This window comes from Protopterus annectens, chromosome 1.part0, assembly GCF_019279795.1.
Source record: "Protopterus annectens isolate FY-2018-M chromosome 1.part0, PAN1.0, whole genome shotgun sequence".
In the NCBI taxonomy this organism is placed as follows: domain Eukaryota; kingdom Metazoa; phylum Chordata; order Ceratodontiformes; family Protopteridae; genus Protopterus; species Protopterus annectens.
The window spans coordinates 1,643,183,860-1,643,255,948 of NC_056725.1; positions in this window are offsets into that span (position 1 = coordinate 1,643,183,860).

Sequence of the window (72,089 nt, forward strand, 5' to 3'; positions counted from 1 at the left end):
ATATATATATATAAATATATATATATATATATATATATATATATATATATATATTTTTTTTTTTTTTTTACTTCTTAAGTATCATTGAGGTTTGGTTTGAACTTCTGGCCAGTATAATGGTCATCTCTAACAAAGTCAATGCCTGGTATGATCTAGCACTTGTGCTGTCAGATGCCAAAGGCCTATAATACAGGTCTCAATATGATGACCAGAGATTGTGCCTTCTGCAACAGAGGAGCAGATAACTGATTGAGTCATAGCTGAAAGGGATATACGATGGGATCTATGTGAACTGTGTCATCTACTAGCAGAGTCAGGTGGTTTGTATGACATGCCCAGGTTTGACATCCATATGAATATAAAGGTATGTGTAGCACTGACACGTCTACTTACTGGGACTTCCCAGCAACCTATCAGCACACATTAGGTATGGCAAAGGCCTTGGCCTTGTAAACATCTAATCAAGTCCTCAGCATCATGCTACAACATGCAAAGGAGCATATGTGATAACCAAAGATAACAAAGGAGAGAGTCAAGTGTTTGCATCTATTGTATGAGACTGTAGTCTTCCTGTGGTCATGGGCTACATAACTTGTACCTATGTTGGTACTATGGCACTGGTTGGTCCAGAAGCATGTGCTATTACTCCCTGAACTGCTATGTGCTCTGTAATGCCTAAGGCTTTATCTCCAGTATGTCTATCTGACTTTGCCACCTGGGAAGTCCATGCAATCCACCCATTTGGTACATGTCTGATCTATGCTGCCAGTTCCTATGAAGGAACATAGGATAACTTCGTAAGTAGTTGCACACATAGCAGACAGAATGGCCTAAGCATGCAACTATATCTGTGTTGGGAGCATGACACATATAATGTACCTTGTAACCAATACTGGAAATGCCCTTGACCTATGGATGATGACTCCAATTTGCAATACACAGATAACGAGAGAAAATATATGCAGCATGAATGATGCCAAAACAAGAAGCATTTTTGAAAGAGACTTTAACATTCTGAAAGGCAGATTCTGCTATTTAAATGCCTCCACTGGTGTGTTGCAATATATTCCAGAGATATGAAATAAAAATTTGCAGTATATGCTGTACTAAATAACATGAACCTGCATAAACATGTGGTACAGACAGACAGGCAACTCCATGCCAGGACAGTCAAGCAGTGACAGGTAGAATACATTGCAGCACTGGCAAAGTGAATGTTGTCTGATCCACAGTTATGAGCAATAGCATAGAAATTCCAGCAAAATATCATATAACAATGTAATATAATATACTATAATATAATATAATATAATACAATATCATATAATATAATATAAGAATATAATATATTATGATATAATTTACTGTGATGCAATATAATATAATATACTATGATGTAATATACTATAATGTAATATAATATAATATGCTATCATGAGATAGCCACCTGAGAGTGTAAATTTTGGCTCTAGATGACTGTCACTGTTGAAGTGACACCCCAACCCATGTGCAAAATGGGAAAAAGGGGTTGAGGATGGATGGATAATATAATATAATATAATATAATATAATATAATATAATATAATATAATATAATATAATATAATGTAATGTAATATGATATAATATAATTTAAAATAATATAATATAATATAATAGAATATATGACAAAAACTCATCAGTGCATCTGGCTAGACTGCACCTTGGAAGAAAAACAGACCCATATTGTATAATGGGTGGGCAGGACACAGGTACAGGTCAGTGGGAACACACTGATAGTTAAGTGCAACACTGCAGTATGGGGTAGGATCACAGGAAATAATCTTCTACATTTTGGGCATTGTGGATTACTTCCATCAGTGAGGAGATTGGGCTGCTAACATATGATTATCATCAGCATGTACTGTGCTGGCTATTGACTGCAGTGCTGGGTCCATCCTGTGATGGGGATAAGACGGAACTAGGGGAAACTGGTGCTTTGCCATGATGACACATACTGTGAGCAGAGCCCAATAACCATCTCTAACCACAGCCTGTTGTGCCAAGTCATACACCAGGATTCTAAACTATTGGTGTATCTATAGTGATGAATAGCCCCTATTGTGAGGTACCTCATGCATGTCCATCCCATGTCCATTGCCCCAAGACAAGAAGATGCCATCTGAATAACTGTGATAATGTGTTGCACAGATGCACCTTTGGAAACATCATTCACCACCTCTGGCCACAGTAACCGTATTGCCTCACTATGTACGTAGTTGTCACATTTTATGACATGTGCCAAATGGTGCATTTACCCAGTTGTGTGCATAGCAGCCATTTGTGCCTGGATCACTGACCTGCACATTTGCTGGTCGATTCCAAGTCCTGCATGCATATAGTAGACATGGCAGGTACCATGGTGGCTTCAGAATCTCTTGTATCTCAAACCTGTTCAGAGCAAATCCAGGGTAATGATGGTTAATATATCAGATTCTAGGCTTGGTTGGGGCACAGGTAGAGACTGTGTTGGACTTTCAACTACAGGTAGTAAAAGAGGATCTCATGAGGCCATACCGTTAGCAACATCCTACCTAGAGGCCTCTAATTCTATGGATGTGAGTCTTACCTCCCACCATAGTATTAGAAACAGTAACTATGTGTCACCAGACCATGCCATCTGCATGTTACCATCATCAGCAGCCCAAATAGCCCTGTAGAGATAACCTATCTGCTGCATTACGGTTGTTGACCAACCAAATAATTTTCACACAACACACTTCAGCCAGTTTAGCAGAGAATAGCAATCTGCTTTATTGCAAAGAAAGGCATGTGCATGGGAGACTAGGAAATCAAGGTCCTGTCTCCTTGATCAGCAGAATCTTGCATTTTTGATACGTTTTTCAAATAAAAGAAGCATTATTCTAATAATCTTAAAATTAAAAACAATTAAAAATGAAAACTACAGCATTCATTCTGCTAAGTAAGATCTTCTGATTCTATGTTTATGACTTTCCATATTAGGCATTAGCTCCGAATTTCATAAATAACTTTCTACAAAGAACAGTACTTTCTATACTTTCGTCATATTAGCATATATGGCAGGAAGTAAATAATCTAAAACAAACTGGAAAGCACTCAAGAATCCATGTAATAATGACATCATATTATGAACGAAATATGCACTCTTCTCTGCACACCTCAACCTTCACATTCCTCCATATAATGCTGTAAAGCATCGCTCAAATCATATAATTCTGTTATGAATGGGCAATGATTACAGGTTCTTAGATGAGTAGATACTTTGCTTGCTATGAGACACTATTCACAAGCAATTTCCTTCTGCCCCTGACACAAACACCTTTTATGCAGTTAGTCTTATTAGCAATAAACTCATGCCTAAATGTTGATGCAATAAAAACATAATTGGAATGCTGTAAATATATTTCTGTTGCACGTTTTCCATCTTCACATTTATTTTCACAATCCCCCTTATATATATTATCATACAATATGCTAAAATCCTGCAAAACTCTATTTGCATCTTGTAATGTACTATGGGTTTTATTTAATGTGGTCTGTGGCATTGATTTAACCTGATACATGTGTAGATTGACATTTCTTCTGGATTTTAATAACTTTCAAATGCAGGCTTTTAACATGAAAGAAATAAAGGCTAATAAGAAAATAATAATATCTATAAGTATAAAGAACTTCAAAATATCTTCTTCCAGTCCAGAGAAGACTAGTTAACCATGCCCATTCAGAAATCTCAGCCTCTTTGGCATGTGAAACCTCAGCCATTTTATGAATTATTTCTCTGTGACTATGAACAGCACTACCATTATCAGAAATAAACAAGTAGCACTCCATTTTTATTACTACATACATACCCCCTTTAGATGCAATGGTGAAATCAAGTGACATTTGGTTGTCTAGCATCACACTGTATATGGCAATCATCTCTTGAGTAATGAAATCAATAGTCTCAAAACTGGAGTTACTTAAAATTTCTAAAAACTTAAAATGCTTCCTCCACACTCAAGTGGATTTGGCTGCCTCATAGACATGTCTAATTCCTGCATCAGAAATCACCCCATCATCATGATCCATGTGAGCAAGTCCTTTAAAAGGAGTTTTTAAAGAGTATTGTGATATACCCAGGAGGCATCTATTTTTCTAACTAGGTTCAAAATGTCTTTCTTGTGACAAGCATTATAATTATTGCCTACAGTGTAAAACTGCTGTATTTCAATACCCGGGTATAACGCAACCTATATAACAACAAGCAGAGCAGTCTATGGGTAACAAGAAATACGCTTGAACTCCACCAATATAATAGTACTCATGCAATGCCGCCATACCCTGCCCTTCAGCTCCATTATAAATTCTCCAATTGAAATTGTGAATATTGTTTCCAACAAAAAGCGTTCCATTTTTTCAATAGCAAACATGACCTTTAGCCGTCATTGTGAATAAAAGGTTACTGCTGCAATAACTGGAACACCAACAAAGAAGAATGATTATAAAACAAAGTTGTCCTGGTCCCCTTCAGTAAACACATCACACCAAATGACATTTGACGACTTTGATTAAATTTGCATGACATAGCTTTGTTCGCCAAATTAATTAATTACAACTATTCAAAACATAATTGATTCTAAACAGAGCATAACATCCTTGTAATGTTAATCAGGGCAGCAGTCATTGTGAATAAAAGGTTACTGCTGCAATAACTGGAATGCCAACAAAGAAGAATAATTATAAAACAAAGTTGTCCCGGTCCCCTTCAATAAACACATCACACGAAATGACATTTGACGACCTTTATTAAATTTCCATAACATAGCTTTGTTCGCCAAATTCATTCATTACAACTATTCATAATATAATTGATTCTAAATACAGCATAGCATCCTTTTACTGTTAATCAGGGAAGCGTACCTACTCACCCTGCCCCAGTAAGAAGCGTCCATACCTCTACTCGCTAACTATACTTATGAACTACCATCCTTGTAATGTTAATCAGGGCAGTGTATCTAATCACCCTGCCCAGCAAGCAGGGTCCACACCTTTGCTCACTTACTTTACTTATGAAGCAGCATCCCATCTCACTTCATACACTATTCATTGAATTGCCTTCCACCAAATAAGCAGCATCCTTACCTCAGCTTGCTTAGCTATTCAGCAAACTTCCTCCAACTACACATTTTCTTTTCCCCAGATCCTTGAAATGAACATCCAGACACCAGAGGGCAAGCCTATCCCTCTTCTCTGCCTACTCACACTGATAAATAACCCTAAACCCCCTAACCCACCAACGAAAAAAGGGCAGGTGGGTAGCAAGTTCATGCCAAAATGTGCTTGTCTAACCCAGCTACAATAGACTAAACCTGTTAAGACCCATCCCATCCCTCTCTCATTTCCTCCCAACCATCCCTGTCTCCAGTTAACCTTTTCACCTCCCCAACAAACTTAACTGCCTGGAAAAGTATCTACAAGCACTACACCTATGAGGAAAAATACAGGCAGTTAGAAGAACAAGAAAAATTAATGATCAGCAAAGCAAGGCATCCCAGGGTCAGTGCAGTTTTTATTATTCCTTGACTAGCTAATTTGGCTGATTGACTGACTAACAAAATACACCATTGAGTACAGGACTTTTATACAGTTCTTGACAAATGCAGTCCTACCTCTTTAGATATACATTGTATCCTAAGTTGGTCATGTCATGCAATGTGTCCTAAGTTGGTCATACAAAAAGTTGTTTTACAAGTTATTTTAAACGTACTACAGCAGACTCTTTTTGTAGAATTGCTCTACAACAAGTTTTCCTTTTTTGTAACAAGTACAGAGTAATCATTTCTTGCATCAGCTTGCTTTGTCATTATATGTTCTTACTGCTTAATTGTCTTATCATACCATTTCTAATGAGAAAGAGTATTTATTATTGTTATAGCTGCAGTTCACATTATTGCTACTGTTGAATAATTCAGAATTAATGAAAATTTGCAACTTACAAAGTAAAGCCAAAAGCTTAATCAAAACTTCATATAAATTTTGCAGCATGTATATGCAAGGCACAACTGCTCCTGTAATTCATTCTCTAGATAATGTATGCCATAGAATAATATACATTTCCTGATTCTTTGATGTTTATGGCATATATGTACATTTTAAAAATCATGTATTTTACATTATTTGCATTCTTTACACATATAATTTAGGAATGTTTTGATATAAATAGAAAAGTACTGATTAATACATGTTTTATACAACTTCTAATAAAAGAGCCATTCCTGCTCTTACAAAACATCAGTGTGTGTGTCAGTGTGTCACCCTTGTTTCAGGCTGCTGTGACCTTTCCATTCTATTTTTTCCTAACAAGTAGCTGAGCTAACAATTCTAAAAAAGCACAATGCCAAGTCTTATAGCTAACTTACATCTGCTGTCCGACATTTGATTATTAGAGGAATTATTTTCAACATAAATATTTGCTTATATTAATAATTATGCCTTGATAAGGAGAGGAATTATTCATAAGCACTATCTTATCTTGGCTGATGCTCCTTTAACTAGGCATTGTCTTTCCATGCAGCTTTGCATGACTTGAACAGACATGAGAACTCATGTTTTTTTATTTTGTTTAGTGCATATTATCCAGTTTCATTGGTTCGGAGTACTTCATAAATCATACAATGTCTTGGACCTAATTTGGTCCACTGTCAAAACCTGTACTGCCTGCCGTCTTACACATTCTATTCCACACTTGATGACAACAATTGCTAGGCTTATACATCCTAAAATGCCAACTATGACCAGTATAAGCTGCATTATTTTTCCTCCACAGCTACTGATAGAACTACTCAGCCAAGAGAACCATGTTTCTTTTTTATTTGTGCTTTTTGAGCAATTTCCTCAATTTTTTTTGAGGTATCTCCTGATTTCAGGTTTTTATCAGGAATATAAATACAATATTCCTCTCCTACCAATGCACACAATTTAATGCCATATGGTTCTGTAAGACCATGGTTTTTATGGCAGTCATTTCTATGGTAATTTTTCATTTCTCTAATAGACCTGACAGTTTTTTTAATTACCAAAATAGCCTTTCTTGCTCCATAGAGTGGAAAGATTAATGCTTTTACATTGGACATTATTTTATACATTCATTTTTTACTATGTCAATATATCTTTTTAATCTAACATTTCTAATATTAGAATTAGGCAATGTAGCAGTATGCCTAATGGAAGGAATTACATGTCCCAAATAACACAATCCATTTTAATTCTCAGGAAACCATTTGTAGGATTTTTTTTACCACATACCTGCTTAAAACTGGAATTATTTATGTAATACAGTGTTTAGTTTTAACTTTTTTAAATGTCCAGCAAGTTTTATTACTAAAAACATTTAAAACATTATTTACTGGTATTTTGGGTAGCAAAGACAATACTACAAGAACTTTTCCCAATAAATGCGTGATTACTTGTTCCTTCTCATAAACAAACATCAGTAGTCATAGCTGTATGGACAAGCCTCAAGAAAGGGTGTGTCTCTGGGATAGAGTCATTCCTTGGAATGCAGTCTTGGTTTGTGAGATTCAACATTTCCAGAAGGGTAGATGGAATAGTTCATAATGGAATTCCTACTGTTTGCATTTGTGGTATCTCAGCACATATCCAGCAATGTTTAGTATTTAGAGTTTCTGAGTACATTTACAGTGATTTCGAAAAGGTATTGAAGTCCACTTTTTCTTATATTGAGGAGTAAAAATTTGTCAGGATCACAATTAATATCAGGATTTTCATGGTTAGATATTTACTGGAAGACAAAAGAGTCGTGTTCTTATTAGTTGTATCTGATATTATGTCCCTTTATATCAGTTATTACATTTATAAGTTATTCAGTTTTCTCCCCTCAATTTTAATCTGTTAACATGATCTTTATGAATCCAACCATTTTTTGTTGGCTGATTTTTATATGGCTGGATTTGTACAGCCATTACACCCCACTTTGGTAACAATGTAGGGTCCTATCAATTTTGAATCCCATTTACTTGTGTTTCCTAATTGACGGACCATTACAAGATTTCCTTGTTCTAACTGTACCTCCCTTGATTCCCAAATCTCATTTTTTCTACACAGTTTTAGATTATGAGCTTGCCCAGCTTTCCAGACTCTCCTTTTTGCCCAACTGATTAGGTCTTGGAGCTGGTCCCACAATTTTGTTTCTTCTAATGGTATCCCATAAGGGATGTCTCCTGCTTGTAAATTCATAGGTCGACCCATCATTAGTTCATGTGGAGTTAACCCACATCCCTGCGGAGAATTTTGCATCTTAATCAAAATGTTGGGTAAATGTTTTACCCAGTGATTCCCATACTCAGAAATAATTTTCTTTAATCCTTCCTAAAAAGTTCTATTAGCTCTTTCAACTTTTCCAGAACTCTGAGGATGGTAAGGAGTATGAAACCTTTGCTTGATTCCCCAAGTTTTACACATTTGTTTTGTCAGTTTTCCAGTAAAGTGAGTCCCTTGATCACTATGTATTTCTCGGGGAACTCCCCATGTTGGAATGATCCTTGCACTTATTATTCTAACTAATGAGTTTGCATCTTCTTTTTTTGTTGGATGAGCTTCCACCCATTCAGTATATTCATCTATCAAAGTAAGTAAGAAATGAAACCCTCCTGGTGCTGTTGAAAGAGGTCCTACAAAATCCATTTGTACCCTTTCCCAGGGTCCCAATGCTTGTGGGAGTCTATATTGTTTTCTCCTATTTTGTTTTCCCACATTGTGCATTGCACATGTGACACATCTATATATATATGATTTTGGATGTCTGTTGTCCTTCCTTCCCATTTAAATCTAGAACTAACAATTTGTTGTAGTATTTCCCTTCCTGGATGACCTAGGAAATTATGATAATAAGTTAACAAAATTTTTCCTTTTTCAGGCTCAATTGTTTGTACTCTATGTAAAGGACCTTTTTTTGAATTCTCCTGGTACCGACCAAGGTTCTGGAAATCTAACCCATTTCCATTTACTTCCTTATATTATTTCAAATTCTTCTATTTTCTCTTTCATAATGATGTCTGGCTGTTCTCTTAGAATTTTACTAAGTTTTTTAACTGCTGATTATTTTTGTTTGTTGTTGCATTTAAGCTGACTTGAAGTGCATATTCTTCATTTTCCAAGTCAGGACTCTCATGAGATTCCCCTTGGTAATTAAACAGTTCTGGTAAAAACTTAATGAGAAGGATTTCTACTCTGATTCCTCCTTCCTGCCTTGCAAGACTTGCAGTGATTCTACCAAGTCATGCACTATTCTTGCCCTTTGGAATTCCTTCTAACATGTATTTCACTGGAGTATGTTTGTTCTGTAGCACAATTGGAGAGCCCTGAGTCATATGGCATGCTACTTCAGTACACCATTCTGCTGTGATGGCTTGCTTCTCACATTCTCTCATTCCTTTCTCAACTTGGCTCATAGCTCAGGAATAGTAACCCACAACCTGATATTGAGATCCTCTTTTTTGCAACACTATGGCCATCATAGTTAAACCATTGTGTCCAAACTGTATGATAAATATTGTATGTCTTTCTGGGACACTCAAAGCGGGTGCATAAATGAGTTCTTCCTTGACCTTAAAGATATCTGCTAGTGACTCATCATTCCAGTTGAGAAGTTCATCTCTCTTTTTGTTTCCTTTAAGTATATTAGTCAAGGGTTTTGCTTTTCCTGTATAATCTGGTATCCATTCCCTTGGGAATCCAAAGATTCCTAGGGTTTGCCATAACCCTGTGACAGTAACTGTAATTTATAACTGTCTGATTAGTTGCTTTTTGTCTTCATTAATGCATTTTTGCCCTGCTGATACTGTGACACCCATGAAGGTAACAGAATATTTCACAAACTGATTCTTTTTGGGGTTCAGTTTTAATTCTGATTGTCTTATTGCATGGAATATATCTGATAATGCATTTAAGTGGTGCTTTTCAGTTTCTGTTCCTACAAATATGTCATCCACGTATTGAATAATAGAAGGTCTACATTGTAGAGGTTTTAGTATTTCCTGCATTACATGATGAAAAACTGTTGGAGCATTACGAAAGCCCTGAGGCATTCTTGTCCAAGTATACTGTTGACCTTCTATAGTAAAAGCACATTTCCATTGTGTGTCTTCACTCCAGAAACAATTACTCACATCTAACGTGGAGAACATTTTCATTTTTACTGAATATGAGCAATAAGATCAGGCATGCTTCCTACTATTGGCAAAGAATGAGGTATCACCTTATTAAGTTCTCTGTAATCAACAGTAAGATGATAACTTCCATCTGGCTTCTGAACAGGCCATTATGGACTGTTAGCTGGTGAATTAACTTTTCTCACCACTCCTTGAGCTTCTAAAGCTTTCGCAGTATTCAGTATTGCCTGTTCTGCCTCTTTCCTTACTGGATATTGTTTTATAGGTTTCTTGCGACTGCCTCATAATTTAAGAATAATGTCAGAGACATGTCCACAATCATTCCTATGTTTGGCAAAAATATCCTGATAGCAGTAAATTAGCTGAGCCAACTCCTGCTTTCGTGTTTTTAATAACTCAACTAAATCATACTGTCCTGTGTCTTTGACACTGTATTTGCATAATGTGTCAGATATGATTAATATTTCATTTAATGATCTCTTAATCAATTCTCTGTTACACAAATCTATAATGTAACCTCTTTGTTTTACAATGTCATTTCCAGTGATGTTTTGTAGATGAGGACCTGATTCCCATGCATGCTGGAAGGTATCTTCTCCTATCTTGGTTTTTCCAGGGAGACTTACTTGATCTTGAGAGATTTTTCCTCCCAACCCTTGCAAGTTTATAGTTCTTGTTCCTGGGAATGTTCTTGTAGTAATGCTAACTGCAGTTTCTGTATCTATTAAATACATATCTAAGTGGTCTCTTACCCAAATCTGAGCATGTGGCCTTGGTTTTCTTTTTCTTTAATTTCATTATGTAAAGTTGTTAGTTCATCTGCTGTGTCTTTTATTTGTCTGTTTGATACTTTTACACTTTCCTGTAAGTGGGAACATCATTTTTTTACAAAGCTTCCATAGTCCTGTGTTGTTCTAATGTAAACAAAAAACTGTTGTAAGAGAGCTGGAATGAATGGTTTCTTAACAAAATCTCTTTTATTTTGATTAGGTTTTCCCTACTCTGTAAATTCATAAATCAAAGAAGGCAATTTATAAATAGGACTTCTTTTTTCCTTAACTTTTGTTGCTTCTGACTGACCCATTCATGAATAATATCTAATAAAAATTGTGCATCCCCTGTCTGTGAATTATTACCACCTGCACTATCGGTTTGGTTTCTAACTTCTTAAATCTGGGAAAATTAGGAGATAAAATTAACTTTAATGTCTTAGCTTTCCCCGGGGTATTCTTTTTAGAATCTGACATCTCTCTTCCTTCAGAGAATGAAACAAAACTGTCAGATTTTTCTTGAGACTTTTCCTCAGTAACACTTTCAGATTTCTCTTGAGACTTTTTTTCTTGATATGGTTTAGTAAATCTTAATAAATATCTGTTTCTAGATCTGGTTACAGGTACTTTTTATGGTATAAAATCCTGGTTTAAATCTGTAATACTGTTACTTTTAAAATTCATTTTCTCAGGTCTAATAGTTTCTGGTTGCAATAACATCTGTGATGCCTTAGCCCTACCACATTTAACAATCTTATTACCGTGCAAATTCCTCTAACTGCATGCCTCATAAATTACAGATTGCACATGTAACTATAGGAGAGCAAAGCTTTAGTGTATTCTACAAACAACAGAAAGACTAGAGTCTCACCCTATTTCGGCAGTGTGAAAATCCCTTCTTGGGAGTTAAATGTGCAGCCTTTTTTTCCACCTTCCTTTTCCTACAGATGAGACTCCATGGAGGAAAACTGATCCAACCTTTTGGATTATTTTTGTTCTTCCTTCACCCGCTGACTTTTAATAGCGAAGAACTTTCTGGAATATTTCAACTTTACTTCAACTTTCCAACCACTGCACTTTCTGCTTTGCTTCCTGCCAGGTTTCAGCACCAAAACAGTAAAAGTATCTGCAAGTACTGCACATATGAGGAAAAATACAGACAGTTAGAAGAACAAGAAAAATAAATGATCAGGAAAGCAAGGCCTCCCAGGGTCAGTACAGTTTTTATTATTCCTTGACTAGCTAATTTGCCTGATTGACTGACTGACAAAATATATCAGTGAGTTACAGGAGTTTTATACAGTTCTTGAAAAATGCAGTCCTGCCTCTTCAGCTATACATTGTGCCCTAAGTTGGTCATGTCATGCAATGTGTCCTAAGTTGCTCCTGCAAAAAGTTTTTTTACAAGTCATTTTAAAAGTGCTACAGCAGACTATTTTTGTAGAATTTCTATACAAGTTTTCTTTTTTTGTAACAAGTACAGAGTAATCATTTCTTACTTCAGCTTGCTTTGTCATCATATGTTCTTACTGCTTAATTGTCTTATCATAACATTTCTAATGAGAAAGTATTTATTATTGTTCCATCTGCAGTTTACGTTATTGCTACTGTTGAATAATTCAGAATTAATGAAAATTTGCAACTTACAAAGTAATATAATACAAATGCTTAATAAAAACTTCATATACATTCTGCAGCATGTATATACAAGGAACAACTGCTCCTGTCATTCATTCTATAGATAATGTATGAAACAGAATAATATACATTTCCTGATTCTTTGATGTTTATGGCATATATGTACATTTTACAAATCATGTATTTTACATTATTTGCATTCTTTACACATATAATTTAAGAATGTTTTAATAGAAATAGAAAAGTACTAATTAATACATATTTTATACAACCTCTAATAGAAGAGCCATTCCTACTGTTACAATACATAAGTGTGTGCCAGTGTGTGAACCTTGTTTCAGGCTGCTGTAACCTTTCCATTCTATTTTTTCCTAACAAGTCGCTGAGCTAACAATTCTAAAAAAAACACTGCAAAGTCTTATAGCTAACTTGCATCTGCTGTCTGAATTTGATTATTAGAGGAATTATTTTCAACATAAATATTTACTTATATTAATAATTATGCCTTGGTAAAGAAAGGAATTATTCATAAGCACTATCCTATCTTGGCTGATGCTCCTTTAGCAAATCATTGTCTTTCCATGCAGCTTTGCGTTATTTTATGTCACTGGCATTCACATAAAAGATTGTTCACACATGCTGCTCAGAGAAGATTTCTGTAAGCTGGTGTCCCAACATTGCTTGAAATCCCAATGCTGTAACACTCCCCCTAATAACAACCTAACCCCCCCAATGAAGATGTCCCGGGGCAACTTAGTTTGTTGCCGAACTTCATTTGTCCTGGTCCCCTTCAATAAACACATCACACCAAATGACATTTGATGACCTTTATTAAATTTCCATAACATAGATATAATTGATTCCAAACACTACATAACATCCTTGTAATGTTAACAAGGGCAGTGTACCTACTCACCCTGCCCCAATAAGCAGCGTCCATACCTCTGCTCACTTACTTACTTACATCCTACCTAGAAGCCTCTAATTCTATGGATGTTGGTCTTACCTCCCACCATAGTATTAGAAACAGTGACTATGTGTCACCAGACCATGCCATCTGCATGTTACCATCATCAGCAGCTCAAATAGCCCCGTAGAGATAACCTATCTGCTGCATCACTGTTGTTGACCAACCAAATAATTTTCACACAACACATTTCAGCCAGTTTAGCAGAGAATAACAATCTGCTTTATTGCAAAGAAAGGCATGTGCATGGGAGACTAGGAAATCAAGATCCTGTCTCCTTGATCAGCAGAATCTTGCATTTTTGATACGTTTTTCAAATAAAAGAAGCATTATTCTAATAATCTTAAAATTAAAAACAACCACTGACCAATTAAAAATGAAAACTACAGCATTCATTCTGCTTAGTAAGATCTTCTGATTGTATGTTTATGACTTTCCATATTAGGCATTAGCTCCGAATTTCATAAATAACTTTCTACAAAGAACAGTACTTTCTATACTTTCATCATATTAGCATATATGGCAGGAAGTAAATAATCTGAAACAAACTGGAAAGCACTCAAGAATCCATGTAATAATGACATCATATTATGAACGAAATATGCACTCTTCTCTGCACACCTCAACCTTCACATTCCTCCATATAATGCTGTAAAGCATCGCTCAAATCATATAATTCTGTTATGAATGGGCAATGATTACAGGTTCTTAGATGAGTAGATACTTTGCTTGCTATGGGACACTATTCACATGCAATTTCCTTCTGTCCCTGACACAAACTTTTTATGCAGTTAGTCTTATTAGCAATAAACACATGCCTACATGTTGATGCAATAAAAACATAATTGGAATACTGTAAATAAATTTCTGTTGCACGTTTTCCATCTTCACATTTATTTTCACGATCCCTCTTATATATATTATCATATATTATGCTAAAGTCCTGCAAAACACTATTTGCATCTTGTAATGTACTATGGGTTTTATTTAATATGGTCTGTGGCATTGATTTAACACGATACATGTGTAGATTAACATTTCTTCTGGATTTTAATAACTTTAAAATGCAGGCATTTAACATGAAAGAAATAAAGCCTAATAATAAAATAATAATATCTATAAGCATAAAGAACTTCAAAATATCTCCTTCCAGTCCAGAGAAAAGACTAGTTAACCATGCTCATTCAGAAATATCAGCCTCTTTGGCATGTGAAAGCTCAGCCAATTTATGAATTATTTCTCTATGACTATGAATGACACTACCATTATCAGAAATAAACAAGTAGCACTCCATTTTTATTACTACATAATGCCCCCTTTAGATGCAATGGTGAAATCAAGTGACATTTGGTTGTCTAGCATCACACTGTATATGGCAATCATCTCTTGAGTAATGAAATCAATAGTCTCAAAACTGGAGTTACTTAAAATTTCTAAAAACTTAAAATGCTTCCGCCACACCCAAGTGGATTTGGCTGCCTCATAGACATGTCTAATTCCTGCATCAGAAATGACCCCATCATCATGATCCATGTGAGCAAATCCTTTAAAATGAGTTTTTTTAGAGTATTGTGATATACCCAGGAGGCATCTATTTTTCTAATTAGGTTCAAAATGTCTTTCTTGTGACAAACATTATAATTATTGACTGCAGTGTGTATTTCAAAAGCCGGGTATAACGCAACTTATATAACAACAACCAGAGCAGTCTATGGGTAACAAGAAATATGCCTGAACTTCACCAATATAATAGTACACATGCAATGCCACCATACCCTGCCCTTCAGCTCTATAATAAATTGTCCAAGTGAAATTGTGAATATTGTTGCCAACAAAAAGCATTCCAATTTTTCAATAGCAAACATGACCTTTAGCAGTCATTGTGAATAAAAGGTTACTGCTGCAATAACTGGAATGCCAACAAAGAAGAATAATTATAAAACAAAGTTGTCCCGGTCCCCTTCAATAAACACATCACACCAAATGACATTTGACGACCTTTATTAAATTTAAATAACATAGCTTTGTTTGCCAAATTCATTAATTACAACTATTCATAATATAATTGATTCTAAACACAGCATAAAATCCTTGTAATGTTACTCAGGGCAGTGTACCTACTCACCCTGCCCAACAAGCAGGGTCCACAACTTTGCTCACTTACTTTACTTATGAAGCAGCATCCCATCTCACTTCATACATCATTCATTGAATTACCTTCCACCAAATAAGCAGCATTATTACCTCTGCTTGCTTATCTATTCAGCAAACTTCCTCCAGCTACTCCTTTTCTTTTCCCCAGATCCTTAAAATGAACATCCAAACACCAGAGGGGGAACCGAAGAGGGCAAGCTTATCCCTCTTCTCTGCCTACCTACACTGATAAATAACCCTAATCCCCCTAACCTACCAACGGAAATAGGGTGGGTGGGTAGCAAGTTCATACCAAAATGAGCTTGCCTAACACAGCTACACTAGATTAAACCTCTTATGATCCTCCCCATCCCTATCTCATTTTCTCCCAACCATACCTGCCTCCACTTAACCCTTCACCTCCCCAAATAACTTAACTCCTTGTAAAAGTATCTGCAAGCACTGCACCTATGAGGAAAAAATACAGGCAGTTAGAAAAAGAAGAAAAATAAATGATCAGCAAAGCAAGGCATCCCAGGTACATCAGTACAGTTTTTATTATTCCTTGACAAGCTAATTTGGCTGATTGACTGACTGACAAAATACAACCTTGAGTAAAGGACTTTTATACAGTTCTTGACAAATGCAGTCCTGCCTCTTTAGATATACATTGTGTCCTAAGTTGATTATACAAAAAGTTGTTTTACAAGTTATTTTAAAAGTGATAGAGCTGGCTATTTTTGTAGAATTGCTATACAACAAGTTTTCCTTTTTTGTAACAAGTACAGAGTAATCATTTCTTGCATCAGCTTGCTTTGTCATCATATTTTCTTACTGCTTAATTGTCTTATCATAACATTTCTAATGAGAAAGGTATTTATTATTGTTACAGCTGCAGTTCACATTATTGCTACTGTTGAATAATTCAGAATTAATGAAAATTTGCAACTTACAAAGTAATATAATACAAAAGCTTAATAAAAACTTCATATAAAGTCTGCAGCGTGTATATGCAAGGCACAACTGCTCCTATCGATTTTGAATCCCATTTACTTTTGTTTCCAAACTGACAGACCATTACAAGATCTTCTTGTTCTAACTGTACCTCCTTCGATTCCCAAATCTCATTTTGTTTGCACAGTCCTAGATTATGGGCTTGTCCAGCTTTCCACACTCTCCCTTTTTCCCAACTGATTTAGTCTTGGAACTGGTCTCACAAATTTGTTTCCTCTATTGGTATCCCATAAGGGATTTCTCCTGTTTGTAAATTCATAGGTTGACCCATGTTTAGTTCATGTGAAGTTAACCCACATCCCTGAGGAGAATTTCGCATCTTAATCAAAATTTTGGGTAAATGTTTTACCCAATGATTCCCATACTCAGAAATCATTTTATTTAATCCTTCCTTCAAAGTTCTATTAGCTCTTTCAATGTTTCCAGAACTCTGAGGATGGTAAGGAGTATGAAACCTTGGATTGATTCCCCAAGTTTTACACATTTGTTTAGTCACTTTTCCAGTAAAGTGAGTCCCTTGATCACTATGTATTTCTCGGAGCACTCCCCATGTTGGAATGATCCTTTCACTTATTATTCTAATTACTGAGTTTGCATCTTCTTTTTTGTTGGATGAGCTTCCACCCATCCAGGATATTAATCTATTAAAGTAAGTAAGAAATGAAACTCTCCTAGTGCTGTTGGAAGAGGTCCTGCCCTTTCCCAATGTCCCAATGCTTGTGGGAGTCTATATTGTTTTCTCCTATTTCAATTTCCCACATTGTGCATTGCACATGTGACACATCTATCTATATGATTTTTGGATGTCTGTTGTCCTTCCTTCCCATTTAAATCTAGAACTAACAATTTGTTGTAGTATTTCCCTTCCTGGATGACCTAGGAAATTATGACAATAAGTTAACAGCATTTTTCCTTTTTCAGGCTCAATTGTTTGTACTCTATGTAAAGGACCTTTTTTGAATTCTTCTGGTACCAACCAAGGTTCTGGAAATCTAACCCATTTCCATTCACTTCCTTGTATTATTTCAAATTCTTCTATTTTCTCTTTCTTAATAATATCTGGATGGTCTCTTAGAATTTTTAATAAGCTTCCTAACTGCTGATTATCTTTGTTTGTTTTTGCATTTGGTGACTTGGATTACATATTCTTCATTTTCCAAGTCAGGACACTCATGAGATTCCCCTTGGTAATTAAACAGTTCTGGTAAAAACGTAATCAGAGGGATTTCTACTCTGATTCCTCGTTCCTGACTTGCAAGAGTTGCACTGATTCTACCAAGTCATGCACTATTCTTGCCCTTTGGATTTCCTTCTAAAATGTATTTCACTGGAGTATGTTTGGTCTGTAGCACAACTGGAGAGCCCTGAGTCATATGGCATGTTACTTCAGTACACCATTCTGCTGTGATGGCTTGCTTCTCACATTCTCTCATTTCTTTCTCAACTTGGCTCATAGCTCAGGAATAATAACCCAAAACCTGATATTGATATCCTCTTTTTTGCAACACCATGGCCATCATAGTTAGACCATTGTGTCCAAACTGTATGATAAACTTTTTATGTCTTTCTAGGACACCCAAAGCAGGTGCAGAAATGAGTTCTTCCTTGACCTTAAAGAAATCTGCTAGTGACTCATCATTCCCATTGAGAAGTTCATCTCCCTTTTTCTTTCCTTTAAGTATATTAGTCACGGGTTTTGCTTTTCCTGTATAATCTGGTATCCATTCCCTTGAGAATGCAATGACTCCTAGGGCTTGCCTTAACCCTGTGACAGTAACTGGAATTGATAACTGTCTGATTAGTTGCTTTTTGTCTTCACTAATGCTTCTTTGCCCTGCTGATACTGTGACACCCAAGAAGGTAACAGAATATTTCATAAACTGATTCTTTTTGGGGTTCAGTTTTTATCCTGATTGTCTTATTGCTTGGAAAATGTCTGATAATGCATTTAAGTGGTGCTTTTCAGTTTCTGTTCCTACAAGTATGTCATCCACATATTGAATAATAGAAGGTCTACATTGTAGAGGTTTTAGTATTTCCTGCATTACATAATGAAAAACTATTGGAGCATTATGAAAGCCATGAGGCATTCTTGTCCAAATATATTATTGGCCTTCTACAGTAAAAGCAAATTTCCATTGTGAGTCTTTACTCCAGAAACCATTACTCACATCTAATGTGGAGAAAATTTTCATTTTTTCGTGAATCTGAGCAAAAAGATCAGGCATGCTTCCTACTACTGGCAAAGAATGAGGTATCACCTTATTAAGTTCTCTGTAATCAACAGTAAGATGATAACTTCCATCTGGCTTCTGTACATGCCAGTATGGACTGTTAGCTGGTGAATTAACTTTTCTCACTACCCCTTGAGCTTCTAAAGCTTTCACAGTATTCAGTATTGCCCGTTCTGCCTCTTTTTTTACTGGATATTGTTTTATAGGATTCTTGGACTGCCTCTTACTTTAAGAATAAAGTCAGAGACTTGTCCACAATCATTCCTACGTTTGGCAAAAATATCCTGATAGCAATACATTACCTGAGCCAACTCTTGCTTTGGTGTTTTTAATAACTCAACAAAATCATACTGTCTTGGGTCTTTGACACTGTATTTGCATAATGTGTCAGATATGATTAATATTTCATTTAATGATCTCTTAATCAATTCTCTGTTACACAAATCTATAATGTAACCTCTTTGTTTTACAATATCATTTCCAGTGATGTTTTGTAGATGAGGACCTGATACCCATGCATGCTGGAATGAATCTTCTCCTATCTTGGTTTTTCCAGGGAGACTTACTTGAGCTTGAGAGATTTTTCCTCCCAACCCTTGCAAGTTTATAGTTCTTGTTCCTGGGAATGTTCTTGTAGTAATGCTAACTGCAGTTTCTGTATCTATTAAATACATATGAAAGTGGTCTCTTACCCAAATCTGAGCATGTGGCCTTGGTTTTCTTTTTCTTTAATTTCATTATGTAAAGCTGTTAGTTCATCTGCTGTCTCCTTTACTTGTCTGTTTGATCCTTTTACACTTTCCTGTAAGTTGGAACATTTTTTTTACAAAGCTTCTATAGTCCTGTGTTGTTCTAATGTAAACAGAAAACTGCTGTAACAGAGCTGGAATGAATGTTTTCTTACCAAAATCTCTTTTATTTTTATTAGGTTTTCCCTACTCTGTAAATTCATAAATAAAAGAAGGCAGTTTATAAATAGGACTTCTTTTTTCCATAACTTTTGTTGCTTCTGACTGACCCATTCATGAATAATATCTAATAAAAATTGTGCATCCCCTGTCTGTGAATTATTACCACCTGCACTATTGGCTTGGTTTCTAACCTCTTCAAATCTGGGAAAATTGGGAGATAAAATGAACCTTAATGCCTTAGCTTTCTCCAAGGTATTCTTTTTAGAATCTGACATCTCTCTTCCTTCAGAGAATGAAACAAAACTGTCAGGTTTGTCTTGAAACTTTTCCTCAGTAACACTTTCAGATTTCTTTTGAGACTTTTTTCTTGATATGGTTTAGTAAATCGTAATAAATATCTATTTCTAGATCTGGTTACAGGTACTTTTTCTGGTATAAAATCCTGGTTTAAATCTCTAATACTGTTACTTTTAAAATTCAGTTTCTCAGGTCTAATAGTTTCTGGTTACAATAACATCTGTGATGCCTCAGCCCTACCACATTTAACAATCTTATTACCATGCAAATTCCTCTAACTGCATGCCTCATAAATTATAGATTGCACAAGTAACTATAGGAGAGCAAAGCTTTAGTGCATTCTACAAACAACAGAAAGACTAGAGTCTCACCCTATTTCAGCAGTGTGGAAATCCCTTCTTGGGAGTTAGCTGTGCAGCCTTTTTTTTCCACCTTCCTTTTCCTGTGAATGAGACTTCATGGAGAAAAACTGATTCAACCTTTTGGATTCTTTTTGTTCTTTCTTCACTCCACGGAGGAAAACTGATCCAACCTTTTGGATTCTTTTTGTCCTTCTTTCACCTGCTGACTTTTGATAGCGAAGATCTTTCTGCAATATTTCAACTTTACTTCAACTTTCCAACCACTGCACTTTCTGCTTTGCTTCCTGCCAGGTTTCGGCACCAAAACTGTAAAAGTATCTGCAAGCACTGCACCTATGAGAAAAAAATACAGGCAGTTAGAAGACAAGAAAAATAAATAATAAGGAAAGCAAGGCCTCCCAGGGTCAGTACAGTTTTTATTATTCCTTGACTAGCTAATTTGGCTGATTGACTGACTGACAAAATATACCAGTGAGTTACAGAACTTTTATACAGTTCTTGACAAATGCAGTCCTGCCTCTTTAGCTATACATCATGCCCTAAGTTGGTCATGTGATGCAATGTGTCCTAAGTTGGTCATGCAAACAGTTTTTTTACAAGACCCGCGGTGGTGGTGCTGCGGTAGCGTAGTCGCCTCACAGTAAGACACTGTCCGGTTCGATTCTCAGCTAGAGCCTCTTCTGCGTGTAGACATGCGTGAATGGGCGTACCTTCATTGAAGGTTGTGTGTCAGGGCTGGTAACTCGGCATGTAAAAATCAACTACCAATCATTAGCGGACCGGAGTTTCGCTGTGGCGACCCCTAACCGGGAAAAGCCGAAAGACACAACATTTTAAAAGTACTACAGCAGACTATTTTTGTAGAATTGCTATATAATGAGTTTTCCTTTTTTGTAACAAGTACAGAGTAATCATTTCTTGCTTCACCTTGCTTTGTTCTTACTGCTTAATTGTCTTATCATAACATTTCTAATGAGAAAGAGTATTTATTATTGTTCCAGCTGCAGTTTACATTATTGCTACTGTTAAATAATTCAGAATTAATGAAAATTTGCAACTTACAAAGTAATATAATGCAAAAGCTTAATAAAAACTTCATATAAAGTCTGCAGCATGTATATGCAAGGTGCAACTGCTCCTGTCATTCATTCTATAGATGATGTATGAAATAAAATAATATACATTTCCTGATTCTTTGATGTTGATGACATATATGTATATTTTACAAATCATGTATTTTATATTATTTGCATTCTTTACATATATAATTTAGGAATGTTTTAATAGAAATAGAAAAGTACTAATTAATACATGTTTTATACAACTTCTAATAGTTAGCTAGTTTATTAGTAATAATAGTAATAGTAATAATAGCTTCCTGCTGTTACATTACATCAGTGTGTGTCAGTGTGTGACCCTTGTTTCAGGCTGCTGTAACCTTTCCATTCTATTTTTTCCTAACAAGTAGCTGAGCTAACAATTCTAAAAAAAACACTGCAAAGTCTTATAGCTAACGTGCATCTGTTGTCTGGCATTGGATTATTAGAGGAATTATTTTCAACATAAATATTTGCTTATATTAATAATTATGCCTTGATAAGGAGAGGATTTATCCATAAGCACTATCTTATCTTGGCTGATGCTCTTTTAGCCAGGCATTTTCTTTCCATGCAGCTTTGCATTATTTTATGTCACTGGCATTCACATAAAAGATTGTTCACACATGCTGCTCAGAGAAGATTTCTGTAAGCTGGTGTCCCAACATTGCTTGAAATCCCAATGCTATAACACTCCCTCTACTAACAACCTAACCCTCTCAATGAAGATGTCCAGGGGCAACTTGGTTTGTTGCCTAACTTCATTTTTCCCGGTCCCCTTCAATAAACACATCACACCAAATGACATTTGATGACCTTTATTAAATTTCCATAACATAGCTTTGTTCACCAAATTCATTAATTATAACTATTCAAAATATAATTGATTCTAAACACAATATAACATCCTTGTAATGTTAATAAGGGCAGCATACCTACTCACCTTGCCCCGATAAGTAGCATCCATACCTCTGCTCACTTGCTTTACTTATGAAGCACCATCCTTGTAATGTTAATCAGGGCAGTGTACCTACTCACCCTGCCCAACAAGCAGGGTCCACACCTCTGCTCGCTTACTTTACTTATGAAGCAGCATCTCATCTCACTTCATACACCATTCATTGAATTACCTTCCAACAAATAAGCAGCATCCTTGCCTAAACTTGTTTATCTATTCAGCAAGCTTTTTCCAACTACTCATTTTCCTTTCCCCAGATCCTTGAAATGAACATCTAGGCACCAGAGGGGGAACAGAAAATTGCAAGCATATCCCTCTTCTCCGCCAACCAGCCTGACCAGGCTGTTCCCCCTCCCTTCTATCCAAAATTGTTGAACCCACTACTTCCCATAAAGGGAAGGGTTAAGCCAAACATCATTCGGTGTACCAGTCATCTGTAAGCACCTTAGAATCCCGTCATAAACCCACCTTGGCATACCATCACTGAAACAGACCCTAATGAAATTAAAAAAAACTAAAATTACCATCACCACACTGTACCACCGGAACATCCACACCAAAAGAATACATACCCTTTTAGCGCACTTCTTTCAAAGCTGAAATCATGGCACAACCTGAACAGATTGACAACCTATAACCACAATAAAATCACAAACTGTAACCCCTTGAATTCAAATTGACAGACAGACAAAACAACTAGTATCAAGTCTCACACCAAGGACTCTGTCGACTGTAGCATATCACGTTAGCCAACCAACTACCCAGTTCTGGATGTGCAACGACTCAATTACCATAGGGAATAGTCTAACTCCAAAACGTTAATGTCTTAACCTTAGATGTTGGAAAACCAGCACCCCTTGACCTAGTTCCTGAAAACTCACCTATATTCAACCATGAAGTACTCTACGTGCCCAGCTATAACACCTCCAATTCACTCATTACCAAACCATCTTAACCCCTGTTTGTCCCTGGCCTCTCCCCTCGAAAGCTCTTTTTCTTTATTTTACCTATACCATTAGTAGGTAATTAAGATGTGTCCTACAGCTGTCTTATCCTGCAACTAAGCTTCCTTTAAACCAAGCTTCCTTTAAACCTTCTAACTCCCCCATAACAACAGACCCATTTTTTACAACTACCCCAACACAGCCACCTACCTACCATGCTTCCTAAAACACTATCTACAAAATTCACCCAAACACCAAGTGAAATGATTCTTGTGCTATTCTGTAAACCTTAACCTGGTATGTAACATTAACACTAACTATTCAAGGGACAATTTTGTCACCCCAAAGATACCACCCATGAGGAACAAACTCCAGCATCCTGTCCAACACCTCATTGGCCCTTCCCCCTACATATGGTCAAACAACTGGATTAGTGAATGCAACCACCCCAAGGCTTCAAGAAAGCAAGGATTGAACTTCACTGGCTTGCAAGAGCCATATGGCTGTAGCCTAATAATTTCCTGTGCTTCTATGAATGTCATGACTTTACTCATTCCATGGGATCCCCAGACTCCCCATAAACCATCCCCACAGTTTTCCCTTTGTCCCCCCTACCTACCTCTTCCCTGCTTGCCCCCTATACCAACGCAATAATCAGCTCCCACTAATTAAACACAGAGCTCTAAAGTGCCTTACTAAGGTGATTACTCAGACTTTCCTTGTGCCCCATTCCAGTGGCAACATCCATCCTATCAAAATATCACCTTTCAAATCCCCTTTCAAACCATTGCATGATGCCTTCTGCACTTCAGCAATCTGCACTTCAGCAATGTCTGTCAGTAACTGTTGTCCACTTGTGCTCCTCATGTGTAACCTCCTTACTCGCCACTGCTTCACTCATCTGTGAATTCAATGTTTATCGCCACAACTGGTACTTGGCACATCATCATTTACAAAGAAAAGGAGAAATGTAAGTCCTCTGATATGTAAAGAGAAAGCTCCACCTTATACCCACCTATTCCAAATTACAGCCACAAAATTCCAAGACCCCATCTATAAGAAAGAAAAAGACATATAAATCATCCAAAATATATAACACACATTCCAAGACATCTTCAAGGACAACTTATCCAGCCAACCTGGGAAGAAATGTACCACTGCCACTTACATCTATGACAAAGCAGTCATAACTGAAGCTATGCCTCCAATGACCCTATCAAATACCCAAGATAAATTTAACTACCAGTCGAGTACATTACAACTAAACCCCACACATGAAGGGACCTATCAATATCCACAATCCAGGTAAACTTTGCGCCCTGTATAAGCCAAGTTAACTTATATTGAAAAGCCATCTGCCTAGCTCTTAACTTTCCATCTCCAAATGAGGCACACTAACCAACATAAGGTGGAGCAAATGGACACAATGCAGCAAACCTAATAATAGCTGACTAGCAACTTACAAAATACGATCAGGTATTATTTTAAATATTCCTCTTACAAACTTAAAAGGTTGATAGCACAGGTTGCAGTAGCATGGCTATTCAGAATGTCTAGTCAGAATATCAGTTACATGCTATCCTGGTTTAGCACTGCCATAGTTTAAGACCTAGTGTTAACTCTTAGAAGGGTGTTAAAACTCAGTTTCTGTCTGCCTCTAATTATTCATGTTATTACTTTAACTTATTACCATTTTATTTTTGAAGACCCATGAACAGCCAACCCACTGGACCTGAGCCCAAACTGTCCAGCAACCATAAGCCAGCACAACCTCACCCTCCAACATTCCCCCCAAAATGAATGGGGTAATAAATCCCCCAAATCAGGGCCAATTTCAATCATCGCTCTCAATCAACTCAGATTAATTTGCAAGTAACAGTCTGGCACTGATCTGTAATTACCTTCCAGAGCAGCTAAGTAAAGTACTTAATCAGTAAAACAACCAAATTACGCAATTCAAGTAAAATACAACAAAACATCACATCGACTAACAAAAACATATCAACTGTGGAGGACCTTTCCAGGTAGTCCTCACAATATTCTAATGTACTGCTCACTGCTGCAACCACGCACTTTCTGCAGGTCAGTGTCTGTCATTTCCAAAGTATACCAGACAGTTATACAGATACATAAGTGTCAGTTTAACATGACAGCAAACAATATTGTGAAAATAAATCTTCTGGAAAAGGCAGAAACAGAAAAAAGGACAATGGTGCAAAGCTACCAAACAAGCATCCGTTTGCTCCCATCCTGAGAAAAGCCAGAACCCATCACGAATACACTGTGCTGATTCTTGTCAGCGAATCCCTTTGTTGAACTCTGCATATCGCTCAAGTCATAATTGCAAATGTGTGCCAACTGAAAGGTAGGGAGACTGAAACGGTCACGTCTGGCATTCCATACAACAGAGAGATATGCCTCAGGCACACACTTCTCCTCTTAGCCCAGGAACAAAGCCACCACTAAAACAAGTACTGGGTACGCATACTAGGAGTCATTGGCCACTCTCTTCCTGTGCTGATTTTTCCCTATGACAGAAGAAACCCGTCAGCACCATGTCTGCCAAACTGGGAGGACAAAGGTGCAACACACCGCTGAACTGCAAACTCTGTCCACAAACTATCCAAGCAGTAACAAGGCTAAAAGGCTATGTAGATACCAGAAGTTCAGTTTATAACTTATCAACATTTATACGATTAACTTAAAAGGGTACATTTTCAGGTCTCATTGAAACTAATGCAACAAAACCACTCAGTAAAATGGGGCACTAATTTACCACAATGCATTCTGTTCAAGCAATGTAAAACATAAACATAAAATAGGGAGATTCTAAACTGCTTGATAAGTGCCAGGATATGTGAAGTTACAATTGAAGTGAGGATGCATAAGCTAGACAAATACAATTGCACCTTAATGCTAATATCATGGTGGCACTAGTCAGTGGAGTTTGAACTGAAAAGATGCCAGGACTTCAATCTCTGTTTCAGATCATAAATATGTTTTCTGACTCTGGGAGCTTCTGTGCTCTCCACCAACTCAAGTTAACATCCTCCACTGCAATTACCATTTCCCTATACCACCTCCTTAATGAGCCCCTCCCCCTCACAGTAAGAGCTCTGCAGAAAGTCATACCTACAAGGGAAACAAAGCCAAACCCTAGGCTAATCTTTCTTCCTCCCACATTTGCCTGGATGGCGACCAATGATGTGTGGAATAAAATGGCTACATACCGTGAAACTCTGGGCAGCCAAGAGGCCCACTCCCTGCAACCTGTGTCTTTTTTTTTAAATTTCCTCAAGTCTTTTGCGTGTCCACTACCATGATGGGAATGGACCCCATTCCTCAGTCAAAGTATGGTTAAAGTTCATGACATTAGCACCATTTCACTCCTTGATGTTAGCTAAAGTGCTCTTCGCAGCACCCACAACGTGCTCGGTAATGACACAATTCATATGGTGTTACATGAATTGTAATGTCTTCCCTTTGTGTGAAAAGCTGTACTGTCAAAGCAAGACACCACTCCAGTGACAAACCACGCATGTACAGGACAACTGTCACTCTCCCTTACTCAAAATCCACGAAAAAAACTCACAGCCTGACAAAGAACTGTGAATCACCATCCCATCGCCACTAATGCACCTTTCCACAAACTACTTACTCAAAGCTCTTCCCATAGCAAAATCCTCTCAACCATATGCCACCAACGCTTATATCTAGGTAAAAAATATATATATATTCAAATCAACCAAATGGTAACCTTCTCATGCAACGAATAGAACAATAGAAATACTGCACTGGTGTATTAATGATCCAAACCCCCAAAGCACAACTGCTGTGGCAGCAAGCAAAGTGTAATCATTGCTAATTGATGAAGTAGCATAACCAGCACTAAACCCCCTAGTCTTCCTGAGCTACCACCCTTACCCCTTTTCTCCTTGCTCAATGTTATTAGCCCAAAGCCTACCTGTCTTCCAAGGTATCTACAATCGTCAAGGACATAAACCTGCCAGTAGCAAGTTCACGCCAAAATGTGCTTGCCTAACACAGCTACACTAGACTAAACTTCTTAAGCCCTTCCCCATCCCTATCTCATTTCCTCCCAACCATCCCTGCCTCCACTTAACCCTTTCACCTCCCCAATCCACTTAACTCCCCCTAATAACAACCTAACCACCCCATGAAGATGTCCCCTGACAACTTGGTTTGTTGCCAAACTTCATTTCCGACGTCGTCAAACTTTATTGCTAAAAGCAATAAGCAAAGCTTTCGGGTAACAACCCTTTCTTGGAACAACTGGATGGAATAAAGGAAGAGTATGCAAAGAGATAAAAACAGAAAGAACGACTACTTTAATGCCTACATTTTTGGCATGAGAACAACATGACATGCAAAGGTTAACACAGAGCAATATAATTAGAAAAGACAAGATTAGATAAGTGACAACATATAACGTTAGGACAGGAGATCTTAGGAAAATAATACAGAAGAACTGGGTAATCTTGTTGGCATCCCTGGAATTATGAACTGTGATAGAAGATAGGCCCTACTTCTCCTATAGGAATATGAATAACGTGAAAAGGAACTCTGTTATAAGGATTTTCAGACTTCAATTAGACGACAGACAGGAGTGAAATATGGGACTTTTAATTGTTTAAATTGTAGTTGCTGTAATGATGTAACAGGGAAGGATAGTGAGACATTTATACACCCCAAGATAAGTAAATGCTATAATTTTCATTTATCAGCCAATTGTAATACTACAAATGTAGTTTACCTTGCTACTTGTGGTGACTGCCCATCATTTTATGTGGGCAAGACCACAAGAAAGCTAAAAGAACGTATTATAGAACATAAGTCAGACATACAAAAGAATAATGAAAAGAATGCTTTAAGTAGACACGTTAAGCATAATGGACCTAGTCATTCTTTTAGATTTAGGGTTAGAGATATAGTAACCCAAGCTACTAGGGGAGGGAGATGTAAATAATTACTTAGAAAATAAGGCATATGAATGGATCCTCAGGCTATGTGCAGATTCAGAACCAGGTCTTTACAGTGCTGTCACTATTAAACCAGTATTGGTGAAAATACAACAGCAAAATCTATAAGTTTTAATGTTTTAATGACTTAATTATTGGTGCCATGTGATATGTTGGCTGTGGTCATGTGTTGCTTTATGCTCTTATTTAAAAAGTTGAAAGTGTTTTAGAAGTCTTTTAGCATTGAGAAAGGGGTGTTACCTGAAAACTTTGCTTTTTGCTTTTAGCAATAAAGTGTGACGACATCGGAACTTTGTTTTATAATCATTCTTTAGCAGTCATTGACAGTCAAAGTGGTATTACTGCAAAGGTGTAGAAGCATGTTTAACTTTTTGATTTTTAGTGAGAAAAATAATACAAAATTCAACATGTATCAGTCACTGGTATAGGAGTCCGTAGAATACCATCATCATCTGCACTAGGTATATGGGCACAAACCCACTAGTCAATACTACTGAAATTGTCTACATAGATGTATAAGGCAGAAGACAAGGATTAAATCTAGGATGCCATTCTAGTGTTCTTGGTTATATATTAACCATACTCCTGTCTTTCTTCTTAACAATGCATTTGTATCTGTTAGAAAATAATTTGGTATTTTTGCAGTTCCAATAGCTGCAGATGATAATGTACTCACATTTCCGGAAGGCAAAAGCAAACACAATAAAATAATGGTGAAAATCACAGTAGCTGTCCCAATAGGCCCAACATGAAAATGAACATGTTGGGCTGGTGAGAGGGTTTTGAAGAAACTGTAAACACGAATGTTGTGTTGTTTGGTTATAGCTCATGCAAAACTGATTGCCAAATGATCCCCAGCCAAAGACATCAGCTGCAGATGACTTTAAATGAATTCTGCTTGGATGAAACATTATTTACATCAGTGTCCAAAAGGCACAATTAATCAATGTTATTGGATTCATAAGTAAGAAAAAATACTACTTATGTTGAAAAAGAGTCAGTAAATTTTATTTCAGGCAAAGATGACGTAATGGAGTCACATGATTTCACTTCCTGGTTTAGCAGAAAGGTTAACTCGGCTGCATTCACTTCCAGATTTAATGTGGATGGCAAATGATTCACAGCTAGTTCCTAATTTGGTCTGGATGCAAAAACATCATTGGTTGTCATTTCTGGGCGCAATGGTATCTCTGATTTTTTTTATCTGATTCTGCTGGTCATAGGTTCTGCTAGGTCACATGGAATGATGTCAATGTAGTCTCATTTGCACGCAACCTGAGGGAGGATCTTCTTGACATGTGATAAATAGATCCAGGTCAGGAGGCCTTTACAACAGATGGCAGTGGTAGTTGTGAGTAAAATCAAGTATGGTCCCTTCCATATGGGCCTGAGTGAGTGTCTTAGGAAATTAACTTTAATGTAGAGAAAATCTCTCAACTGCAGTTCATAATTTTGTTGTTTTGTAGGTCGTTGTTCTACTTAGACTTCTAACTATAGATTCCTTTTCTGTATTTTTAGCTTATTCATTCTAGCCATTAAAAGCTAACCAAGAATAGGTGGGTATCTTATTACCCCTTTTGTTTCACTTTATTTTTTAGATTTTCTGAAATTTTCTTATCAAAAGTAGTTTTTTCTGGGAACTGTAAAGTGCTATTGTTTTTAGTGTGCTCAGACCATTTTACCAAACCACTTCATCTGTCTCGTCTTTATCTATTAAACATACACCTGCTTGGAGTCCCATACTCTGGCTCTTTTAAACTGCTTGTACTGGTTTCCTTTGTAAAAACCTACTCTCATACCAAAGGGCTAGTTATACAACTATAATTATAAATTTGTTCACATTCTTAATGAAGGAATGCTTGCAGTTCCTTCTCTTTATAATTAATTAGACTCTATTCTCACACCTAATAATATTTCATTCTTGTGATCAGAAGACCCCACTAGTACACAATGAAATGAGCTTTGTGCTGCTAGTATAATCAGTTGAACATCCATACAATTTCCCAGATGTATAACATTTACCTGCTCACCGACAATAAAATCTAATGGAGAGGTTATTAGTAAAGCTTACCTGTAGAGACTTTAAACTCTGCTGATAGCAAAGAAAGAAAGAAACTATGCATCACTACACCAAAAAACATGCCTGACAGAAAACCTTTCACAATAGGCTCTGAGGCAATTTCGAATGCAGCAACACACAAAAAGCTCAGAAATCTGAGATGTGTAGCCCCAAACTGTAAAGGTACCAAATACCTTTCATATGACACAGTTCAGCAGAGAATAACAATCTCCTTTATTTCAAAGAAAAACACATACATGGGAGACCAGATAATCAATGTCCTATCCCCTTGAACAGCAGAATCATATATTCTTTATACTTTTTCTGATTATAAAGCAATACAATCATAAGCTGCAGTCGTGTAGAGGTAGCATGATTGCGATTCTTGGCTAGAGCGCCTTCTGTGTGGAGTCTGCATGTCCTCCCCGCGGTCGAGTGGCATTCAAAAGACATGCGTAGAATGGGCATGCCTTCATTGAAGGTTTGGTGTCAAGCTGGCACCTCTGCACCCATAAAAAAATCTACTGCCAATCATTAGCGGACCTGAGTTCCGCTGTGGTGACCCCTAACCGGGAAAAGCCAAAAGAAGAACAATTGTTGTAACAATCATAGAACAACCACTGAACGATTAAAAAGGAACACAATAGCATTAATTCTAGTAAGATTTCCTGACTGTATGTTTAGGGCTTTCCATGTTAAGCATGAGTTTCAAATTCCATAAAAGAACTTTCGATAAAGAACACAACATTTCTACAATTTTACCATGTTAGCATATTTGGCAGGAAATAAATCATCAAATACTTATTGGAAAACTCATTGTAATCCATCTTATAATGAAAGCGCATTACAAATAAATTATTCACTCTTAACATTTTTCCTTCTCTGTTCGCCTCTCCATTCATAATGTGCTGGATCCCTCAAGACAGGAACTTGCAAACGCATGAGAAGAATTACAACAGTGGGAGTCTGCAGACATAACATTCTACTAGTGTCTTGTGACATTCATATTGGATCACATGAAAAACATTGCTATACAATATTTTAGAACACATAACTTGTTGACCAAGACATTACACCCGGAGAAAGAAGTACCTAGAAGACAAGACACAGGTTGTCAACATTCACATCCTCTCCAACCCGTGCATGCATATATATCATAGAATAACAGTATGGTCAAAACTAACCTGGTGCATAGTTCCAGAGAGGTGAATGGTAGCTATGCATGTACCCACATCTAAGCCCCCACCTGTTATTAGTCACTGATCATTCTTCCCAGTAAACAGCACCAGAAATTACTCATGCTTTGCCAGCGACTTCACTGTTGATGAGTTACCCCTGTGGTGGTCTTGTCTATATCTGTAACCCCCTATTTTCATTGTTTTAGGGAAACTTTCTGTCTTTTTATGGCATCAGTCTCATGCACTATGACTTGACAGATCTACTACATGGCCTGTTGGTCTGCACCGTTTATACCCAATATGCACATGCCCTGCATGTGGAAGGCTACAGTAGCACAGTAGCATATCATTTCCTTAGTTTGAAATGTCTCCAGTTCTTTTGCCTCTTAGAAGGCCATACCTGTACCTGTACAACGGCAATACATATCATTTAGTGTATTTATGTGCTTGGCCATGCCATGCACGTGGTACTATCCACATCCTCCCAATACTGTATCCACCTGGGTATTAGTTGAAGTTACAGTTTCCCCCATATATGGTATTGTAACTCTGCAAATATTTATGACCATTGCAAATCTGTCATTGTATTTATACCACTGTATCCCATGCCATATCCTGTGGCCACTGTATCACCCTCCAGGCACTCACAAGCTTGGGCAGAGTGAAGGAAGCAGATGCCAAAGGTGAAAAGTGCTACAGGGAGTGATTGGCAGATCCCACTCAATCTTGATATGAAGACGTGAATGAAGGTATTTGCATTTATGGTCAGAACTATAAAACTTAATACTCATGCATCACATAAACTGTAGCAACTATCTTTTATTTGTTAATGATTTCAGTGCTGAAGGGCTCAGTGAACATTAACTGTAGCAATTGCCTGATTTAGATAAAGCAAACAGTTTGCTACAGTTCAAAATGTATTTGTTTGTTTATTTAACTAAAGTGTTTTAGCATTCTCTGTTTTGGCTCCAGCTACCATATCATGGATTGGATTCAGGCACTAGATGAGGAGGTTACAGCTGTGTTCTGAAGGATGTCATGTGATAGTATGATGCTCCTGCATGTAATGTGTGAGCATCTGGGTGTCTGTGCACCTACATGCCTTTCCATTTGTGTACAATGTGGAACTACTACCACATGTGTTATTTTTGATATAAAATATTCATATTTTCACTTACCTGGTGAGGCGTGGGATGAGCCCCACTTGGGCTCTCGCTTCTGGTTCCAAGTGCATGGGTGTACAGGTGTGACCTACGCCAGTGACAGAGTCCCATTCTTACATATGTGTCCATTACACAAACAAATACACACTGTCACTGTCTTTTGACATGCAGTTCAAGCATTGCAACAAGGTCCTAAGCTATGTTGCCAACTTGTTTCTCCTTTTATCTGTGCCTAGTATACCATATCTGCAGCTGTTTAACAGAAATTCCTCTAAATTGCATTCACATGTTTTAATGAGGTTTTGCAGAAGATGGCTTCATAATGCACTATTATTAACAGGAAATGTTCATGAGGTTAGATAGCACCAATGTCAATCACTTACTCTGTGCAGTGTGCTAACTTTACCCAGCAGCAATAGCCGTGCAAGTATTGTTTAGAATGAGACATGTAATGCCTATTCTTAGTCATATAGTATGAGAGCTCATGTAAAACTGCACAGTAGAACAGCACTACATTATCCGACACCTGACTCTGCAATAAAAACTGTACACATGGGGTTTTCATACTGCTCATCAATTAGACCTCAATCGCCATGGATGCTTTGTTCATAGGTTCATAGGTGTGTACTAGGCTAATGGCCATGGAGCCTTTACAAGCCTAGCCCATAGAAGTGCCCTGGCATCGTGCTGCCTGACATTAGTTCCTAGTAGACCTACTGGAGTCATCCCTGGGATGAACATTCTATTTCCCATCCAGTCATCAAGATTTCTCTTGAAGAGGACCAGTGAGCTGCTCTTCTTGACATGTATGGGAAGTCTATTCCAGAGCATGGGCAGTCTCTGGGTTATGAACCTGTCCCTCCAGCATGTTCTGTTGATTGTGGTAATGAGGTTGTGGTCTCTGGAGTGTGTGGTGCGGAGGGATTTGGATTGTTTTAGATGTAGCATTTCTAAAAGAGCTGGGTCAGATATGGCTTTGTAAGTCAGCAGAGATCACCTCTTAGTAGATGATATAAGACAGAGAATAGCTGGAGTTTTTTGAGTCTGTCCATGTAGGACATGTGCTTAAGGCCTAGGATGCTCTTTGTGAGGTACTTTTGTGGGCTTTCCAGCTGTTGCATGTGTCTAGTGAGGTACATGCCAAATGGGGAATTTTACTCGATGATTGGCCTAATGAGGGGAAGAGTAGAGGGAGATGATGACCTCTTTGTTCCTGGATGCAGAACCCTCGGTAATGAGATGTGCCACATAGAATCACTTTCTGACCGCAGTGGCAATGTGGTGGTTGAAGGAAAGGTTGCTGTCAACCTGTGTCCCCAGATGTCTTATAACGTCTTCAGTGTTCAGTAGGCTTCCATCGATGTGATCATTAGTGAGAACTGAGTTTTTCCCAAAGGGGATGACAATGCATTTTTTTGACATTACGCTTAAGGACATGGTTTCAACACCAGTCATTGGTCTCAGTAAGGCCATTCTGTAGGATGCCTACATCACCTTGGGAGTTAATAATGGCTCCCAACTTGCAGTCATCTGTGAACTTGGTCATCCAGAGTCCTTCCGTGTTGTCCTGGACTTCTGAGAAGTAGATGCCAAACAGGAGAGGACCCAGTACTGTTCCCTGTGGGACTCCACTAGTGACTGGTCAGCAGTCTGACTTGGAAGTCCGCTGCTTTCACACTGTGGGTTCTATCTGTGAGCCAGTTTGCAACCCACCTAGTGATTTAGAAGCTTGATGCCTAGTTTGGTGAGTTTATCAAAAAGTCCTGAGTGGGGAATGGTAACAAAGGCCTTGGCCAGATCGAGGTAGGCTGTATGAACTGCCTTGTCCTTATCAACAGCTCTGGTGGCTGACTCAAATAAGTCAACCAGGTTGAGCAGGCATGATCTACCTTTCTCAAAACTAAATTGGGTAGGATCTAGAGTTTGGAGGTTCCCTGTATCCTCGTTAATTAGGTCAATGATGATGCGCTCCATAGCCTTACATATCAGACTTGTCAGACTAATGGGATGATAATTTCCAGGGTCTGTAGTCACTCCTCTTTTATGGAGAGAGATGACAGTAGCAGTCCCCCATTCGGCAGGGACAAAGCCTGAGGTGAGGCTGTGATTGTGATTGAACAGGGCATACAGATGTGGTGCCAGTTCACTTTGTAGTTCACGTAGAACACATCCAGGGATATTATTGGGTCCCACAGTAGCTGTATTCTTGGCCTTGGACAATGCAGCTTTAACCTGTACTGCAGTAATGCTGGGTGCATTACTCTGCTATTGTGATTGGTCCTTTGAGGGGGGGGGGGGTAAAGTTGGCACTTAATCTGTTGGCCAATACATTGGCAATATCTGTTGTCTCAGTATAGGAGATACCATTGTGCAGTAACTCAAAGTAAACCTGGGTATTGCAGTGGAGATTCTTGATATAACTACAGAAGGCTTTGTGGTTGTTTTTAGTGTCTGCCGCAATTCTGCTTTCATAGCTGGCTTTAGAGGTTTTGATGAGGGATCTCAGCTTTTTGTTGAGGCTAATAAGATAGTTTTTCCAGTGTTGGGACTTCACCTTTTTTTGCAACAGTTTCTTCCTTCTGTAGTAGAGTTTGTTAATGGCAGGGGACTAGCAGATTGGCTTCCTTTTTTTGGAGGAGAGCATCTTGGTTCTGTTGGGTATGGCTAGTTCCATGCATTTATGTATGTTTTCATACACTGCATCAGTGTATGATTCTGCAGTCATGAATCTATTTTCCATTGACATGGGTGCCATGAAGTTGGCCACCTCTGTTTTTAGGAGCCCGAAGTCAGCTTTGGAGAAGTTTTTCATGGTGGTTACCTTTGCGGGGGGTGTGGGTGAGATGTGGATTTCCATGGTGATTAGTTTGTAGTCGGATCTAACAAGAGAGGAATTGACTATTGGTGTAGAGCAATGGTTGCTCATTTTAGTAATAACCAGGTCAAGCATGTTGCTTCCTGTAGTGGGGGTAAGAATGAGCTGGTCCAGGGCATTGGAATTGATGAATTCCAGGAAGCATTGGGCCAGTGTATTGGTGCATTAGTAATTTTCTCAGTTGATGGAGCGGTACTTGAAGTCACCTAGTATTAGAGTGTTGGGTTGGACCCTACTAGTTTCCTGGGTGCATAGGAACATGGAGTTGAGTGAGAGTCTTGGGACATGGTTGGGGACCTATAGCAGGCTATGAACTGAATCACCGTCTTAAGCAATATTAGTTGTACCTGAAGTATCTCGGATGGGTTATGCTGGGCTACTACTCTGGAGGTGTGCATATCTTTTATGAATATGGAAACACCACCACCACCTTTGGAGCTTCAGTCCCTGTTCTGGGGCCGAATGGTGTGGAATGACTTATAGCTTGGTAGTGCAGGGGTGCTTTTAGCTGCTTTAAGCCAGATCTCCATTACAGCACAAATGTCGATCATCTCCATTTTGAGGAGTGCTTCGAGCAAGTGCATCTTGAGATTTAGACTTCTAGCGTTGAGCAGCATTTCACTCAGATTGCATTTATTTATAGCTGTTACGGCAGTAATTTGGTCTTTGGAACATCACCTAAAAAAACACTATAGGGGTAGCAGGAACCTTAGCCAATTTAGTAAATCAGGGCTGACAGATGCAGGCCATCTCTAGCAAAGCGTCGAGGTCTGTCAATCATGTCATCCAAGCAGACAGATACTGGATCCCCTTAGAATGATACCAGAAACTTAGCCAATTGTTGAAGTCAATCATTTTCTGCTTGTACTGCGGTATCATTCTGGGCAATGGTAGGATGCTGGTCAGGCCTAGGTTCATACCTGCTTGGGCCACATAATACGAGAACTCCTCCATGTCTCTTTTCATGTAGTCCAGGGAGGTGCATCTCAGGTCATTCACACCCACATGCACAGTGACAGAGGCATACCTGTACTTGTTGTGGAGTGACCTGAGTGCATGTGTTATGTGTCAGATTCTGGCAACTGATAGACAGCTGATTGTTACCATCTCCTTATTCATCCTAGTGAGTGGGGCATCAGGCTGCCTCACTATCGAGTCACCTATGATTAGTGTATTGGGCAAGCTGTTTTGCCTTAGGAGCGTAGGTTGAGGGGCCCACTGTGTAGGTGAGCTATGTGTCTTGTGGTCTGTGCTGTGTTGTGGTGGTCAAGTACATTTCTGCCTTGGAGGTCTCTGCTGTTTGGGTAGATTTCTATTGACAGCCTCCTCAAAGGTGGGTGTGTGGTTTGTGTTTTTATGTGTGGGCTATGTGTTGCATGTGGTGTGGTGCAGGTGTTGACCTTCTCCTCTTGACCAGCTATTCCGGTCTTGGCTTGAGAGTGCACGGCTACCAATTTCAATATATAAGTGCATCTCTCACAAGTCTGAGTGTTGGGAGGTAAGAGGAGAGGGTTGTCTGTGTACATGAGGCAGTTGCTACACTGCCTCAGAATGCCCAAGTTCACCAGGTTAATAGGAGAAAGCACAGGGAACTGACCTTTAGACATGCCAAGAGGGTTGGTCATTATTACTATGTACTGGAGCTGTTTCCTTATATATTTCTTTTACAGGAAAAATGTCACTCAAGGTGTCTGATTCTGTACAGAGCACTGCCAAACACTTGAGTGGAAACTAATATGTAGACCCTGGAAATTTAAGGAGAAAGTATTTAGGCAGGTATTCTGAAGTTAGAAAGAAATCAAGCAGTACTTACTGAAAAATAAACAATTAGCTTGTCAAGAATGATGAAAAGAGGGGAGTCGCATGAGTGGCTACTGCCTGGCTACTACTAATGCTTGTCTCAGCACAGCTTCACTCTGTTGGAATACAGTACTCCTTTGCTTCTTCTCTCACCAGAAGCAAAATGTTAGCACCAATCCCAAGAAGAGAAGCAGGCCACAGCCTGTTTGGTGATCCACAGTCTTGTCCCAGATGATGCAAGGGTTTTTTTCTGGTAGATGCCTTGAATAGCAAACAGACCAATCAGGTATGCTAAGCACAGATACTCACTCTCCAACCATAAAGAGTCAGGAATCAATGCACTATGTTCCTACTCTCACCAGGATCCCCTCCTTCACCCCCAAAAGAAGAAATACTTATCCCAGCTGAATGTAATCTCCCTGTCATCTCAGATGTCCAAGTGAGAACCGCCCTAAACAAAGCAAAAAACACAGCATCAATGGGACCTGACGGTATCCCGGGTTGTGTGTTACGTGAACTCCAAGAGGAGCTAAACCCACACATAAAAATGCTATTTAACCTTAGCCTTACTTCGGGATATGTACCTGAACACTGGCGTACAGCAACAGTGGTCCCACTCCACAAGGGGGGTGCCTCTACAGACCCTGGAAACTATCGCCCCATAAGCTTAACCAGCCTGGTCTGCAAAGCTATGGAAAGAATCATTATGGAACTCATAAACAGAGACATAGGGGACCTACAGACACTTGACCTCACCCAGTTCGGCTTTGTAAAGGGCAGATCTTGCCTTTTAAACCTGGTTGACTTTTTCAAAACAGTCACTAGAGCCATTGACGAGGGCAAAGCAGTCCATACAGCATACCTGGACTTGGCTAAGGCCTTCGACACAATACCCCACTCAGGCATCATAGATAAGCTCAACAGCTTAAATGTAAACCCTTATGTCACTAGATGGGTTGCAAACTGGCTAAAGGACAGAACCCATAAAGTTAAAATCGCTGGAGCAATGTCAGACTCAAAGCCAGTCACAAGTGGTGTCCCACAGGGATCTGTCCTGGGACCCCTCTTGTTCAGCATTTATTTCTCAGATGTTAAAGCAAACACGGGAGGGCTGTGGCTGACAAAGTTCGCAGATGACTGCAAACTAGGTGCCATAGTCGATACACCAGCAGACACACACATCCTACAAAAAGGCCTCACAGAAACGGACAACTGGTGCCGGAGTCATGGCCTTAAACTAAATGCCAAAAATGTATAGTCATCCCCTTTGGGAAAAACAAAGTACCCACAAATTATCACATAGACAGCAACCCACTGAGTACTGAAAAAGTAATCAGAGACCTAGGGACCCAAGTCAACAGCGACCTCTCATTTGATACCCATGTTGCCAAAGTGGTTAGAAAAACATTCTACCTTGCACACCTCATCATGAAGGGATTCACATCCAGATCCAAGGATGTCATTGTACCCCTATATTCCTCCCTCATCAGACCCATGATTGAGTACAATGCCCCATTTGGTATGTACCTCACCCGGCATTTGCAACAGCTGGAGAGACCACAAAAGTACCTCACCAAGAGGATCAAGGGTCTCCAACATATGTCTTATTCTGCCAGACTAAAGAAACTTCAGCTCTATTCAGTATTATACCGCCTGCTCAGAGGTGATCTCTGCCTGACGTACAAGGCCATGTCCAATCAGGATCTGATGGACATGCTCCACCTCAAAAAATCCAAGTCCATCAGGACCACGAGAGCTAAAGACTTAAACCTCGGCACAAGTATGAATAGGACATTCTGGAGGGATAGATTCATAACCCAGAGGCTTCCCATGCTTTGGAACAAGATCCCAGTTCGTATTAGGCAGAGCCCCTCACTGACTCTCTTCAAGAGAAATCTCGATGAGTGGATGGGAGATCGTAAGTTTACCCCAGGGGTCACATCTGTGTCACTGCTAGACAGGGGCACAGTAAACTAATTCTATTATATAAGGGGACCTTCATTGTGTCACTACTAGACACAGTATTCTAAATTTATTCTGTACATTTTTGTACCATTTCATGGGGTGGCAAATGCCACATCACTATGGCTAGGCTTACAAATGCCCCAGGGCAGATAGCCTAGTACTATACTATGAAACTATGAAACTATAAGCATGTATTTCGAGCTGTCACATATAAAGCAGTTATTAAGCTTTCTGGTGATCAACAGTCTCCAGGAAATAATGTAACTGCACTCCTTCTCTCACCAGGAGAAAACAGAAGCACTAATCCCAAGATGGCTACTGAGAGGCAGAATGTGGGCTCTTCAATAATTGGTAGTCTTGTAATAGATGCTTAAATGTAAGATGAAAAAAATGGTTTATTCTAAACACTGCAGTGCGCACTAGAGGAGTTAGATGTGAGAGTACCAACTTAAGTTTTACCTGTGTATAAAGTTAAGTTTTAGTGGAGAGTCACTATTTTTAAAACACCAAGACAGATTGAAAGGGGGTGGTCACTTTTGTATTCTGGTACTATGGAATACAGTAGGATGGCCAATACATTTAAATAGTTGAAGGGGAGTGATTTCACAAAATGATATTGTTGTGCTTACTCACACCTGCCAGTAAAAGCAGAGAGGAAATGAGATACATAATCAAATTAACATAATGGGAAGGCAACTAGAAAGACAGTGGTATTTAAGAACACAATAGTAACCAGATGAGAAGGTGGGAAAATTTCTGTCTGACTCATAAGAGACAGAACTGGGGTGTCTTTTTCAAGTTTTAATATGCAGTTAAAAGCTGAATACAAGTAAAACACAGTGTAAAGAAAACAAATCACAGTATACAAAATAGAAAAAGGCAATAAAGTAATACAAAATACAACAAATAAAAAGCAAACTAACCTTTCCCTCACAGCAAACTGTATCAGAGTCTGGGTGAGCCTTTCCAGTAAAGCTCTGAAATGTTTTATTTCACCCCTTAAATAGAAGGTTTAGTTCCTAGCTCCACCCCCTCAGTTCACAGATGATTAACCTTAACTGACCTCTTCTAACTTATGTGTGACTCCTTAACTGACCTGTTCTAATTTCTGTCGACTCACAAGAGACAGAGCTGTGGTCTCTTCAAGTTTTAATATGCAGTTAAAAGCAGAATACAAGTAAAACACAGTGTAAAGAAAACAAATCACAGTATACAAAATAGAAAAAGGCAATAAAGCAATACAAAAGTCAGTGCTGAATGTAGAGCTCTTGCATGCAACAATAGGAAACAGGGTTTCAGAAGATGCAAACAGAACTGTGTTGTGGGCATTTATGTTGGGGGCAGTCATCCCTCTACACTTAACCAAACTCAATGTGTTTTACAGATGCTGAGTGTCATCATTTAAATAGTGACTAGCTGGATCCAGACAGAAGGGTGCATAAGTGTTGTATACACATCCAATGTGCACCTGCAATGTTTTCAGGCCATATGTGTGTCTTATTGTTGTTTTACTATTGCATTTCATAATATGCTAATTTAGTTAAGGCAGAGGAGGTGGTAAGGATGATGTTGGCTCAGTGTATACCAGCAGCAGCTAGAGTTGCTGCACAGTCACAGTGCCCACCATGTTTTGATGTTCTGTAGTAAGACAAGGGTGCTTGTGCTGGTGGTTCTATAGTGCCTTCAGTTTTGACCTTTCAAGAGGTGGTGGTGAGAACTTCTGTTCTAAAAGTGGATATTGGGTTTTTCTTGTGATGACATAATGGCAGGTGAGGCAGCTGCTGTTTGCTGAGGTTTACCAGCAGTTGGATGTCTAACTCAGGAACAGAGTGTACATTCTGGAGTACCTTAGTGAGTTTCTTAGCTGCTTAGTTTTGACTGTGGGTCTGTACCTGCCCCAAGATATCTGTGACACAGGTGTGTCATGCCTTGGTTGTAGTCCTCTGAGCCAACCTGGCAGCCATTGATGCCATCAGCACAGCCAATCACCTTCATGACAGTGCTCCTCGCTTCTGTATCATTGCCCATTCCTTACTCATTACCCAGCATATTAAATCTCCACTTATCTTCTCTCTGATTGTGTGGATATCCATTGTTTACCCCATATTTGTAAGTGCACTACCCTTTCTGTCTGGATCTGTGTTGCATATTTGTGTGTTCAAACCCAGTATCTAGCCTTTATCTATCCCACCTCAACCCATCCTTCTTTATCTTAACCCCTTTTCCCATCTAATTTTATTTTTTAATGATAAAAAGGGGGTCTCTCTCTCTCTCTCTCTGTCTCTCACTCACACACACACACACAACTCTTCCATCCACCATCTAGTCCATGTGGCAGACCTTATGTTTTCCTTCTTTTTCAGTTTTCCCCTTTCTCCCCTTTCCCGTTTCCCTATATGCCCCTATCCTTCCCATTTATATGATGATCAGGGTTGCCTCTTTATAGCGGTGAGCAAATCTACATTTGGGTTCATCTGTGGTGCTATGTTGCCCTATTTGTGGCTGATGCCATGTTTTGGTGTTGGTCACTGTGGCATTATGCACAGCTATGCATACTGCTTCAGGTAACGATAGACAGCTTTGCTATGATATCATGTACATCCCCCAGAGATGCTGCAGTCGAGCTGCTACTCCTGATTTTCTGTTTGTTATTCTGTCAGTCTACTTTATTATGTCACATCTCTAATTAGATTTTAAATGTTTTGCACAATGGTATTAAGCCTGCACAGGTATGCACAGCACCATGAATCTCACCAGTAGCACAGATAGAGTGGAGGGAAGAGGTCAACTGCTGCAGACATAAGGCGGTACTACTGTGCTTTCATTTATTACCATACTGACATCTCTAAATGCCAGTAAAAGAATGAATTGTTTTGCTGTCAGGATGTAATTACTGAAGTACTTGCTTCAGCACTTTGTGGCATCGCTTATGGAAAGCAATTAGCTGCATTTTCTTTAAATTAGATGACATTTATTATTATTATTATTATTATTATTATTATTATTATTATTATTATTATTATTATTATTTGTTTTTATTTCTCAATGTATATTTCAGGTGTACTATATTGGGGGGTGATATACCATTTGTTAGCTGAGATAGCTAGAGCTCTGAATCCCAGAACCATTGCCTAATATATCATTCATGAATGTAAATTTAAGTCACATGTATTCCACAGTCTTTGTAATGCTCTATCGATTGTTAAGTTGACGGCATGTTGGTGATTCCTATTTTTTTTTTCAGAATTATTTAGGGAACATTTCTTCATGTGAAACATAATCTCCTTTTTGGTTGAAAATATATTTGAGCTAAACACAACTGAAATGTCGACATGGTCATTCAAGATAGTATAATTGTTTGTAGTTTCCTATCCTCAAAAATTCTGGAAATCCAAATTGTGTGATTTCCAGCAAAGTAGTGCATGAAGCAGATGAGTGAAAAAGTGGCCAACAATGCTAGGGCAATCTGCAGTTTATTATTTCCTTCCATCCAGTAATGTATTAGTGTTAGAAAAAAAGTGATGTAAACAAGGAGATGTCACACCATTAAAACAAAGAGTCTTAGGATTGACAATTACATCAATAGGGGAGGCTGTCACGAGCCTTAGATACAGTTAAATAACTGACGCCTGCTGGGAAATCTGTATCCAAGACATCTCAGACATTGCAATAAAGCTAAGTTAAATTGATTACGTATGACATATTTGTATAAATCCGTAATGAAACACATTAGCCGCAGTTGAAAAATTAATAAGCCAGGTACATTCAAAGCACTTGTATAGTACAAAGGTAATCCTAGTTAGTCTGTAGCCAAAACGGCTCTGATTTATTCTTATATCAAATGGAAGCACTGGGTTTTATTTTCAACATGTTCATGGAATGTAGCTTTACAATTTGGAAAGAAGAACTCTAAAAATCGATCAAAACTGTTTACTTATGTCTTTTAAAAATGTACCAGGGACTTTACTTGTGCTAGAGGTAGAATTAATTTCATGCCCAGCAGGAAATGTGAGCTTATTCAAAGCCTTCAGGAAAAAAAAAATATCTAAGATAGTATACTATAGCAATAACATACGCCTGGGTGTGGGTAAAGCTGGATTTACCCACGGTTGGTGTGGTTTGGTCATGAGGGCGAAGCCCGAGTGGCCAGACAAAGCCAACTGTGGGTAAATCCAGCATTACCCACACCCAGAAGTGGGTTATTGCTATTATACAATGACATTACTTAAGAAAAAAAATAATTACTTTTCTTAAATAATGGCATTGCATAATGAATCCTTGCTGCCCTTCCACAGCTGTCTGGTATTCTGCGGCAGTTCTGATGTACTGCGCATGCGTATGCCTACGCAGTACATCAGAGCTGTGGGCAAAAGCAAAGGAGAAAGCAAGATCCCCATTGCTTTTTACAAACTGTCTCGCTATGTTAAAGGAGTTTAACATAGCGGGACAGCTTTAAAAAAAGCAACGGAGAATCTCCGTTGCTTTTTTTTAAAGCTGTCTCACTATGTTAAACTCGTTTCACATAGCAAGACAGTGTGAAGCAACGGAGATCTTGCGTTCTCCATTGCTGTAAAAAAAAAGAGTTATAGTAATGGAAAAAGTCCAGGCGACCGGACCTTCTTCCATTACTATAACTCTGATTTACAATGTGCACGCTGACCAATCAGCATGCACGTTTTTGAATATTAATGGGGGGTCATTGTATAATCACTCATAATGCCTGATTTATATTAGGGGTAGTACCTTTAAGCATGGTCATTCATTGTGAATGAGCAATCACACGGAGTGCTATAGAACTTCATGTTCTACGACTGGTGAAAGATCTCTCATAGTGAGTTTTTTGATGTTTAATAATATTTTTGAGAATGGTGGTAGAGGCATTGCATCTGTTTAGGATACTGGCTGTTGGAAATGTATTGCATGTATTCAAGTCATGCATTTCATAATTAAATTTTTGTATTTTCTTGTTCCAAAAACAAGATTTATCTTGACCTTAATGAATGGAAAATGTTAATGAATCAAACAATGTAATTTTGGTACTTATGTATTATCGCAGCCACATTCCATGCTCGATGCAAACCCTTTCTCATCTCCATATGTGTTATATACAGTTTGCCCACATTTTGAAAAGAACTTCACATATAAATGTGACAAAGTAGTTGTTTTTCACGGAAAAGTAAAGCAAGGACCGGTTGTCATACTTATCAAGGGTCTGTGCTTTTGCATTAAAGTTGTGCTATTCACTGAATACATGCCGGTACCATTGGTTCACTTTGCAAGTGAACTACATTCATTTTTATAAACTGTCCCTTGATTTTTAAGTGCAGCTATGTAACCGACACCCCTGCAGCCATGCCACCCTCTTTCAGGAATCTCCCCTGGGGTATTTCTTGAATGCATTCAGCATGACCGTTACAGCTGTGGTTCCCATGGACATGCCCCCCGACACCCTTACAAGAGGCATTGTAAGGCGACACCATTTCATGGCTTTCCTTTTAATGTTTGTATTTATATTTATATAATAATATACATGCCAGTCTTTTTGGACCACATACTGTACTAGTACTCATGAGCAAATCGCCCTGTGAACACACACATGGATTCTGCTTGAGATATCCATAGAAGAAGCAGTTTAATGATATACTATCTCATGGTTTTCCTTGTACTATTTCACCAGACATGTTTAATAATATACATTTCTAAGTATTTGGAGCAGAAATGTAACTGCTTAGGATAAGACTGGACTGTGAAAACACTGTTTAATGTGGTTGCAATAATACGTGCAGCAGAAAATTAATTGTTCATGATAAGACAGGACTGTGAAAACACAGTTGGAATGTGGTTGTGATAATACGTAAGTACCGTAATTTCTAGTAAAAATAGGCAATTGGTTGCATCATGAGCTTCCATATCACACAGCCGGAACCATTCCTTTATCTTGTCATTAACAATTCCATAGTTAGCCCTGTAATACTTCTTTTGTGGTAAAATAAAATTATAAATGCTGGAATCAGAGAGAAATTCCAGAATGCTTAATTGGTCAGACACTCTGAGGGGAAAAAGAAGGCTTAGCTGAAGCTTGCCCAAGCAGAAATGTACACATATAGTGTCCAAACTTAATATACTTTTTAAGTGAATTGTGGTTTTATTGCCACATCAGATAGCAGTTATAAGAATTTGATTACTTAGTCAGAATACCAGTTTTAGAACTGCACAGGATTTAAATCCAGTATGTGATCCTTAGGCTGTATGTTTACTTACAGTGACAGATCATGAAAATACTTATAAACACATTTTCACTTGCTGTGATGTTACTGGCATTAACAATATAAGTCTTTATACTTTCGAGACGTTATCATCACTGTATTTGCTTCTGCTGATGTACACTGACTTATATTGTAGTAGTTTCTGTCCTGTGACTCATTGTCAGTGTGGCCTTCATAACTATAGTAAATGCATCATGCGTCACATGACTGAAAACCAAACACTGGGTAGTTTATGCATTTGCCTTGACATTTTACATTTAATTAAGAGCTATAAAAAAGACAATGGTGATGGACAAAGTAACTGCAGACTTCATATGTAAGTCCCAGAGTGGTTATTCATCAAATGCAGAGTAGTTGTTGACATTTAGTTTCATTATTCTGAATATTAGTTGCACAACAAATGATACATAGTCTTAAGTACTCCTATGTGCTGTATAAAATTAATCAATTTATTTTATGAAACTAAACATAAAAAAATGATTTAATGTATTTTTTTGTATTATTTATTTTTGCATTGCATGTCTCAGCTGTGTACAGATTCAATATGATATGTGAAGGTGATTATGTAAAAAGAAATACCTTTGTAGTCTGGAAAAACAGATGCTTACCGTTTTTATCAGTAGATGGTGTTTGATTCTCTCTAGCTCCCTGTCAAACCTGCTCTTTCTCTTTGTTTTCAATACATCACACTCATTATCCCTGAATAGCTTCAGTCATTGCCCTGACTAACAGGGTGGTTGGGATAAGAGGTGCAGTGCCAACTGTTTCTCAGAAAACATTTGCCTTATTCATTCTTTTTTCTGCAGATTAAGAATGAGTTGAGATCACTGTGTACCATGTACAGAACCGTAACTCCTTGGAGCATAAAACTGATTTTTCTGTTCTTTTTTTAGGTAGTGACATTAAAAGCACACCAGTTTAAAAGCAATTTTTTTTGTAGACATATTCTTTATACATCAAGACCAACTTGGCCTAAATAACTATCTTTTAGGCACCTTCATTAGTGGAAGTGCTAGTACATTTCCTGCCGACAGCAGGATGGGTAAACTGGTTTCAATCAGATTAGCTTACCTCTTTAGAGTTTTCCTTTTTCCTTGCATTCTTTGGATATGGTGGAAAATTAATGCTCCTAAAACACACAAGACTGAATTTCCTTTAAAATGTACTGTGTTAAATTATTTTTATATATGGAAGGAAGGGGTTAGTAACATGAGCCAGAAGTGTGAATGGTAAGAGAATGATTGCTAGAGCCCTAGAATTTTCATATGCAGTATGGTCATGTGTTTTCCATTATCATGCCACTGAAGAGAAGCTTACTGGCTGTATTATTTGAACAATATGTTTGGAAGAATAGAAAATAAAATACTGTTTGTAGTTCATTATTTTGCATATCACTAACACCTTTGCTTGTTTACTGACATAAGTTGGCAAATCACTAGGAAAGTACGATACAATAATCGACTAGAACTCATGACTTCTTTGGTAGGCTAACTAATTACTGGAATGCTATTTTCATGTAGAACTTTTGTTTCCTTGTTCTTTCCGTCGTTTTCTCCCTTTTTATTCCTTCACCTCATTCTTATTTTTCCTTTCTCATGATATTTCTTTCCCTTATCTGTGATAAATACTCACTTGTATAAACAAACTGTCCTTTACTCCTATATAAACTAACTGTCGTTTACTCCTATGTTTTTACAGTGGTAGTAGTGATTAAACATTTCTGGTAGGCAGTTGCCCATGAAAAGAAATATTACACTGCATGTAAAACTTAGTTTAACATACACATCCAACATTTGGGAGTCTTTTTGATGTACGTAGTTTTAACTGGATAGAGGTAATTATCAGTTCTGGACAATTTCAGAAATGTTGACAGAGAACAGAGAAAAACTTCTACCACTCTTTTTGTTTACTTGGCATTGGCTCTTCAGCATCCACATGATCTGCCCCTTACTTGGACAAATAATTCATCAGTTTAACACCAGACCTGAAATATAGTCCATCGCTTGTGGTGCATCAACCTCTACTCCAATACTACACTCCAGTGTCGGTTTTGTAATTTAATCTGAAGTGGTCCCTCTCCATATTATCTCTGGAAAACCATTAATATGATAATAGACATGCTTGGTATCAAGGAGAGTACTTATGTACTACACTATCCAGAGGAATTGAGTTTAAATGATTGTTAATAACATATTCATGAGCTCTCGGGGGCAGCAGCAGTAGCAATGATTCCTGAAATTTTTTGAGCATCAGTAGCACAAAGGAAAAAACAACACTGGTTACTGTTCTCTTTGGAAATCATTGAAATTTCTGTGTGTGTGCTTGCTCCGATTCACTTATTTTGTTTATTTTAGGAGATTTCTCTCTTCTTTGAGTTGGTGAGACCATGGAGTTGGTATATATAAGTTTGAGGGATACATCTTGCCCTCCCCCATTAGGGTGTGCAAAGGGGTTTGCATCCCTGAAAAAATGCTTAAAGTTAATTTTTACACTTCTGTGATCTGTGCATTATTTTTCAAAGTTTTGAAACCTCAGATTACTGGAACATTGTGTTTCATAGCAGAACCATCCAAAGTGCCTACTAAAGAGGAAAACTCAGGGACTTGTAATTTTGCACAAAAATATGTGAAGAAAGTGTGCAAAGTATAAAATCATTGAAACTTTTGATGTTTTACAGACTCAGAAGTAGATCTCTTCATCTACTTAGCATCCTAACACAGTATGCATATACTTTTTGTAAATCTATACCCAGGTTTTATCCAGTTTATTTCATTTGTTTCACTACCCCCATGTCCTTGGTAGGGTTACCTGTTATTACATTCATTTAAGCTGGTACTATGTTGAGGTGCAATCTTTATGGGTATCTGATTTATGGTACTAGTGACAATATGAACAGTCAGGGTTTAATTGTGTCAAGCATCATTTTTGTAAATCAAATAATGTAGCATGACAGCCATATGTTGAAGTAGTCTGCATAGTTTTTATTTGGCTGGAAACTCATAAAGAGAGCAGAGAGGAATTGTGAGCTGATGACATGTTCGAGAATTATAATGGCTTGATCTCTGCATTTTTTACATGCTTTTCATTGCATTTTTAAGACTTCAAACAGTTAAAAGTCAGTTAAGCAATCTCTTAAAGTTGAATGTCATAATGATATTCTTTTATTTCCCATTATAGTATCTTAGTGAAATCTTAAAAGAAAAAATAGAAATGTATTCATTAATATAGCAATAACCCATGCCTGGGTGTGGGTAATGCTGGATTTACCTGTGGTTGGCATGGTTTGGTCATGAGGGCGAAGCCCGAGTGGCCAAACAAAGCCAACTGTGGGTAAATCCAGCATTACCCACACCCAGAAGTGGGTTATTGCTATTATACAATGACATTATTTAAGAAAAAAAATAATTACTTTTCTTAAATAATGGTATTGTATAATGCCTCCTTGCTGCCCTTCCACAGCAAATTGTCTGGTATTCTACGGCAGTTCTGATGTACTGCGCATGTGTATGCCTACGCAGTACATCAGAGCTGTGGGCAAAAGCAACAGAGAAAGCAAGATCTCCGTTGCTTTTTAATGTTTTGCTATGTTAAATGGGTTTAACATAGTGAGACAGCTTTAAAAAAAGCAACAGAGAAAGCAAGATCTCCGTTGCTTTTTCCAAACTGTTTTGCTATGTTAAATGGGTTTAACATAGCGAGACAGCTTTAAAATAAGCAACGGAGATCTCCGTTGCTTATTTTAAAGCTGTCTCACTATGTTAAGCCCATTTAACATAGCGAGACAGGTTTTAAAAAAAAAGCAACGGAGAAAGCAAGATCTCCGTTGCTTTTTACACACTGTCTCGCTATGTTAAACTCCTTTAACATAGCGAGACAGTGTTTTAAAAAAGACTTATACTAATGGAAAAAGTCCGGGCGACCGGACCTTTTTCCATTAGTATAAGTTGATTTACAACGTGCACGTTGACCAATCAGCATGCACGTTTTGGAATACTAATGGGGAGACATGGTATAATTGAAATGTTAACACATCTATATTCTAAGGAGATGCTCTGTTTTCAATGAGATAACTTCAGTAAGGACTCTTCTGACAGAAGAAGGTCCTGAATATAACTTAACTCAGTATACCTTAATAATACCTCCAGACATTTGTCTAGGATCTGCTTGGTGTCAATTCTAAACATGTAATATTGGCTAATCATGTTTTCACTACTAATTGTTATACCACATTAAATATAAGCTAAGACTTCATCATATAGAATGTAATATAAGTAACATGACTGCATTGATAATTGACCTGTTTCTGGTGCATCTCGGGATAAGCTTTATCAGACATATTTAGCAATATTTATACTTCCCAAACATCTCTTAATTATCTGAACAACCACATAACATAGACCAAATCAGAGAACATCATATGAATGCTCATGGCTGGGTATACAAACTGCTGCAAACAGTACTTGTGTTGTTAAGCACTTTGTGAGGTATGGTATGTTGATTACAAAAATTGCAGCCTTAATATTTACTGCCTTTATAGTGATTTATAAAATCCAATTAAACACCTGGAGTCTTATGAAAATTATCACTGTTAGTTTGTGCAGAGCAGATTCTATTTAGATTTCTTTAATAACACATATGATTCTAGAAATAATATAATTTGTTTGAAATGCAAATTTACAACTTGATTTTAAAAACAAAAAAAAAGAGAGCTGTACATTCACAATAACTAGAAGACTTAACAAGTCTTTTATTCTAGACACTTTAGTATGAAGTGCTTTTCGTTAAGCTAGATAGCAAAATTTCTTCAGATAAAAAACCTTGCTTAACTAATGTTTAAATATACATCGGTCATTAAAACACATTCATTGTTCATTAGCAAATCATTGAATTTAAACATATAGTACATTGTTTTAAAAAACAAGAGACTTATAAAGTCACAAACTAGAATCAAAACTAAAAAAGTCAGAAACTTAAAAAGTGCTTGACATTCCCAACAAAAGGACTTTTTCTCTTTTGTTTGTTTTTTACATTTATTTGATATTTAAATTCATACTAGAAAATATATATGTGTGTAAAAAGGAAGTGTATTTAAAAAACATTTTGTCTGTAAATATATATATATATATATATATATATATATATATATATATATATATATATATATACATATAGTATTTATTTATTTATTGACATTTGTTAACCAGGTTTGTCCAACTGGGTTTGTGGCCCATTTTCAGTGGAGACCCGAGGAGAAATGTTCCAGTAATACATTTTAAACCAAGTACAATTTTAAACAATATTGATATAATAAAATACCAAAGTACACCAAACCAAAAGAGGGATTAACTTTCCTGCATCCAAAAACGTTGATAAGAAAAATAAATAATCCACATGCAGGTCGGAAAACGGCCACGAACTTTCACAGTCACTAATCACTCCTGAATAGAACTGACAGTCGTATGCTGGTTAAAAAGATTTTATTAGCTAGCAAAGTTAGTGCTTTCACCCAAAGGCTTTTTCAAACTGCAACATTATCATAAAAGTGCATGTGCTTTAAATACAAACAAAATGGATCTGATAGGTCCATTCCAGACCCCAAATCTAATGATCAACTTAATGACTTCATTACAGTTCATTACTAAAATTTAAAAACACACTTATAAAACATATGAATTAAAAATATAGTCATAGACACATTACCAGAATTATACATAAACATAAAAACATGAATAAATAGAATATATAGGAAAATATATATAACTTATGTGTCAATAGCATAACCAAATATCATGGTCTAAATAATCTTTTTTTACGCAGTATAGGTTTCACTTGTACCTTGTCGTTCGGTCCAGGTATTTTATCCGCTCTAAACCTGATTATCCACCGAAGTTCACATTCTTGTAGATAAGCATCTACATCCCCACCTCTAACATTAAGTGTAACATGTTGTAAAACACTAAAAATAAAGTAGTGTTCTGCACCCATATTCCTAATGTGCTTAGCAAGCGCATTATGTTCAGATCCTGTTCTTATATTATAAATGTGTTCCCTGATGCGTTCCCTCAGTTGTCTACATGTCTTCCCTACATAGAACGCTGTGCAGGAAACGCACCGAGCTAAGTACACTACATTAGTACTAGTACAACATGTACATGTCTTGAATTTGATATAATTGCAGTTATAGCAAAATGATTCACATATGTTGGGATACATGCATAAAGTTAAAGTTGCATTATAAAGAAGCTAAGTAACAATTTTACATTGATATAGTTCAACAGGTCAACAATGAACATTTTTTGTCTGTATAAAATTGTGCAAATGCATAGTAAACACATTAGAGAGAGAGGTGTAATGAGATACTAAGTATGGTCCTTTTGAGGGTACATAAAGGGATGGAACACTATGTAGGGTCATGGCAAGGGCAGGTTCTGGAATTGAGAAAATAAGCTTTTAGTTCATTTTTAAAGTGTGAGGTGTGGGAGATTGAACGTAAGTCAAGGGGAAGTTTGTTCCAAGCATGAGCAAGGAAGTGTTTGTAGAGTAGTTTGCCTACTGACCTTTTTGGGTGGTAGATATCAAGTAATTGTTGATTAGAAGTATGGAGGGTCCGGGATGGGATGTAGATGAAGACTAAGGAAGATAGATATGGACAGAAGGAGGGTTTATAAAGAATAGAGTGTAGCATATGAAACTGATAAGATAGCAGAAACTGGGGAAGTTCAAGCCATTGCAGAAAGTTTAAAGAAATGCAGTGGTGTGAGTTTTTGGGGAGTTAGTAATGAATCTGGCTATTTTATGGTAAGTCTGTTGCAGTTTGTTTAGAGTGGAGACCTGGATATTGGTAAGAACTGGGGCGGAGTATAAGAGGGAGAGGAGGAGGAGTGCCTGGCCCAGGGTAAGTCTATATTCAGGGGTTAGGAATTTTTTGTTCCTATTTAGCAGACCTAGTTTCTGGTTTGTTTTTTTATACATTGGAGTATGTGCAGGTTGAACTTGAGTTCATCATCGATAATGACCCCTAGGAGTTTTGTGTGCGTGTCAGGTTGGATATTTGTATTTTTAGAAGATGTAATAAAAAAGGAGGTTTTGTGATGAGAAAGGGAATGGGGAAGGAAAAGTAGGAGTTTGGTCTTTTTGGGATTTAGGATCAATAGGTTGTGAGAGAGCCATTGTTCAGTGGATAGTAGGGCCTGTTGGGTCAGGGAATGTAGTTCAGGAATGTTATCTGAGATGGATATAAGTGTGGAGTCGTCGGCATACTGAATAAGGGAGGATTCTTTGCATGAGGTGTAAAGATCATTGGTGAAGATGTTAAACAAAAGGGGTCCCAAGATGGAGCCTTGGGGAACACCAGTGGAGATGGGAAGGAAATGTGAGGAGGATGAGAGCCATTTGACAGATTATTCCCTGCCAGATAGGTAATTATTAAACCAGGCAAGTGTAGAGGGGGATAGGTGGAGATTTGCGAGTTTGGATAGTAGTAGAGGATGAGAGACAGTATTGAAGGCTTTGGAGAGATCTAGGAAGAGACAGGAAATTAGTTTATTGTTGTCTAGGGCCTATGCAATGATATGAGTGAAGGAGAGGAGGGCAGTGGTGGTGCTGTGGTGAGGACGAAATCCATGTTGGGTAGGGGTAAGTAAGTGGTGTGTGAGGAGGTGATTGAAAAGCATTTTTCTAATATCTTGGAGAAGGGGGACAGAATGGCAATGGGTCAGTAGATTGAGGGGTCAGTGGAGTTTCCACCTTTATGAAGAGGGATAGTGAAGAAAGATTTCCAAAGGGTGGGGACAGTTGATTCCAGAATAGATCGATTAATTATTATAGATACAGGATAGGCAATTGAGTCAGCAGCAAGTTTGAGGAATGTAGGAGATAGATTGTCAGTGGAAGGATAGCAAGGTTTTAGCTTGAGTAGTAGAGATTTGATGTAAGTAATGGGAACTGGCTCAAAATAAAACAAAGTTGTATTAGTGGGACTTGGAGAGGTGGGTGTCGAAGTAGAGTTTGGCTTAAAGGTTACCAGATTTTGGATGGAAGAGATAAAGTGTTTATTCAGGAGGGTAGGTGTTTCCTGAGAGGAAGAGTTAGGGTATGGGGAGTGATTAGAAGGCTTTCCAGGATAGAGGATGTTGTTGAGGGTTGACCAACATTTTTGAGGATTGGATTTGTTGTTAAGCTGAGCAGAGCTATAGTATAACTTTTTGTCATTAGTTGTATGTTTTTTGCAAGGTTCCTCAGTTGCCTGTATTTTTGAAGAAAAGGTGGTTGTTTAGTTTTAGTCCAGGTTTTCCAAGCATGATCTCTTTGTTTCATAAGGGACCTAGTCTCTTTGGAGAGCCAGGGAGCATGGTTTGATTTTACTCTGATCTTCCTAGAGGGGGCTAAGGAGTTTAGAGTATCCATGAAGATGCTATTGAAAGTGCTTACAGCATCGTTTAGGGGGAGGTGTTTTAGAAATTGGGATGAATTGAAAGTCGATAGTTTTTGACAGTCTTTGATAAGGTGGGGTTTAGGAATATGGGAGTAGTGTCTTAAGATGGTGGTAGGGAGATGATCACTGAGGGAGTCAGGTAAGGTGGTGGGATTGTGGTTGGTGGGGGGAATTGATAAGGATCCAGTCTATGATGGAACTGGAAGAGGAATTTTTATCGAAGCGAGTGGGAGATGTTATAAGTTGGTGGAAGCCATGTAGGTGGATACTGAGTTGGGGGGAGTCAGTTGTGAGCTTGGACTAATCAGTGTTGGCATCACCAGGGATAAGTGTCTCATATGGTATGTTGTGGGAAAACCAGGATAGGATGTTTTCAAGAATGGGCAGATTGTTACCAGGAGGAAGGTAGATAGAGGCAATTGCAAGTTTTTTGTGGAGATTCAGATGGCAGATAAGGATGATGATTTTAGCTGAGAGGAAGTCAGGAATTGGGGAAGGGTATGGTGAGAGGTTAAGAATGTTTGAGTAGAGGATGGCCACGCCACCACCTTTTTTACAGGTCTATCAGATTGGAAGATATTATAACCTGGTGGGAGTATTTCAAGTTTTGAGATGTGTGGCTTGAGCCAGGTTTCAGATAGGGAGAGGATGTGAGGGGTATTGAGAGCTACCCATGAGTGCAGCTCAGTGACTTTATTTGCTAGACTCTGAATATTCAATGAGTGAATAGTTAAGTATTTGGATGGAGATGATTGTTGTGACTGAGGTTGGTGACTGTTAAAGAAGTAAGATGGGGGCAGTGTAGAGGTAGTTTTGGGGAGAGAAGAAGGGCCAGGGTTGGGATGGATATCTCCAGAACAAAGTAGGTTTTTAGTGTGGAGAGAGTGTGTAGTAGATGCTAGATGGAGTTTGTATAGTTTTGACTTAGCTTTGTGGGAAGGTTTAAAAACCTGTATTATGGATATATAGATTTGAGATAGAGGTAGTAAAGAGATTAGGGGCGATAGTAATAGATGAAGTAGTTGGACATATGTTGTATGAGTGAGAAGTTGGTGAACATAGGAGTGGGTCAGAGAGATTGGAGTGGTAAGAGGTGGAGATAGAGAGAATAAGGAGTAGTGTAGAAGATAGAAAATAATACATGTTGGAATAAAATATGGTCAGATAGAGTAGGTAGAGAGACAGTGGTATAGATGAAGTGGTGTTGACAAGATTGACAGATTAGTAAGGTGGTTGTGGCAAAAGGCAGGAAGTGGAATTGTAGTGGCTAGTTGGACAGGAAGGGAGGGATAGTTAGGTATAAAGGTAATTGCAATGGGGTGGGTGGGAATGGGGGTAGGGTAGGGGAGTGAAGTGAGCCCGAGCGTAGCGAGGGCAAACAGAGCGGGGCTAGCACCCTGGTCAAGATGTAGTCATAGAAATAATCAGAAAATATATTGAAAAACTAGCTTGAGAGACAAGGATATAAAGTTTCTAAAGGTATAGTCACCAGAAAAAAAAATAAAAAGGAATAAAATATGAGCAGAAGTAAGCTTACAAAAGGACACTGGTCTCAAGCTACACAAGTAGATTTACTTGAAGGAAACCCAGTGCTATATGGTTAAAATAAGCTACAATACAGAGGGGCTTTGTATATGTATATATATATATATATATATATATATATATATATATATATATATATATATATATATAGTTCCCCTTTACAATCCTGAATTACTGAAATCTTGAATTTCAGTATCTCGGGGCCATAAAGGCAAAAACCAAAAATGTTGAAAGTGCATACGCGCGAATTCGAATATCTCAATTCTGCACTTATCCAGTGCAGCAACGGGATGGGAAGTGTTTGGCTGGGATGTTTTATGGAAATGAAGGTAAGTGAATGTATGTGAGTGTTTTTGTAAGTTGTGCATGTGGGTTAGGGTAGGGAGGTGAAAGTATAAGTGTGAGTGTTGGATGTGTGGTTGTGTATGTGTGATGTGTGTGTGTGTGTGTGTGTGTGTGTGTGTGTGTGTGTGTGTGTGTGTGTGTGTGTGTGCATGTGTGAGGGAGTGTGGAATGTGTGCATGTGATTCATGCATTTCTTTACTGTAAGTGTGATCTCAGAGTTGGTATATATAAGTAGAGGGTGTGTGGGGGGTGCAGCCCCCCACATGGTGGGTGCAGGGGGGGCATACTCCCCTGTGTAGATGTAGTGTAGTGTAGGATTGTGTAGTTTGTGTGTTGTGGTTTGAACGGTGTTGGTGTTGTGTGCTGTATGGTTTGTGTATGTTTGGAAATTTATTTTTCGTGATTGTGTGTTTTGGGTTTGTGGACCATTCAACTTTATAGTTTTGAGATACTGAAATTCAAGATTTCAGTATTTCAAGATTATAAAGGGGAACTATATATATATATATATATATATATATATATATATATATATATATATATATAAGCTTTTATCTCATTAGGGCATTCAGTTTTATAATGCTTGTGATAGAGCAGAACTCATTCAAGCCTGGATACTGCAGGCATTTAGTTTAATTTGCCATAACAGTTCTGCTCTTTCAAGTATTAAGGGCACTGGTCCACCTCTTATATCTGTCTGGACTTGGTCAATGACTTTAAACTTGAATTTATGATCTGGAAAGTCACTGCAATGTTTGGCTAGTGCATTGTCACATTTGTTTTTCCTATATTGTAAATATGTTTGTAAACCCTCTTTTTAAACTTACGGTCGGTTTTCCCAACATAAAATGCTGGACACAATTGGCATGATGCTAAATGGACTATAGATTTGGAGTTACAGTTAAACCTTTGGTGTAACCGATAGGTCTTGTCTCTCACATTAAATCTACATCCTGTTTCAATATGTTTACATTGATTACATGCTTCGTACCTCAGCATCTCTGGGTTTCTAGTAGGAATTGGTCTAATTGATTCAAGAATGTTTTTAAGATTCCTACCTTTCTTGAAAGTCTTCACAGGGTGGTCACCTAGTTTACTTCCCATATCTTGTTCTGCAGTTAATAACATCCAGTTTTTCTTAATAATGCTTATTAATTCACATGAGTCATGACACAATGTTGTAAAACTCAGGGTATATGATGTGACATGTCTAGTTAGACTTATGTTACTTACTAGGTGGGTATTCCTCAGGTACTCTGAAAAACTGTCTGTACCTACCTCACTAGATCCATCGCCATCTAAAATTGGTTTATAAATGCCCTGTTTCCTTTTATAACAGACTTCTAGTATCAGTTGAGATAGTAGTCGTGTTGGATACCCCCTATGTGTGCACATAGACCTAAGGGACTCACACTACTCTTCAAAATGAAAATCCTTGGTCACCATCCTTGTTGCCTGGACTAGTTGTCTTTCACAACTGATTTTGTTTGGTGTTGAGGGTGTGAACTTGTGTAATGCAGGAAAGAGTTTAAGTATGTGCTCTTGCTGTATATCCAGGCCCTGTATCTCTGCTTATGTAGGTTTTTTGTTAACTCATTGTCCAGGTAGGATATAGTAGTCTCCTGGAACGTGCTGCTAAATTTAAAGAATTGTATTGTACTATTAAAATAGTTAACTAAATTCATGGCTATGTTTTTATCCCCTTTGATCAACATACAAATGTCATCCAGAAAGCATGTGTAAAAAGTCAACAGTGAGTTGACACTAGTATTGTCCAAAATGCACTTATGTTCCCAATGGGCCATCACCATGATGGCGAAACTCACCCCACATGGTGAGCCCATTGCTACCCCTGATTTTTGTAGGTAGTATTCATTGTCAAATGTGATAAAGTTATGTGATACGACTATTTGCAGCAGTTCTTCTATCAGTCTGATTTCTGATTCTGGTGCTTTTCTAGATCTCATTACTTCATGTACCCACTCGATTCCTGTGTCATGGTCATACACATCAATTGTAAGGAAGTTACAGTCACCTCTAAAACTTAAATTGTTAATGTTTGATAGAAAAGACCGTGAGTCTTTGCATATTTCTGGTTCCTGTTCTACATATCTTTTTAGTACTGAGTCAATAACTTTTGCACAAGGGTATGTAATTGATTGCCTTGCATCCACTAGGGCCCTCATAGGTGGATCTATTAAGCCTTTGTGGATTTTTGGTATAAAATAGGTATTCTTGGGTATGGCATTGACATGTAGTTATGTGTATTGATGTCAATTAAGGCTTCAATAAATAGGTCATTGATGTATGACCTAATATGACTATGTGCTGTATTGACTTCATTCCAACTCACTTTACTATACACATCACTGTTCAAGTTCATTAACACTAGTGTTAGTTTAAGACTGAGAATGCATGCTACCACCATAAGGAGTAGTTTATGCTGAAACATCTGGCATTTATCTATGTTTAGTAATACTACTGGTTGTAGGGATCTTAGCGTTTGTTTAAGCAGTGAGGATAAAAAAAAAAAATTAGCATGTAGATTCTAGACCGTCATTGCATGAAATGAGTTTTAAAAATGTGCTAGGCTAACATGTATAGTTAATACATGACATTGTAGCATTTGGTTTGATTTTGGAGTTAGACAATTAACTAAATTGGGAAGGCTTAATTTAGTTATAACACAGTACAAGTAATAAGTTAAGTATGTCCCAATTACTGTTGTTGTAACCGTAATCTCAAGTGAAGCTCACTGTTTATTAATCTTTCCTGTGAAAAGTTACTAAATCTGTATACTTTTACAGTTTTGCATGTGACCCAGGCTATTTTTTGACAACGTTTGGTACTGCATTATCTCTGGTAAACCATTAATATGATAATAGACTGGATTGTACTGAAGAGAGATCTTACAGAATAGACTACCCGGATTAAGTGAGTTTAAATGATTGCTGCTGACAGCGTTATGAGCTCTCAGGGGGCAGCAACAGCAGCAGCAGTGCTTTCTGAACTCAGAGGAAGAGGCTGGTTAGTCATATAACTTCAAACTATTTTCAGGGTTCAGCAGAGTAAAGTAAAGAATGTCCAATGGAACTGAAGGTACTTTGATCATTTTTATTTTTAAACATTTGGAATCCAGCTGGTTAGTGCTGAGCTAGCTGACACTTATGACCGGCAAAGCAGCTTTATGCTTGAAACTGCTCAAAGGGAAATGCAGAAGTTCCTGGGAGCAAGCAATAGTAATTGACATCTTGCCCTGCAGGAGAAAAACATCCCATCACACTTTGGTAACAGTTACACCACAGTTTGTCCTGTGGAGTCTCTTGGTAACAAGTCTTTCTTCTGAAAGTAGAAATGTAACTATACTAAAGGAAAACATGAGGGGAATTTCTGTTTGTACTGTTGTTTTTCAGTATTATACAAACACTGACACAATTCTAATTACTTTGCAGTATTTATGTGTTATTATTAGTTAAGTTTTAGTGTTCTTTTCTTATCTTTTGTTACATAAAACTGTCAGATAGTGTTAGAGATAAAATTATCTGCTGGAGTTGCACGGGCACTGAATGGAATGTTATTGTATATGAAATCTTTTAGGGTATACAGTTCGGTGCCATACAAAGTTTGCTCACTATAGTGATATAAATTGCATATGACCGGTAAGGGGAGATCATGTATTCAAGCTCTAATGTAAAAAGCCGACATGTCCAGACATGCTAGAGGCTGTTTTGTAAATGTGATTAATCAGGGTCCTAAAGTTATAACCCAGTCAATTAGATGAATGAACCAACTGTTACAAACATAAAAATAACAAGCCAAGAATTAATTTTATTTCATATCAATGCCTTGTAGAACAGCTAGTTGAGCTGATGGATCGAATCAGAAATGGGATTTCTATGACATAGACTAGACATCCTGATGTCAAAAAAAAATATATACATTTTTGTTTGATCTGCAGATGCTCTTTGACACCATGTCATACTGCTTCACCTGGTGGTTAGAGACATAATTTCAAAGCTGTTGAACAGCACTGCAAGATTTGCGCACTAGAATTAGGCAACTGTCTAAGCCATATACAATGCTGAATGATACAAATGGGAACAACAACTAGCTACACATCCTGATTATGAGTTAAGGAAAACTAGTGTTAAGGAAAATAGAGTGTAGAGTAAACTCTCAGTTAACCGGCACCCGTGGGGATTGGTAGTTGCCGGATAACTATAGTTTCTGGTTGCTTGGGAGTTAATATTAAAAAGAGTCTTACTAATACTGTACCCTGTACTATTTGTTTGGTTTGACTTGTTCTCAAGTTGGGGATAGAGAGAATTTATTCCTATCTTCCCTTTTCAAACTCTAAAACTCTAAAAACGTGATGTATGTTTCTGTATTGGAAACAGAAAGTGCAACACATGAAATTGTACTCTGTGTCTTCGATATTTTTTTGCTGGTTGCTTGAGAGTGCCAGTTACTTGAGTTCTGGTTAATTGAGAGTATACTGTATATCTTAACTGAGGATTGGATATCTTCACTCTACCATAATATACAATACTCTCCTGTTTGGGTAGCTTTTGTTATCCAGGAAGATCAAGTGGGTGTCCGAGATATTTATATCAAGATGCAAATCTGTGTCACTTAAGTGCCGAATTATAATAAGCAATAGCCATTTTAGGATGCCAGTGCAGAGGAGTGTGAAGTTCAAATAGCTATTACTTTGTCATGGTCTATAGAGTCTTGTGTGTTAAATGTATTCATCCTTTGATTTTTCCCCAAGCAAAATAACAATTGTGCTGTCTGAATGTCTTGTCTTTGTCTTCATTCTTTATTTGTATTTTTTGGGGCTGAAGAGCTTAAGCCCACTGACTTGTGAAGCAACAAGGCTTACATCTTCAAAACTTGTGAAGTTTAATGGCTTGGGAGGCATATTTATTAACATATATCAATATACGGGAAGGTTTAGTGGGGCAGTGTGACATTTAAAATAATTTTTCCCTACCCTTTTCTCTCCCCTATATTTTATGTTCATCCTGCATTTTCCTTCTTTCCTTTCCTTTCTCTGTGGAAAGCAGGTTAGTTAAGAAGTAACTTACTAGTTAAATCTCTAAGGAAATTGGTGTGCAAAGGTTTTCTTCAATGTGATATACTTGTAAACCTGTTTGGGTTTTTGTTAATAATGTGATTGTGTTTAGTTAAGTTGCCTTTTTTTAATTGCAGTTAATTGATGACATGAAAATCTCTGTCCATAGAGAACAAACTCCCAGGAATGGCATGCTATGCTGTCTTGTTTTCATGCAAGACATATTGTTTCTGTTATTTTTGTGTAATTTGAGATTTTATTTATTGGACAGGTATTGTTTTTTTTTTAGATTATTAAAACTGTAGTCAGATGGACTTCTAACCAACAAGTGTATGCAACTAATGCACAAATGACAACCAAGAAAAAAAAATCCATGGTTTGTCCTGTACTCTTATCCACATATAAATGAAAATCTATTATGTTTTAATGTAGGTTTTTCTTTTTCCTTCTTTATTAGTTGAATATCTTATTGCTAAACCAATTCTAATTTGACAGGAAAAAAATAATCATGTATGACGCACTATGCCACCTGCATAGTATGAACCATGACCTGTCGGGTCTGATAGGCTCTTTACTTAATAAATATATCCAAATGGACTATCCAGCCAAGCAGGTACTCCAACAAACATAAAGTGAAAAAGTAACTTTAATATCTGAAAATGCAAACAGGATCTGATGAAGTTTCTTAAAATAGAAATGAAAGTGATTAGCTTTTATTTTTCCTGTTTGCATTTTTGGATGTTAAAGTGACTTTTGAACTTTAGATTTGTTGGAGTACCTGCTTGGCTGGATAGTCCATTTAGATATATTTATTTTGTCGTTTAGACTCTATACTTTAACCATAGCCTCCAGGCAGGTTTCATGTCTGATTAATGTAGGACTGCAGTGATCATTACCTCTGCACAAAGGGAGACCTCCACAGACCCTGGGAACTACAGACCCATAAATCTGACTAGTCTCCATACTTAAGACCAGGGAAACAATTATTTATGGATCTGATAAACAGTGACATAGGAAACCTACAGATGCTGGACTCTACTTGGTTTTGGTTTGGCAAAGGCAGGTCAAGTCTAGCTAAACTGTTCCACTTCTTTGAGAATGTCACTAAAGCAATGGACAAGAGCAAAATAGTGCATACTGCCTACCTCAACCTGGCCAAGGAGTCAGCACAATACCTCACTCAATCATTGTAGACAAACTTACAACATTAAGTATATACCCATATATCACCTGATGTATAGCCAGCTGACTTATTCATGGAATACAAGCAGTTATGTAATGGGAATCCATCTCCACAAAGAGTCTGGCCACTACTGCAATGTCATGGGGATCAGTGCTGGGGCTCTATCCTTTCTGGCATGTACTTCTCTGAAGTTAAGGCAAATGTCAAGCTCCTCTGGCTGCCCAACTTTTTAGATGACTGTAAACTAGTTGTGGTCAATGAATCCACTAATGATAGATACCTTTCAAGACAGCTTGTCACAAACAGAGCCATGGACTAAAACTCAATGCAAAAAAATGTGTAATAGTACCCTATGGAAAGATGGCCATCCCTGGAAATCACCAGGGATAATACACCCCTGAAAATTACATCCACTGGTAATGTATCTGGATACACATATTGACAACAATCTGAACTTGGACCCCCATTTGTCTACAGTGGTGAGAAAATCATTCTAAATTGCACAACATATAAGTAAGGACATGGCATCCAGGTTCAAAAAAGTCATTGTTCCACTAGCTTCACTTTCATCAGACCAAATGATTTAGTACAGTGCACTCTTTAACATGTTTTTGACCAGGTACTTTCAACAACTTGAGAGACCACAGACATTCTGCAGGAAAAGAATATAGGGAGTAAGCAGCTCCTGTTTGGATGGTCTCAAAGCCCTGTCCCTGTACATGGTCTGCTACAGACTGCAGTAATGTATGCCTAGCCTACAAGGCATATTTTGATCCCACACTGATGGATCTATTGAAAATCTTCAAAAGAAACAGCATCAGAAATAATTGATCTAAGGACCTAAACCTTGTCTGTGACATGAACAGTTCATCTTGGTGGGACAGGTATGTGTCTCGAAGATTGCACTTTCTCTGGAACATGTGAATTAAAGTATACTCCTAAACCTATTCAAATGCAACCTGGACGAATGGATAGAAAATCTGAAATGTACACATCGTTTGGCACCTATTTCCCTAATGGACAGGAGCAGCCTGTGAATATGTACAAGCCTATATCATAACCATAAAATCCAGTGAGGTATTGACACACCAGCAATATTTTTATAAGTTGGGGATATGCTTGGCTAGGCTTAAAATGACTATTAGACTGATAGTGTAGTAAACACCTATGACACTTTGAATCTATGAACTTATTAGCACACAGCTATGGGCATATGTAAACTTTAATTTGCATGAGAAGCATCTCCGCTATAGGTGTACGGACACAGTTTCCTACACATTTTGATATTTTGCTTTGAGTCAAGATGCAGTCAGAAATAAAAGGTTACATTGTGATGAAAAATGTATACTTATCCAATGAAATAACTGATTGTGAATGAAATATGAAACAATTGGCATCATACACTGATGAAACAATAGTTCATTACTTTCTGTATAAAGGTAATGCAGACAAGGAATCTCACAGTTTGTTCTTATAATTTGTTTGTTTTTTAACCAACTAGAACACAAAAAGTTCTAAGATATTTTAAAGGATATATGATTTGATAACAGCACCAAATTGAGAGGAAGATTTTGGTCAAGATATAAGAGGAATTCCCCTAAATTTTGAGAATGAAGGCCACTGATATGTATGTAAGATGACAGCGCCTTGTGCAGCAGTAGCCACTTCAGCTCCTGTTGTTTGTCTTGCGTTTTCTTGTTGTTTTCTATAGTTTTCCATAGTTGGACCATTTTTTTGGAGTCACTGGTGGCTGAGTGTGGAGAGGAGGCAGCTGTGATGTCGGATGATCGGTTGGACCGGTGAACTGTTTGGAATTAAATCAGGTAGCTTGGAGTGGTTCGAGTGGTGGGAATTGCTGGAGTGGTTGGCCTGGTTGTGACTGTTCAAGCTTGTATGTGGAGAGGCCAGTCTGGAGGAGCAGATGGTGTAGACTGGGAGCTGGATGGTATCAGAGGGTGTTGTGCTGGATCTGAGTGGATTATAAAGGTGGAAATGAACCGTTGCTGGTGGAGATGAGGTTGGTGTTGGGAGTGGATGGTGGATTAATATTGCAGTAGTGGAGACTGTGGTCATTGACCTGGATGTGGGCACATAGTGGAGACCCAACTATCTGCTTTGATGTGTGCTGATCAGGAATTTTGAAAGTCTGTTTTGTTGGATTGGTGAAACTGGGCTGGGTGTGAAGATGGAGCTTTGGTTGGCTGGGACTCGTTATGTGCATGTGTATGGTTTATGTGATTTACGTGCTTGTATTTTTGTTGTAATGGTATGTGTTGTGTATGACTGAGCTTGAAGGAATGTAATTTCATTCAGCTGTGCACATTATAGTTGTACGGTCTTAATGACAATAAAGTTTTACTTTACTTCACTTTACATTAGCTCTTAGACAAATGCTGAGCAGGTTCACATGTAGGAGTGGTAGGAGGAAGTGGAAAATAAAATAATACTGGATTGTTCTTTGAATAACATAAAAATAGAGAACTCATCCTTTTTTTATAAAATGTTTCTGAATAAGTGAAAGAAACTAGGGAAAACAGGTGGCTTCCTAAAGATACCTTAACTTACTCATCTTGAATATGGATTAATGGTTGTATCCCAGGCCCTCATGACAAGACAGAAGAAAGCTCATGTGGATGGGGTGAAGTCTGGAATAAAGCAATAAGCATTTAAGAGGTGATTTAGAAGTTAACACATGATAGAACATGATAACATTGATAGAGGACATAAAAGAGGCATATATGTTTACATGTAGAGCCAGATCCAGCACTATGTGACCTAGAAAGTTGTTGGGGCCTGGTGGCTTGGGAGACCCCACTGGCCAAGGGCTTCTTGTTGTTTGTCTTTTGGCTTTTTCCTGGTAAGGGGTCACCATAGCGGAACTCTGGTCCACTAATGATTGTCAGTAGATTTTTTTACGAAACGCCGAGGTGCCAGCTCGACGCCCAACCTTCAATGAAGGCACACCCATTTACACACGCATGTCTTTTGAATGCTACCCAACCACAGGGAGAATATGCAAACTCCACACAGAAGGCACTCCCAAGCCAAGCCGAGAATCGAACGGGAGAACCTCTTGCTGTAAGGTAACAACACTACCGCCGTACCACCACGGCGTGTTGTTCTACATTTACTTTTAAATTAATTTAAAAATTAAAACATTTCTTCTTTAATGCCATGGCAGCATCGTCTCCTTAAGAAGACAGACTCTGTATCCATGCATGCAGGCATCTTAATACAACACATGCACCAACATGGATGTAATGTACATACACAGAGGTGCCATGTGTGGAGTTTATATTTGGAATTCCATTTGTAAGGTATAGAATTTAATCCAGCCATTTGGTTCATAAAGGTGTGTGAAAAGCCCGTAATTAGGGATAGCAAGGTGGTCAGATAACTTACTAAGGCTTAAACCCTGTACCTTAGTTACAGGAAAAAGAGCCGGAATCCTCAACATCAACTACCAGACTGCTCATGGAATTATGAGTTTCATTGGAAAAAGAGCCTGAATCCTCTGTACCAGTTACCAGACTGCTATAGGAATTGTGAGATTCAGTCCATTCTCAAAGAATTGTGAGTTCAAGGGAAAAGAAGTTTACTGATGCTCATGCTAAGTCTGTTTTCAATGTGCAACTGTTTTGTTTAATGGGAGACAGTGTTTGTGCTTAGTATCTAAAAGCCATAATAGTAGCAGAAAAGGCAGCATACTTTTGTTTGTTGCAGAAAGCTGTGGGTTCTACTCCCACACCATGGTAATGGATTGCTAATACTGCAGTGTACTTTAAGAAAGGATGTGGTAGGGGTGTGCATTCCTAAGTGTGTCCTCCTTTGGATGAGATGCCTAGTATCTATGAACTTGTCAGTTTGCCAGTGATTATCTGTTCTCTCCTGCAATATTAACAACTTACCAACTTTTTTAATGCCATACAAGCTATTAATTCTTCAAGAGCAGCAGGCACAGAATTTGTAGATGAAACAGTGAATTTTAAAGTTGCTTGCCAGTAGCAACCATTTCATTAGTTACAGATTTCTGTAAAGTGAAATTATACAGATGACTTTTACCTCTTCAAAGATTTTACATATTGACTGATATTGGTAGATTGCAAACATGCGGGGGCCTTTTATGGGTGAAATGTTATGAAATGGGTAGTTTTGTCATTATTGGTTCATGCATTTTGCTTCATTGCTTACTGGAAAAATGTTCAAAGCTACATATTTAAAACACATTCTAATAACTAGTGCTGTATTACACAAGGAATACAATTTAATACAATAAGGAAGGTGAATCAAAGGACATATGCTTGTATACAGGGTCCTAAAAATGTGTGCAAGGAGCCTATGGTTTGAAAACAGCCTGAAAATAAACTTAATTCACCACTGGCCAGATGCATTTTCCTAAAAGGCCTTTTCAGTGAATATTAGTTTCAGAGACAGAGAAGTTTACTGTTTGTGCTAAATCTATTTTCATTGTAAGACCATAGTATTTGATTAGTAAATGGCTATCAGTTTTTGTGCTATAAAATTTGAAAAAAAAAGTTTTAATTAAATACAAATATCTGTAGTCATTATAGCAGTATATTATTGTATATCATATACTAAGTCTGAGTTATAGTGATCTTTTAATTAGTGTGTATATGTGGTGTGCATTAAGTGAATGCCCCCTCACCAGAGTGGGATTCAGAGGTGCTTGCCACCCTTCAAAAACAACTTAGAATGAAAACGGTGGCTATCTATATGTGTGTGCATCTTACAATGAAAATAGATTTAGCGCAAACAGTAAACTTCTCTGTCCGTGAAACTAATATTTATTGAAAAGGCATTTTAGGAAAAAGCATCTGGCCAGTGCTGAATTAAGTTTATTTCCGGGCTGTTTTCAAACCATAGAATGAAAACAGTGGCTATCTATATATGTGTGTGTGTGTGTGTGTGTGTGTGTGTGTGTGTGTGTGTGTGTGTGTGTGTATGTGTGTGTATATATATATATATATATATATATATATATATATATATATATATATATATATAAATGTGTGCGTATATATTTGTATGCGTGTGTGTGTAGATATATATATATATATATATATATATATATATATATATATATATATATATATATATATATATATATATATATATATATATATATATATATATATATATATATATATACACACACACAGATAAATCTAAACCAAACAACTGGTGCACAGCCCAAAATAGGCGCTCTGATTCAGTAATGTACAACTTGACAGAAATGAATCAGCACTCAGCATGTTGTACAATGGTGAAAAATACACAAATGACACACACAGTAAAATAGCACATTATATTTATATTATTGTTCAAAATATATCCAAATGGTAGTTGTACAAAGAAGCAAGCCAGCATATACCATTCAGTTTTGCTTAGCTGAATAAAGAACACCATACCAGTTTCACCTCATGGCGTCATCAGAGACAATTAAAAGATTGTGTTCTGCTAAAGATTTTGTTCCTCTTAAAATAGAAGAGCTAAATATTATTACAAATATCCTATTCTGTACCATTTTAGGAAAGCATATGATGTAACATTTAACCGAGTTACCCAATGGAAAAGATTAGAGATAACATGGAAAAACAAGAATGACAAAATATGACAGGGCATGGCAAATTAGGTAGCATTAGTGGTGATAGTGATTATAGAACAAATTATTGCAGTGAGCCATGGTAAGAGATGAGAGCAATTCATAGATTATGCATATTTACTGCTGCAAGCTATCTGGGTAGAGAAGAGAAAATTAGATTAAATGTGTCCTAACTGTCAGGGGTTTTAAGGAGTTAAGGTTTGGTTGTCACTGTGAGAAAACCAAGACAGAGTCACACAGAACAACCTGTGGAGAAATGTGCTGTCAGAAAAAGAAAAGAAGAGGAACTAAGCACCTGCGCCAGGAAGCTGAGTCGTTCATGCTATACTATGGAAAGAGAAAAAAGCAAAACAAAATATCTGTACTTGTGGAAATGTGAAATGTAGCATAAAAGAAAAATATGTCACATGAAAAGAAAAACTATATGACTCACATGAAGGGATATTCAGAATGCTAAACTATCCCTAGACACTGTTCCAGGAAGTAAACCATAAAAAATATAGAATGCAACATTCAAATTAGTTGTATGTGCTGTTGCCTTATATAATTCTAAAGTCAGATGATATCAGTGGAATATATGGACTCACAAAGGTGGAATTACAAATGGCATAATGGTCATAAGGTCAAAGAAAATGTATTCTCAGGTAAACTGATAAAACAAAAGACAATCAAAACTATTGTATTATACACTAAAGTGGACCTAATACAGATCATGGCACAGTAAGGCCGAGTTTTGTATGTATGACCCTGGCCCAAAACCAAAACTAAAAATATGAAACATCTGAAACAAGGAGCTGCTGCGAACTGGCAAATGGAAAAAAAATAAGAAAGAGGAGTGCAGCCCAAATCATGATCCATGAGAAATGTTGTACAGTGCCAAATTGTGTTAAAATGACTGCATATTCAGCACACGGAATCTGAACGACAGCGAGAAATAAGAATCAAAATCTGGAAGAGCAACACTCGCAGCACAAGATCAGACCATGATGGAAATCGCATTGCTTCTTGTAAATTTAGTTATCTACAGGCAGTAATGTCAAAATATGTAAACTGGATTTTATTAGTGGGATATGATGATAAAAACACATCTGGTCTTCTCAATGTGAAATCATAACATGTTGGTAACCCCTAAATCAGACTGCATTACATTTAGTACCCATGATTTCTAGGAAAGTTCTAATCTCTTACTGTCAAAAGAGGCTGCCATGTCATACAGGTAAGCATGAGATAAGTGCAGAAACATAACATTATGGATTACGAAATTTATCTTTCAAGACTTGGGAAGTTCTAAAATACATATCTGCCTAAGTAAGGGAACACGGTCAAAAATGGGTAAAGCCACATGGGAAATATAGCTGTACTATTAACTAGCTTACTGTGGGTGAAGTGACAAATGTCATGCCACTCAGCCATTTTTTTTTTTTTTTTGCGTATCTCACGAAATTCTGACATTGTTGCAGGAATATATGACATGTCATTAAGTAAGTGAAAATATCAATTTGCTTTGCCAGGATGTGCATTTCATGTTTTTCTAATATGCCTTGACACCCAAATTTATGACACACAGATGCATGAAGCTAACTTTCTTAACTACATATAAAATGTAAACATGCATATTAAAAGGGAAGCTAGTTTTATGAAACTGAGAAATGTCAAAATTAAGAAAGCCTTTTGCTGGGAAGTAAGGTGTAAAACAATTAAAATATCCTTTGTGTTATGAAATTGGAGAAAAAGTGAAGAAATAAATTATAGTATTTTATTTCTTCTATGTGATGACTTCACCGGTACCTTCGAAAAGGAAGACTAGTTGCCCATGGTAATGAAGGACCAGCTTTATGTACCAGTTGAAGCAGCTCAAACAAAAGTATTTGAAGTATAAACCTTTAACAGATGTGTTGAGTAATTAAAGACAGTGGCATATAAATTTAATACAGCTAATCACATCTCACTAAGCTGAGATGCAAATAATGACAGCCAAATAATCTACTGTATATGTTTATTTCTATTTACAAATTATCACAAAAACATGAGTGAAGTATATTGCATAATAATACACATACTCTTGATAAGGAATCACTGCCTCTGCACTCATGATCTGTATATATTCTAACTGCAAGGTTATGAAAATTCAGAAAAAAGAGAAAAGATGTAAAACAAAAATAAAACTCACCTGATCTTGAGGCTTAGTTTAAATTTAAAGAGAACTCTTCCTCTATATCTAAGTTTTCTGCTTTTTCATGTTTTCAGACCCAATGGCAACTGCGATGGAATTCCCCTATTTGCCATGGAACATATCACCTTAATTAATAACTTGTTGCAAAATGAATAACTTGTTACAAAATACCTTCTTTGTCTTCTAATAACCCTATAAGATTCCTCAGCAAAATCTGCATTATTTTATGTGACTTGACCTAGCCTTCAATAAACTGAAACACCTACACTTTCATGGTAGGATATGCCCAATATTTCCAATAGATTTTTTAAACAAAATCACCCCTGAACAGCGGATAAACATACCTTCTAGCAGACACAGAATTATTGATCTAATTCTTCCAATATGGATGCACCCTGCATTATTCTACTGGTATCTTCTTCCACATTGAAATATGAACATAGACTTTTGACCTTCTTCTTTAAACTCCCAAATGCCCCTACAGTAAATGCCACTGAATTTAAAGAACATAAACTTGACAATTTAACCCACTCTATGATGAAATTTGAGAATTCACTTTTGACTCCACCAGCCCTGACCTTTACATAGCAACAATTTACTCTAAAGAATTCTCCACCCATTTAGAAGAATGCATAGAGCTAGCAGTCGCTAACATTACCAAATATTATGAGACATTCGCAAATAAACACTATGCTGGTCTTAAGAAAAATATCAAAAACATTGCCAAAAGAAAGTGAAAACTACTACAAAATCCATTAAAAAATCCCACAAACTTAGTTGATTGAAGACAAAAATAGTGATAATGCTTTTCTTAGCTATACTAGAAAGCTAAGAAACAATACCCTGCATTTCTCTGAACATATCGCTTCCCATTCTGACTCAAAATATATTGCTAACATCCTTAAAAACAAATTCACTGTCAACTTCCCCTTGAGATGTTTATCCAAACCACTGAAAAACCTGAATATCTTACTTCCCTAATTATCCCAAAGGATCATTTCAAGAAATGGCTGACCAAGACCTAAAATACCTCCTCCATGGGCTCTGACAATATACCTGGTTGCTTAATTAATAATGTCAAAGATGCCCTTGCAGAACCATTCTTAAACTGTTTAATGTAAGTTAAGCTACCAGGATTGTCCCTGATGAGTGATGCAGTGCATCTTAAATGTCCTTCAATAACATTTGCCTTACAACTCACCCAGGTAATTATAGACCTATCAGTTTTACATTGCCTTATCTAAAAAATATCTACAAAGCTATGGAATATATTATAACTGGCCTCATTATCAGTGATATCAGGAATCGTATTAACCTTGACCCCCCCCCCCCAACAGTTTGACTTTGAGAAGGTTAGACCCTGTCTACTGTCTCTGGTTAACTTCTTCATGAAGGGTTACAGATGCTGCAGTTGATGGCTGTGCATGGTATATATTGACCTGGCCAATGCATTTGACACCATTACCCTTGCTGGCATCAATGCAGAAGCTGAATAATTAAAAAATCAATATCTGATAAGATGGATATCAAACTGGCTGAAAGGTCCCATACAGAATGAGTTGTGGGCACCTCATCAGAATGCAGAAAATTGATTAGCAGTGCCCCTCATGGCTCAGTTTTGGGACTTCTTCTTTTTAGCATTTAGATATAAGCTCTCCAAGCAAAGAATTGAGACCTCTGACTAACAAAGTTTGCAGAAAACTGCAAACTGTAGTTTATAGCTGAGGTACCCTCTGAACTCTTCCTGGTAAACTTTTAGTGCTCTAAATCAGAGCTCTAAGTAAATGTTAAACAGTATACTGTTACCACTTTTAAAAGACAAGCCCTCTTCTCATCATACTGTATAGACAACACACCACTACAAAATGAAAATAGAGTCAAGGACCTT